At 33.7% G+C, this 68,467-nt stretch overlaps 4 protein-coding genes and 1 non-coding gene across 8 annotated transcripts; 3 read left to right on the forward strand and 2 right to left on the reverse strand.

The window, feature by feature from the left end:
• Positions 1-34,063: 34,063 nt before the first annotated feature.
• Positions 34,064-34,171, reverse strand: LOC148763694 (U6 spliceosomal RNA). Its single transcript, XR_016025660.1, has one exon. It is a non-coding gene; the product is annotated as a U6 spliceosomal RNA (small nuclear RNA).
• A 565-nt stretch (positions 34,172-34,736) lies between these two features.
• Positions 34,737-40,254, forward strand: LOC18604589 (Leucine-rich repeat protein kinase family protein). 2 transcript variants are annotated; one of them, XM_018118313.2, is made up of 13 exons: positions 34,737-35,154; positions 35,468-35,603; positions 35,723-35,794; positions 35,902-35,973; positions 36,122-36,193; positions 36,358-36,429; positions 36,549-36,620; positions 37,232-37,338; positions 37,433-37,606; positions 37,728-38,060; positions 38,554-38,808; positions 39,520-39,653; positions 39,799-40,254. In XM_018118313.2, exons 1-13 carry the CDS (start codon positions 35,073-35,075, stop codon positions 40,021-40,023), a joined length of 1,806 nt encoding a protein of 601 aa, XP_017973802.2. In that variant the 5' UTR covers positions 34,737-35,072; the 3' UTR covers positions 40,024-40,254. The 2 variants fall into 2 exon arrangements, with proteins under 2 accessions (XP_017973802.2, XP_017973803.2); XM_018118314.2 differs by lacking the exon at positions 35,902-35,973.
• A 431-nt stretch (positions 40,255-40,685) lies between these two features.
• LOC18604590 ((+)-cis,trans-nepetalactol synthase NEPS1-like) lies at positions 40,686-41,849 on the forward strand. Its single transcript, XM_018118315.2, has one exon. The coding sequence runs from the start codon at positions 40,974-40,976 to the stop codon at positions 41,769-41,771; it is 798 nt and encodes a 265-aa protein (XP_017973804.2). The 5' UTR covers positions 40,686-40,973; the 3' UTR covers positions 41,772-41,849.
• A 13,233-nt stretch (positions 41,850-55,082) lies between these two features.
• LOC18604591 (Integral membrane HPP family protein) lies at positions 55,083-58,903 on the forward strand. 3 transcript variants are annotated; one of them, XR_016025507.1, is made up of 6 exons: positions 55,083-55,639; positions 55,860-55,993; positions 57,290-57,437; positions 57,546-57,652; positions 58,079-58,202; positions 58,757-58,903. XR_016025507.1 is itself a non-coding variant. In XM_018116711.2 (5 exons), the coding sequence occupies exons 1-5, from the start codon at positions 55,324-55,326 to the stop codon at positions 58,118-58,120; spliced, it is 747 nt and encodes a 248-aa protein (XP_017972200.1). In that variant the 5' UTR covers positions 55,084-55,323; the 3' UTR covers positions 58,121-58,618. The 3 variants fall into 3 exon arrangements, 1 of the variants encoding a protein (XP_017972200.1); XR_001926875.2 differs by lacking the exon at positions 58,757-58,903 and adding an exon at positions 58,341-58,618; XM_018116711.2 differs by lacking the exon at positions 58,757-58,903 and having other exon boundaries at positions 55,084-55,639; positions 58,079-58,618.
• Positions 58,904-64,226: 5,323 nt separating this feature from the next.
• On the reverse strand, positions 64,227-66,275 carry LOC18604593 (homeobox-leucine zipper protein HAT5-like). Its single transcript, XM_007037150.3, has 3 exons — positions 65,780-66,275; positions 65,199-65,599; positions 64,227-64,947 (listed from the first exon to the last, which is right to left on the reverse strand). The coding sequence occupies exons 1-3, from the start codon at positions 65,928-65,930 to the stop codon at positions 64,495-64,497; spliced, it is 1,005 nt and encodes a 334-aa protein (XP_007037212.1). The 5' UTR covers positions 65,931-66,275; the 3' UTR covers positions 64,227-64,494.
• Between the last annotated feature and the right edge of the window lie 2,192 nt (positions 66,276-68,467).

The following is a 68,467-nucleotide window of genomic DNA, read 5'->3' on the forward strand; positions in this document are numbered from 1 at the left end:
AGGTTATGGAAGAACATGAATTTTCCTTGCTTGATTTTCATGCTACACATCACCAATCAACTAAAAACACTAGAATATCTTAAAATCTAACCAAAACAACCATCAAAATCTCTCTCTAAGTGTTCGGCCAGCAAGAGACCCATCATGAAATCTTGTGATTCAACCATGAAAAATGCAAAAGAATGTATGGGAAAGGTAGATCACAAGTCAAAATCAAGAAATTTTACCTTTGATTGCTTGATTACTTAAAATCCACCAATTTTCTCTTGAAATTTCACTCTAGGGTTTTTGTTCTTTCTTTTCTTCCTTTGTTCTTGCTTTGGCCGACCATAATGAAGAGAAATGGGCTAGTTTTGTGATAATTTATAAGGAAAATAATAAAGAAATAAAAGCTTGACACTTATCACCTTATCATTGGTCTATTTTTAAATTCTTAACTATTAAGCTTTCTTTCTCCACCACATAAAATCCTTCAATTATCCATTATAATAATGGGTGAAATTCATGTGCTGGACAAGTGTTGGGTGGTGTAAAATTACAATTTTGTCCCTATAGTGGCAAAATGACTATTTTACCCCTATGCTCAAAAAAATGTAGAAATTAAAATTCTTCACTTCTCAAACTCAAATTATACTCCAAATTATCAATCTTAGTCAAAAATTTCATTCAACACTCACATCTTAACCTCGGGTGGCAAAATGACCATTTTGCCCCTAGGTCATGAAAATTTCAATTTGACTCCAAATCGGTCCTCGAACTCTGAATCACCATTTTAAGTCATTTTGGGATTTTAAAATTCTCAATTTCATCTTAAAATCTCTATTTGGACCAGTTCGAGGCTTAATTCAACTTAATTGTACCATTTGGTACAATACCATCCTTTAACGATTTTCGAGGTACCCAAGTAAGCAAACATGTATTCTTATGTAGGAATGGCATAATAAACATATTGTAGAGCTGGGCTTGACATAAGGAGATGATGGTTGAAAGGAATTATGGATCAAAAGCATGCAAGCAGGTCTTGTGTTTAGACACAAGCAAGTTTTTAATAGCTTATGTCTTGAGCTCATACATGGAGTAATGGAGCAAAATGTGATGTCTGAATTGTTAATTTGGACTACACGTTGCAGCATGTAATTGTGACATGGAGACACATTTGTTGAAGATTGGACATGTCTAAAGTTGTCAACGAGTAGGGTACTCGCCAATTTTAAAATACCTAAACTTGAACTTTATCTGAATACTACAACTACTCGAATGTTTTTAAAAATCACTACTCTAATCCGAACCTTAATACATACCCATTTCTTGATAATTACCCTAACCCATTTAAAAACTTGATTATATAACAAAATTATTAAAATCATCAGTTTTCTTCCTTCCTTTCTTCTACTGCTAGTTAATGTTCCTCATTATAGCCATTGCTTGATCTGTTGCAACTCTTGATTTCTTTGGAGAAATATGATGCACATTGTCAATTAAAGTATCCAATTTCGTTCCATCCTTTACTGCTTTTGAATTGGTAAGGACAAAGCCCTTTGAGGTAAAGTGACAAGATGAAACTTTTGAACACTTTTGTCAAGTCCAAGGAAATTTGCCAACAATTTGAGCACTCATGACCAAAAGAAAGAGTTGCTAAGGAGCAAGTTAAGCATTGACCAAAACTAAGAACAACTAAGAAAAGAAAGACAAGAAGAAGAAGAAGCTATGGGAAGAAAAGAAAAAAAGAAGAAGGACTAAAAGAGTGGTTGTGACTAGGGGAAGGGGAAGAAGAGAAAAAAAAAAAGGAAGAGGGGTTAGGGTAATAGGTACTCAAGGGGTGGTATCCAAACCTGATAAGGTACTAAAATCATCACCCATACTTGTCCCAAACCCGATTATAAGATACTTTAACCTTATATAATCGAGTTAAGTATATGTTAATACCTTGTAATAAGGTACCCATTGCCATCTCTAGACATAGCAAATATTTTAACCGCTCACCTATTTAATTATTGGCTTAGCACACTAGCTATTTAAGTCTAATATTGTAGCTTATTATAGTTTAGTGTGTCTAAGGATTAGAGTGCTTAGTTGGTATTTAATCTTTTATGGACCCAAACATCCCCACATCCAATTTTTCTTTGTACTTAGGGGTTATTTTTTGCTTTTTAACTTCTTTTATTTTCTGTAATAATTAAGTCCAAAGTTTTATCTTTGGCTCAATGCAATAAAATTGCATAATTTAAAAAAAATAATATTACAACCTTAATTAATTGCTTAATTACTTGTAACACATTACATTACTTAATTAACTATATTATTTAATTAACTCCTAGTACCTTCATTAATTAAAATATTTATTAAATTAAACAATACTACTAATTTAATTAATTGCTTGATTATTAAAAATAATAATTAATTTAAATAACTATAAATTTTACTAAATTTACTAATCTAATTAATTACTTAATTACTTATTAATACATGATTCTTTTTAATTACTTAAATTATGTAATTAATTTAATAAAACCTTAATTAATTTAAATAAATATAATATTATATAATATTACTTATCTAATTAATTACTTAATTACTTACAACACATTACATTACTTAATTAACTAAATTATTTAATTAACTTCCATAACTAAATTATTTAGTTAACTCTCTATGCCTTCATTAATTGAAATATTTATTAAATTAAACAATATTACTAATTTAGTCAATTGCATAATGTGAAACTCCACTCTTAGATCTAATGTTAGAATTGTAACCTTACCAGGTGAGCTATTAATTTAAAGTCTTTAAACATGATTATGGAACCATTTTGACTTATAAAATTCATGTTCTAATAACCAAACATGTTTATATGAGAGTTGGTACCTTTGGAAGGTCAAATGAGATGATTTTGGACTTTAAAATAACATTCTGGACTAAATCTATCTACACATGTTCATCATCGATAGATAAAAACCTAGAAAAGGTTTGAAGAACATTTATCAATAGTTGAGCCAATCTATCGATAAACGGCCAAATCTATCAATAGATAGGCTCGATGTATCAATAGATTGAGCCCAAACTAGAAAAAAAAATAAGATATTTTGATATTTTCTCATTCATTTCAAAACCCTAAAAACCTCAAACTTTTCCCTACTTGGTAAAAACGTGGTTTTTCGTTGAAAACCCAACCACCTTCTTCCTTTTTCTCTCAACTCTCATCTTCAACAAATCGATGGATTTCAAGCATTAAAAGTCATCTTCAAGCTTAGATTTTCATTCTAAGAATTTTGGAAGGTAAAGTTCTTTGTTTTAAACCTTTTAAACTAAAGTTTTGATTTTCCAAAAATTTATGGATTCTCATAAATTGTTTTGTTCATGGAAAACTTAGGTTTTTAATTGATCTTGGAACTCTCAAGCACACTAAGGTAAAGTTGCTTAAACTCTAGCTAAAAGTAGACTTAATCCTTTAGTTAGAGGTAGATTAGCTACTGATTTGTTGAGTATGAGTTGCTGAAAAATATTTATGAAAGAATTGGAAGGTTATTAGTCTAAGATTATGTTATAGAACTAAGTACTAATGATGAAAAACTTCATGATAAGTGTTGTGGAGAAAGTTTGAACCTTTGGAAGACCAAGTGTTTGATGAAATTTACTAGATAGCAAGGCATGCTTCTTTGAGGCTAATAGATATGATGTTTTAATTATTTTGATATAATTAAGCATGCTTATTCTACAACTTTGCACAAAAATGAATTTCAATGAGTTTGTGATGTGAACAAATGTTTACAAGTATGTTTTGATGAAAACTATAAACTAGGTATATATAGTCTACAATGTATTAATTTTGAGCATGGGGAACAAGCCTTTCAAAGTTTTTTCACCTTAGCATTTCATTTGTATATGATTGATGGTTTTGAATGTTGATGTGAGAAATGATTTCTCCTTGACGAGGCAGTAATTATGGTCATTTATTTTGAGATTATTGATATGGTTGATTAACTCCAATTTTGGTTATGTCTTAACCTCTATGATATGTTGGTGATAGGTTTCACCTTTTGATTGTATGTATATTTTGAACATTGGATTATCGTAATATGGTTATTGGAGCCTATTGGGATAAAAACCTGTAACTAGTGGCAGTAGGCTCTAGCCATTGTGCACAATGAGTTACAGCTTGAGCAAATGAAGGTAATTGTAAAACCCGACCCTATAAACACATGTCATGACATACATGCACTGAGTAGCATGTTATTACGCTAGGAAAGCACTTCAGAATAGACGAAACCCAGTATTGTACCTAACGGTACACTTAAGTTGATTTAACCTCGAACTAATTCAAATAGGAATTGTAGGATGAAATTTAATATTATGCAGTCCAGGAATGACTAAAAATGATTGTTCGGAGTTCGAGGGTGCATTTGGGGTAAAATGGAAAATTTCGATGTTTAGGGGCAAAATCGTCATTTTGCCACCTAAGATAATAATTTGATCATGGAGTGAAATTTTTGACCAAGATTAACTATTTGGAGTATAATTTAATGATAGGAAGTGAAAATTTTCAATTCCGGTAATTTTCGAAACATAGGGGCAAAACGATAATTTTGTCGTCCCGGGGTCAAAACCGTAATTTTCACCACCCAAAACTTATTAAAATCATAGGATTTATTTATTTATTGTATGAATAACTATGGTATGTTAAGTGGTGAAAAATTGAAGTTTAAAGGATGAAATTTTAAAAACGGACCAATGGGAAAGTGACACATGGCATTTTTTAATGATTTAATATTATTTTAATGAAAAGTCAGCCCATTTAAACCCCATATTAAGTGATGGCCGGCCATAAGGAGAGAACAAGAGAGAAAATAGAGAGGAAAGGAAGAAAAGAGAAAAACCAAAGGAAAACTAGAAAATTCAAAGGGGAAATCACGTTTTTCGACCGTTTACGCGTCTAACGGTAAGATTTTTCGACTTTAGCTTGATTTCTACCTTTCTTATGCCTTTGTTTCCATTTAGCATGCTTGAGGAGAGAGATCAAAAAGTGATATCAAGAGCTGGACGAAATTCAAGGGGGAGGAATTTGAATTTTTTAGGTTTTGATTTTTAGTTAAATTGATAGTTTTAGTTAGTTAAATGTGTATAGAAATCAAATTGGACAAGAAAGCATGAAATTTTCACAATACCCACCCTTGGCTGAATCTTCAAAGATGTACAATGATGATGAATTGATTTTTATTCTAAGAGAAATGAAGAGAAAATGATGAAAAATGGTTAAATGTGATAGAAAAACAAAGTGAAAAATTTACCTAGTTAATGTCCCATTTTTGGCCAAATTTTCCAAGCAGGAAAGTGAGCTGATTTTGGTGATTTTAGAGGGTTATTGGCTGATATTTAATGGTTAGAAATGTTGGAGAGAAAATGGGACAATTTAGAGCTAAAATGGAGCGCGTTAGCAATTTAACGGGTAAAATGCCAAAAATAGGTTAATACTGCGTTTAAGCCGTTTTAGGCTATTGCATTTCATACCATGCATTAGTATAGGATTTAAGTCAATTATATAGTGATTTAGCATCAATGTGGTGAATTGGGTAAATTTTGCAATGTGTTTAGGAGGAGAGCCTTTCGGTAAAGACAAGGAAGTCGTACCCGACGAACAGTGATCTGGGCACCTAAAAAGCATTTAGTTTGTACAAATGGTGAGTAAACCTATTTTTATTGTAAATTATCTAAAGTTTATTTTTAAATACTCTTTATGTATTTTATGAAATGAAAATGAGATTCAAACGGGATTTTTGATGTTTTAGAAATAAATGTGACAAATAAAAATATATTATGTTGATTATGAAATTGAATAATTGGAGGCTGTCAATTATTTTGAAATATATATTTTACTATGAATGGCTTACGATATATGAGTATATGTGGTTATATTTTATAATTGCATTGGGAATAAATGTAAGCTGTTTTTACTATGCAGGCTAGGTAAATAAATAAAAGTCACATTATACTGTCGAAATTTTATTAAAATTGGTGGGTTTAGTCACTGCAATGACTGGTTTTCGTGGACTGCCTATTAGAAGGGCACGGTAAACCCGGTTATATAATTACTCCGGTTGTAGAGGCGAGGAGGGTAACTCCCGAAGTAGTATTAGAGCTCACTTCACGTCGAACCCCCACGTGAAAGTGTAACTCGACCAACGCCAAGGAATGGCTTGTTTTAAAAATAAAAATGTGTTTCACATGTAAATATCTTAACAACCTTGGCGGACTCGGTTAGATGCCTCGGCCAAGGTATCCCCGAGGATTAGTTTTGGCTTGAGCCCTGTTTTTAATAAAAGTCAGAAGCCCTAACAACTGTTTTGGTAAATTACAAATATTTTATGGTTTAAGAAATAAATTGAAAACCTTATGAAATGGTTTGTGATATGTTGTTTAAACTTGCCTCCATTTTACTCGCCTTTATATATTTATGATAATGTCTATTTACTCATTGGGATTGCAAAATCTCACCCACCTCCTTTCCAAACATTTCAAGTCTGTGGTAGCTTGTAGATACCCTATTTTGTTGAGGATTCCAGTTGACATCTCTATCTCACAGACAGTAGGTTACTATCACCAACACTTGGTGTATTTACGGGCCACTTGTCATTGTAATTATTATTGTACATTATAACTTTGTAAATTATTGTATGTATGAATTTAGTTTACTTCCACATTACAAAAGATTATTTACACGTGTTTCTATAAATATTGTTTTATATAAAAAATGCTATATTTTAATCAATATTTTGAATAGTAAAATTTGTCTATAAATTTTTTTGAAACGACTGAAAATTGTTTAAAACTTATATGTAAGCCTTGCGGGGTTTCGATTAGTATTCTAGGTAATGAGTATCAATCGGGACGTCGCGGCGATTGTCATGGGCCTGAGAGAGGTTTCGGGTCGTGACAGTAACTTCCCAAGACTCACTGGGTATATATTGGTAGTTAATGGAGTTCTACCATTTCTTTTGTGGTCAATAACTATTTGAACCAGACCGTTTTAATGTGAGAACACTAGGTGATTTTATTGTCCGCAGCTAATGCTCCACGATTTGTTGAATTAATGATTGAATTGTTGAATTTGTATCATGAATATTGTGTATATGATGTTTAAATGTTGCTTATTTAACTATGGATGAATAATAGTCTTAGTTGAGGTCCTAATGGTGAGTTCTAAGCCAAAAAGTTAGATTCTATAGTAAATCTATCGATACATTGCACCAATGTATCAATAGATACAACACAAAATCGCTAAAAATGCAATCTGCTTCATATCTATCAATAGATCAAGATGATCTATCAATAGATGGGACAATCTATCGATACATGGATCCAATGTATCGATACATCAAGCTTATTTTGAAATCCAAATGTTTGCAAAAGGTTTTCTAAAATCAAAATGAGTTTGTTCTAAAACGGAATCCTTGAAAACCTCAATTTATGTTTCAAACACTCTTAAACTGATTGTTCAACTCGATTTTGACCAAACCTCTTGAATTGGTTTCCAACTTATAAATATTCTTTAAAAGTTTATGAACCATTTTACAAACTACATTTTCTAAAACATTTTCTATCCTTCTACTATTTGAAAGATATCGGTCTTGGAGTTATTATAAACATATGTTTCTCGAGTCATTTGAAAGAAAACAAACTTAGGAACAATGAAATTATTTGGTCCATGATTCGTTTGAAAGATAACGGCTTGGAGACCACATGGATAATTGATTCACTTGATAAAGTGGGATTGTTATATGATGACGCTTGGAAAAGTGGGACTCGATTTATGGTTACTCTTAGAAAGAAGGGTTTTGTGAAACATTTGTTAATATTTAATTGCATATTTCTAAAAGTGTAGTTTGTTAAATATTTTTCCCCATTAGCTTGTTACCCTTCCTTGTATTTGCTCACGAAGTTATTTATAACCTACACATGTAAGATGCACTTGTTATTTTAGATCAAAAGATTGCTTGGCTCACTGTCCCTTGGCATGAGCTATCTCTACAGTCAGTTTTGGTAGGTGATCATCATGGCATCCAATAGGCGTCAACACTTTTACTTGTGTCATATTCTATTGGGTTTGGTCTAGTCCAGTCTTTTACATTTGACTGTTATGGTTTATGAATTGTTTATGTAATGTAATAATTGAGATTATGGATGATTGCTAAAAGATGACTTATACTTTGGATTATGTTTATATTGCTTCTGCATTATGAGCATGTGAACGTGCATACAGATTTATATATTTTCTATTATACATAATATAATCATGTTTATGCTTATTTCATATGATTCTATGGTGATGAGTCCCATAAGACATCTACAAGAATGTGGTTCACTTATTATCTTAAGCTTGCATGGGTTAAGACGGTAACTCCCATCAATACTTTTATGTCGGTCATGGTCCCAAATTGGGTCGTGATACTTAATTAGTAAAACATTTTGTTAGTTGATTAGTTTAATTATTTAATTAATTTAATAAAACCTTAATTAATATATCTAAACCTTTATTTTTACTAAATTAACTAATTTAATTAATTAATTAATAACAAATACATGATTCTTCTTACTAAATCCTAAATTATGTAATTAATTCCATAAACCCTAATCCAAAATTTAAATAAATATAATATTATATAATATTATTAAACCTTAATTTTCATCTGACTAACCTGTTGCTAACAGCTAAATAACCCAACAAAATTTTTGAATCAACAACAATCTTCATATTAACTCACAATTTTCAAAAGTTTCACCAACTAAAAGCAAATAACTCACAATCAAATAACCAACAAACTGTTCACTAAACCCTAAACAAATCAAATCAAAATAGCAAAACCCTAAACAATAACAACAATAACAAATCCTCAAATATTCAAATCAAACATATAGAAATAGGTATGGAAGGAAGCTTACCCTCTAGGCTTCCACACTACCACCGATCAAAGCAAAATGGATAGCTAAGTCGATCAAATAGAACAGCTAAAGGGTAATGCGACGGGGCGGCAAGTGTAAAACCACAAGCAAAAGCTCTGGTGAAGTTGCGAGTAGAAAAGTGAAAGGGTTGAGTTTGATGGGAGGATAGCCGAAGGGGTTAGGTCAGATAGGTGGTGCGGCAAGGCGACAGGCACGAGGGAAGGACAAAAAGTTGAATGAGAGGAAAAAAGAGTTGGGAGAAAATGGAAGAAAAGAAAGGCGTTTGACTTTTTAATTGAACTTACCGACGAAAATTTCCATCAATAAACTCAATAAGTATTAATTGAGATTGCCGACTGAATTTTCGTCGATAATTTGATCGACAATCTTACCCCATTACTTACTAGGCCATCCATCAGCACGTTGGTCGGTAAATTTCGTCAACGAAGCCATTACTGATGAAATAATTTCGTTGGTAAACTTCGCATCGTCTGCTAGTCTTTTGCGCCACTATTTTACTGACGGAAGGTATTCCGTCGATACTTATTGTAACCTTAATAATCCATCAGTAATTATTGACGAAATTTACCTTTTTTTGTAATGTGGTGTAGATGCAATAATGTTCACATATTAATCAGTGAAAATAAATATCGAAGATGATTGAAGTTAATTTACCTAACTTTTAGACAAAGAATTTTCTAATGCGACTGAAGAATCTATTATCTAATTTTTGAAAGGAAGTAGTAAAACATGGAGATAGCTCTTTGTCTTCTCTTAATGGACTAAGAAAGTAGCAGTAGCCTTGGTCTTAATTGGTTAGTCGCATCTAGGGAAAAGTCTTGTGCAAAAAATGTGTAAAGAATATAAACTTAATATGATTTACCAAACTTAATTTGCACATCCAATGTAAAACCCGACCCTATAAACATATGTCATGACATACATGCACTGAGTAGCATGTCATTACGCTAGGAAAGCCCCTAAAAATAAACGAAACCTGGTATTATACCTAACGGTACACTTGAGTTGATTTAACCTCAAACTAATTCAAATAGGAATCGTAGGATGAAATTTAATATTTTACAGTCCAGGAATGACTAAAAATGATTGTTCAGAGTTCGAGGGTTCATTTGGGGAAAAATTTAAAATTTTGATGTTTATGGGCAAAATCGTCATTTTGCCACCTAAGATAAAAATTTGATCATATAGTGAAATTTTTGACCAAGATTAACTATTTGGAGTATAATTTAATGATAGGAAGTAAAAAATTTCAATTTCGGTAATTTTTGAAACATAGAGGCAAAACGATAATTTTGTAGTCCCGGGGTAAAATCGTAATTTTCACCACCCAAAACTTGTCAAAATCATAGGATTTATTTATTTTTGGTATGAATAACTATGGTATTTTAAGTGCTGAAAAAATTGAAGTTTAAAGGATGAAATTTTAAAAACGGGACAATGGAAAAGTGATACATGGCACTTTTTAATGATTTAATATTATTTTAAAGGAAAATCAGCCCATTTAAACCCCACATCAGGTGATGGTCAGCCATAAGGAGAAAATAAGAGAGAAAATAGAGAGGAAAGGAAGAAAAGAGAAAAACCAAAGGAAAACTAGAAAATTCAAAGGGGAATTCGCGTTTTTCATCCGTTTACGCGTCTAACGGTAAGATTTTTTTACTTTAGCTTGATTTCTACCTTTCCTATGCCTTTGTTTCCATTTAGCATGCTTGAGGAGAGAGATCAAAAAGTGATACCAAGGGCTGGCTGAATTTCAAGGGGAAGGATTTTGAAATTTTTATATTTTGATTCTTAGTTAAATTGGTAGTTTTAGTTAGTTAAATGTGTATAGAAATCAAATAGGGCAAGAAAGCATGAAATTCTCACAATACCCACCCTTGGCCGAATATTCAGTGATGTACAATGATAATGAACTGATTCTTATTCTAAGAGAAATGAAGAGAAAATGATGAAAAATGGTTAAATGTGATAGAAAAACAAAGTGAAAAATTAACCGAGTTAATGTCCCATTTTTGATCAAATTTTCCAAGGAGGAAAGTGAGCTGATTTTGGTGATTTTAGAGGGTTATTGGCTGATATTTAATGGTTAGAAATGTTGGAGAGAAAATGGGACAATTTAGAGCTAAAATGGAGCGCGTTAGCAATTTATCGAGTAAAGTGCCAAAAATAGGTTAATACCGCGTTTAAGCCGTTTTAGGCTATTGCATTTCATACCATGTATTAGTATAGGATTTAAGTCAATTATATAGTGATTTAGCATCAATGTGGTGAATTGTATAATTTTTGCAATGTGTCTAGGAGGAGAGCCTTCCTGTAAAGGCAAGGAAGTCGTACCCGACGAACAGTGATCGAGGCCCCTAGAAAGCATTTAATTTGTACAAACTATGAGTAAACCTATTATTATTGTAAATTATCTAGAGTTTATTTTTATATACTCTTTATGTATTTTATGAAACGAAAATGAGATTAAAATGAGACTTTTGATGTTTTAGAAATAAATGTGATAAATAAATATATTGTGTTGATTATCTGAAATAAGAAACTTTTGATCATGAAATTGAGTAATTGGAGGCTGCCAATTGTCTTGAAAAATATATTTTCCTATGAATGGCTTATGATATATGAGTACATGTGGCTATATTTTATAATTGCATTGGGAAATTATGTAAATTGTCTTTTACTATGCAGGCTGGATAAATAAATAAAAGCCACGTTATACTATCGAAATTTTATTAAAATTGGTGGGTTTAGTCACTGCAGTGACAGGTTTTCGTGGACTGTCTATTAGAAGGGTACGGTAAACCCGGTTGCATAGTTACTCCGGTTGTAGAGGCGAGGAGGGTGACTCTCGGGGTAGTATTAGAGCTCACTTCACGTCGAACCCCCACGTGAATGTGTAACTCGGCCAACGCCAAGGAACGGCTTGTTTTCAAAACTAACATGTGTTTAACATGTAAATATCTTAACAATCTTGGTGGACTCAATTAAATGCCTCGGCCAAGGTATCCTCGAGGACTAGTTTTTGGTTTGAGCCCTGTTTCTAATAAAAGTCATAAGCCTTAACAACTGTTTTGATAAATTACAAATATCTTATGGTTTAAGAAATAAATTGAAAACCTTATGAAATGGTTTGTGATTTGTTGTTTAAACTTACCTCTATTTTACTCGCCTTTAGATATTTATAATAATGTCTGTTTACTCATTGGGATTGCAAAATCTCACCCACCTTCTTTCCAAATATTTCAGGCCTGTGGTAGCTTGTAGATACCAGATTTTGTCGAGGATTCCAGTTGACCTCTCTATCTCACAGACAGTAGATTACTATCACCAACACTTTGTGTATTTATGGGCCACTTATCATTGTAATTATTATTATATATTATAACTTTGTAAATTATTGTATGTATGAATTTATTTTACTTCCACGTTACAAAAGATTACTTACACGTGTTTTTATAAATATTGTTTTATATAAAAATGCTATATTTTAATCAATATTTTAAATAGTAAAACTTATCTATAAATCCTTTCTAAAAAATAAATAAAATAATTTTTGTCTTTTGATTTACTTGAGCCGGAAACGACTGGTAATTATTTAAAACGGAATGTTTAACAACAATTGCTCACAACAAAGGTAAGAAACTGATACGTAAGCCTTGCAGGGTTTCGATTGGCATTCCGGGTAATGAGTGTCAATCGGGACATCGCGACGGTTGTCATGGGCCCGAGGGAGGTTGCAGGTCGTGACAATTCGATTGGTATCAGAGCTTTCGGTTTAAAAGCTTATGGTTTTGAAAGAAGTTTTTGATTTTTAAAGTTCTTGGATTTAAAGTTATTTTAAAATAATTTACAATGTCACTGTGGCCCAGTTAAGATTAGTTAGTTACATGTAGTTGCATATAGAGTCTTAAGTCGTCTAAACCAATTTCGTTCTTTTTGTAGATCATTATGCCTCCTCGACGTGAGCTACCACCTATCACTAGATCTACCGATAAGGGAAGAGGTCACCCCAGACAAAGTCGACCGAATTCCATAGAAGAGGAGTCGGTTGGTCTTCTTTTAGAGCAGCTCCTATAGTTAAGTCTATTGACATTCCTGTACCTCTTCAACCACCTGTTGCTGCTCCTGGCGTACCTGCCATGTCACCCGAGGTAGCTCAGGCATTAGCGGCTTTTCTCGCTGCTCTTACGGGCCAGGCTCAGGCTGGTCCAATTCCACCCGCTGTTTCCCCTGTAACAGCCCCAATACCACCACCTCCTATTCCACCCCAGACACTGGACGTCTCCATTTCTAAGAAATTGAAGGAAGCTAGACAGTTAGGTTGCATCTCGTTTACTGGTGAGTTAGATGCGACCGCAGCTAGGGATTGGGTTATTCAGGTATCGGAGACACTAGCAGATATGGGATTAGATGATGAGATGAAATTGAAGGTGGCTACACGGTTATTTGAGATGAGAGCCCATACCTGATGGAGTTCAGTAAAGTCTTGCTTTCTTATACCGCTAACTTGGACGGATTTCCTCCGAGAGTTCGATGGTCAGTACTACACCTATTTCCATCAGAAAGAGAAAAAGAGAGAATTTTTGAGCTTGAAACAAGGGAACATGACTATTGAGGAGTATGAAACTTGTTTTAACAAGCCGATGTCTTATGTACCTGAGTTGGTGAGATTGGAGCAAAACCAGGTAAACTACTTTGAGGAGGGACTTCGTAATGAGATACGGGAACGTATGATAGTGACTGGCAAGGAGTCGTATAAGGAAGTTGTGCAGATGGCCTTACGGGCTGAGAAGCTCGTCACTGAGAATAGACGGATCCGAGTTGAGTTTACAAAGAGAAGGAATCCGCCTACGTTCCTGGGTCAGTCTTCAAAGAGAGGCAGTGATTCGGCATCTATTGTAGGAAGTACTACCTCAGCGTCTCTGGCATCCACTAGACCTCCATCTCAGCAATCACAGTCGAGATCTTCTAGATTTGATCGGCCAGTGATGAGTAGTCAGAGAGGGACTTCAAGAGGATTGGACAGATGCCATATTTACGGAGGATTTCATGTTGGGTCATGTAGAAAGCTTGTAAAGTGTTTTCAATGTGGCCAACAGGGGCATATCAAGAGAGATTGTCCTTAGTTGAGACGGGATACAGTAGCTACTTCTACTCCTCCGACTCATCTTAGTATACCGTAGAGAGACACTTTGGGATCACAGTCCAGACAGGGCTCAGTGATATAGTCAGGCATGGGGAGTAATACCCCGAAGCTATCATCTTCCAAACCGCAGCCCTAGATTTTGACCAGGGTTTTTACAGTGATTGAGGATGAAGCTCGGGCTCGACCTAGCACAGTGACAGGTACTATGATTGTGTTTGATAGAGATGCACATGTTTTGATAGATTCGGGCTCTGACAGATCATACATGAGCATATCATTTGCATCATTCTCAAATAGGAACCTGTCACCATTAAAGGAAGAGATTGTAGTGCATACTCCTCTGAGCGAGCGGTTAGTAAGAAATACATATTATAGAGACTGTGGTATTAAAGTTGGGAAAGAAAAATTTATGGGTGATTTAATCCCTTTGGAGATTCGGGACTTTGATTTGATCTTGGGTATGGATTGGTTGTCCACTCATCGAGCAAAGGTGGATTGTTTTAAGAAAGAAGTGATTCTCTAGAGTTCAAAGGGAGCAGAAATTATATTTACGGGGGAGCGTCGAGTATTACCGTTTTATGTAATCTCGACCCTCAAAGCTTTGAAATTGGTGCGAAAGGGATATCCGACATACTTGGCTCACGTGATTGATATATCGAGGGAGGAACCTAAGTTAAAGAATGTCCCCGTAGTAAGTGAGTTCCCTGATGTATTTCTTGATGAATTACCGGGACTTTCTCTCGATCGTGAGTTCGAATTCACCATTGACTTACTTTCAGGTACTGCCCCTATCTTTTTTCCTCCATATAGAATGGCTCCGGTAGAGTTGAAAGAGTTGAAAGAACAGTTGAAAGAGTTAGTGGACAAGGGTTTTATACGCCCTAGTACATCTCCGTGGGGAGCACCGATTTTATTTGTGAAAAAGAAAGACGGTACATTTCGGTTATGTATAGATTACCGACAGCTTAACAGAATGACCATTAAAAACAAGTATCTATTACCAAGGATTGATGATCTTTTCGATCAATTACAGGGAGCTACAGTGTTTTCTAAGGTTGATCTGAGGTTTGGATATCATCAGTTGAGGATTAAAGAACAGGATGTACCCAAGACAGCGTTCAGGACTCGGTACGATCATTATGAGTTCTTGGTCATGCCTTTCGGGTTAACTAACGCACAGGCAGTTTTTATGGATCTCATGAACAGGGTGTTCCACCCTTACTTGGACAAGTTTGTTATTGTATTCATTGATGACATCCTAGTTTACTCGAGAGATAATGATGAGCACACTACCCATTTGCGTATAGTATTACAGACTTTGCGAGAAAGACAATTGTATGCAAAGTTTTCAAAATGTGAGTTTTGGTTACAAGAAATGGTATTCTTGGGACACGTAGTATCGGGAGTTGGAATATATGTTGATCCCAAGAAGAAAAAGGCAATTTTACAATGGGAACAACCTAAGATAGTGATGGAGATTCGTAGTTTCCTCGGATTAGCCGGTTATTATCGGAGCTTTGTTCAGGGGTTTTCCTTAATAACAGCTCCTTTGACCCGTCTAACTCGTAAGGGAGTTAAGTTTAAGTGGGACGATGTGTGTGAAAGTTGATTTTAGGAGCTGAAGAACCAATTAACATCTACTCCAGTATTGACACTTCCTGTGAGTGGTAAGGGATTTGTAGTATATAGTGATGCCTCAAAGTTTGGGTTAAGGTGCGTACTGATGCAGGATGAAAAAGTTATGGCTTATGCTTCTAGACAGCTAAAGAGGCATAAAGCAAATTACCCTACCCATGATTTAGAGTTAGCAGTACTGGTGTTTGCTTTAAAAATTTGGAGGCATTACTTGTATGGTGAGCATTGTCGAATATTTACGGATCACAAGAGTTTAAAATATTTGCTCACTCAGAAAGAGCTTAATTTGAGGCAAAAGCGATGGTTGTAGTTGATAAAAGATTATGACTTGGTGATAGACTATCATCCGGGAAAGGCGAACATTGTAGCTGATGCCTTAAGTCGTAAGTCTTCATCATCTTTAGCCGTACTTCAGAGTTGTTATTTTTCAGCATTATTAGAGATGAAATCTTTTAGGGTCCAGTTGAGAAATGGTGAGGATGGATCCGTATTGGCAAGCTTCATTGTGCAACCTTCGTTACTTAATCAAATTAAAGACATTCAGAAGTCTGATGATGAGCTAAGAAAAGAAATTCAAAAATTGACCGATGGGGGAGTCAGTGAGTTCAGATTCAGAGAGGATAACGTCTTGATGTTTAGAGATCGAGTTTATGTTCCTGAGGGAAACCAGCTAAGACAGGCAATCATGGAAGAAGCCCATTCATCTGTCTATGCATTACATCCCGGAAGCACCAAGATGTATAAGACTATCAGGGAGAATTATTGATGGCCAGGTATGAAGCGAGACGTAGCAGAATTTGTAGCAAAGTGTCTCGTATGTCAGCAAGTTAAGGCGGAGCATCAGAGGCCAGCAAGTACACTTCAGTCTTTACCTGTTCCCGAGTGGAAATGGGAGCATGTAACTATGGATTTTGTTTTGGGACTGTCGCGAACACAGAGGGGAAAGGATGCGATCTGGGTGATCATAGATCGATTGACTAAGTCCGCTCACTTTTTAGCTATCCATAGTACATACTCTATTGAGAAGCTAGCTCAACTCTATATAGATGAGATTGTGAGGCTACATGGAGTTCCCGTTTCTATAGTGTCAGACTGAGATCCTCGATTCACTTATCGACTCTGACCGAAATTTTAAGAAGCTCTCGAAACCAAATTGAAATTTATCACTTCTTTTCACCCACAGACGGATGGTCAATCAAAGAGGACTATCCAAACTATGGAGGATATGTTGAGGGCTTGTGTCATGGATTTTCTTGGGAGTTAGGATAGACACTTGCCGTTAGTGGAATTTGCTTACAACAACAGCTTCCAGTCTAGCATTGGTATGGCACCGTACGAAGCTTTATATGGAAGGAAATGTCGTACTCCACTTTGTTGGGATGAAGTGGGTGAAAGAAAGTTAGTTAGTGTGGAATTGATCGATCTAACTAATGACAAGATCAAGGTTATACAAGAGAGGCTAAAAGTAGCCCAGGATAGGCAGAAGAGCTATGCAGATAAACGGAGAAAATACTTAGAGTTTGAGATCGATGATAGAGTTTTTCTTAAGGTTTCTCCGTGGAAAGGTGTGATTCGATTTGCGAATCGAGGAAAGCTTAACCCGAGGTATATTGCACCATTCCGAATCATTGAGAGAATTGGACCAGTGGCTTATCGGTTAGAACTACCTCCGGAGTTAGATCGGATCCACAACGTTTTCCATGTCTCCATGCTTAAGAAATATGTACCAGATCCCTCTCACATCCTCGAAGCACCTCCGATCGAGTTGCATGATGATTTGAAATTCGAGGTGCAACTTGTGAGTATCTTGGATCGAAAAGATCAAGTATTGAGGAACAAGAGTATTTCAATGGTCAAAGTGTTGTGAAAAACTGCTCGAATGGAGGAAATGACATGGGAAGTAAAGCATCAGATGAGGAACCAATACCCGCATCTATTTGTCTAATCTGGTAAGTGATATTTTGAGGTCAAAATTTTATTTTAAGGGGGGTAGAATTGTAAAACCCGACCCTATAAACAGATGTCATGACATACATGCACTGAGTAGCGTGTTATTACGCTAGGAAAGCCCTTAAGAATAGATAAAACCCGATATTGTACCTAACGGTACACTTGAGTTGATTTAACCTCGAACTAGTTCAAATAGGAATCGTAGGATGAAATTTAATATTTTATAGTCCAGGAATGACTAAAAATGATTGTTCGGAGTTTGAGGGTTCATTTGGGGAAAAATTGAAAATTTTGATGTTTATGGGCAAAATCGTCATTTTGCCACCTAAGATAATAATTTGATCATGGAGTGAAATTTTTGACCAAGATTAACTATTTGGAGTATAATTTAATGATATGAAGTGAAAAATTTCAATTTCGGTAATTTTTGAAACATAGGGGAAAAATGATAATTTTGTCACCTCGGGGTAAAACCGTAATTTTCACCACCCAAAACTTTTCAAAATCATAGGATTTATTTATTTTTGGTATGAATAACTATGGTATTTTAAGTGGTGAAAAAATTGAAGTTTAAAGGACAATTTTAAAAACAGGCCAATGGAAAAGTGATACATGGCACTTTTTAATGATTTAATATTATTTTAAAGGAAAATCAGCCCATTTAAACCCCACATTAGGTGATGGTCGGCCATAAGGAGAAAATAAGAGAGAAAATAGAGAGGAAAGGAAGAAAAGAGAAAAACCAAAGGAAAACTAGAAAATTCAAAGGAGAATTCGCGTTTTTCGTCCGTTTACGCATCTAACGGTAAGATTTTTTGACTTTAGCTTGATTTCTACCTTTCCTATGCTTTTGTTTCCATTTAGCATGCTTGAGGAGAGAGATCAAAAAGTGATACCAAGGGCTGGCCGAATTTCAAGGGGAAGGATTTTGTAATTTTTATGTTTTGATTCTTAGTTAAATTGGTAGTTTTAGTTAATTAAATGTGTATAGAAATCAAATAGGCAAGAAAGCATGAAATTCTCACAATACCCACCCTTGGCCGAATATTCAGTGATGTACAATAATGATGAACTGATTTTTATTCTAAGAGAAATGAAGAGAAAATGATGAAAAATGGTTAAATGTGATAGAAAAACAAAGTGGAAAATTAACCAAGTTAATGTCCCATTTTTGACCGAATTTTCCAAGGAGGAAAGTGAGCTGATTTTGGTGATTTTAGAGGGTTATTGGCTGATATTTAATGGTTAGAAATGTTGGAGAGAAAATGGGACAATTTAGAGCTAAAATGGAGCGCGTTAGCAATTTATCGGGTAAAGTGCCAAAAATAGGTTAATATCGCGTTTAAGCCGTTTTAGGTTATTGCATTTCATATCATGCATTAGTATAGGATTTAAGTCAATTATATAGTGATTTAGCATCAATGTGGTGAATTGTGTAATTTTTGCAATGTGTCTTGGAGGAGAGCCTTCCGGTAAAGGCAAGAAAGTCGTACCCGACGAACAGTGATCGGGGCACTTATAAAGCATTTAATTTGTACAAACCGTGAGTAAACCTATTATTATTGTAAATTATCTAGAGTTTATTTTTAAATGCTCTTTATGCATTTTATGAAACGAAAATGAGATTAAAATGAAACTTTTGATGTTTTAGAAATAAATGTGACAAATAAATATATTGTGTTGATTATCTGAAATAAGAAACTTTTGATCATGAAATTGAGTAATTGGAGGCTGCCAATTGTCTTGAAAAATATATTTTCCTATGAATGGCTTATGATATATAAGTATATGTGGCTATATTTTATAATTGCATTGGGAAATTATGTAAGCTGTCTTTTACTATGCAAGTTGGATAAATAAATAAAAACCACGTTATGCTGTCGAAATTTTATTAAAATTGGTGGGTTTAGTCACTGCAGTGATGGGTTTCCGTGGACTGCCTATTAGAGGGATACGATAAACCCGGTTACATAGTTACTTCGATTGTAGAGGCGATGAGGGTAACTCCCGGGGTAGTGTTAGAGCTCACTTCACGTCGAACCCCCACGTGAATGTGTAACTCGGCCAACGCCAAGGAACGGCTTGTTTTCAAAACTAACATGTGTTTAACATGTAAATATCTTAACAACCTTGACGGACTCAGTTAGATGCCTCGGCCAAGGTATCCCCGAGGACTAGTTTTTGGCTTGAGCCCTGTTTCTAATAAAAGTCATAAGCCTTAACAACTATTTTGGTAAATTACAAATATTTTATGGTTTAAGAAATAAATTGAAAACCTTATGAAATGGTTTGTGATTTGTTATTTAAACTTGCCTCTATTTTACTCGCCTTTAGATATTTATAATAATGTCTGTTTACTCACTGAGATTGCAAAATCTCACCCACCTCTTTTCCAAATATTTCAGGCCTGTGGTAGCTTGTAGATACCCGATTTTGTCGAGGATTCCAGTTGACCCCTCTATCTCACAGACAGTAGATTACTAGCACCAACACTTGGTGTATTTATGGGCCACTTGTCATTGTAATTATTATTGTACATTATAACTTTGTAAATTATTGTATGTATGAATTTATTTTACTTCCAAGTTACAAAAGATTACTTACACGTGTTTCTATAAATATTGTTTTATATAAAAATACTATATTTTAATCAATATTTTGAATAGTAATATTTGTCTATAAATCTTTTTAAAAAAAAATAAAATAATTTTTGTCTTTTGATTTAGTTGAGCCGAAAACGACTGGTAATTGTTTAAAACGGAATGTTTAACAACAATTGCTCACAGGAAAGGCAAAAAACTAATACGTAAGCCTTGCAGGGTTTCGATTGGCATTCTGGGGTAATGAGTGTCAATCGGGACGTCGCGACAATTGTCATGGGCCCGAGGGAGGTTCTGGGTCGTGACATCCAACCCTAAATAATTAAACTAATCAAGCTAACTAGCTAACCATGTGTCACGGGGTCTCTTTTCAAAAAACAAACCTGATAAGATGCACAGCATCACGTACTTCCCCCACCCGTCGTCGACCACCTTGTCTGCCTCTCTTAAGAGATTCTTGGCGTAGATCAAGTCAAGATCATACCTACTCTGATACTACTTGTCATGGAATCATTACCCTTTCACCAAAAAATTAACCTGATGGGGTGTACCACCACTTATAAACTACCCATAAACTTCCTTTCCTACCTAGTATAGAATTGAAATACCATACTTATTTTTTTTGAAGCGTTTAATGTGACACTTTACTTGTATTCTCTTCTTATTACCCAATTTGGTTACACTATGATCAGCTTTGGCTGCCCTGTGGGCTCTAAGGTTGTGTTGCTTGTCTAATTCTTACGGGAATCAACCTTGCGTATGATACTATCTTAATTAATTATGGCTAGCTAGAACTAGTTTTTATCAAATGAAAGGTTAAAGCAGCAGAAACTAGGAGGCTCGCAAAGATGGGAGTTGGGTTTGGGTTTAGGAGGTTTGGCACTATATGGTGCAGCTCCTCTCGAGCTTTGGTGCTAGGGCTCCGCCACCAAGCTGCCACCTGCTCACATGGACTCTCCGTTCTTGGGAGAAATGCTTACCTACCTTTGCCACTTGGAGATCCTCATCCACCCTAAGTTTGAGGATTTTATATCCTTTCTGTCTTTTGTATAGTGTTTAATTTTCATTAACTCTTCATAAACTTAAGTTAATTGATTGAATTACATGGATTTTTCTACCTTTTATTTTTTTAATTTTTCACTAGCATTATGCCCACGCAATGCTAGGTGGGCAAATATTTAATTTAAATGTTTTTTAATTTTTGAAGATATATAGTTATAATTTTTTTCATAGCTTAATACATATCACTATATACTAAATAATCACATTTTATATGTCAAACCCTGTCCTATAAAATAATTACGACGTCATTTACATACTCAATAGAATGTTTGCATATTTAGGAAGTTCAAGGAATCGTTAAAAGACGATATTGCCTCTAATGGTACCATTAAGTCGATTAAGCTTCGAACTAGTTCCAATAGGAATTTTAAGGTGAAATTAAGAGTTTCACATTTCAGGGATGATTCAAAATGGTAATTCGGAGTTCGAGGATCAATTTGAAGTCAAACCGAAATTTTCACTATCTAGGGATAAAATGGTCATTTGCCACCTGGGGATAAAATGAAAATTTTAGAAAAGATTTTTTTGGCTCCATTTGACTTATTGGAGTATGATTTGAGTATTGATGTATGATTTGAGGTTTAGAAGTGAAAAATTTTAATTTCGGTATAATTTAGAGTATAGGGGTAAAATGGTAACTTTGTCACCTTAGGGGCAAAATTGTAATTTTCCACCACTAGGACATTTGTCCAGCACATGGTCTTCCCTTATCCTCATTTTGACCTTTGACTAACCATGTGGTGGAGATAAAAGGTTTAAAATTTTTAAAGTTTTAAAAATAGACCAATGGAAACATGCCATGTGTCAAGCTTAGGATATTTTATTATTTAACTTAAAAATCAGCATAAATCAGCCCATTCTTCTTCTCCATATTCGGCCAAGACAAAGGAAAGAAAGGAAAAATAAGAACAAAACCTAGGTGGAGGATTTCAAGAGAAAAAGTGTGGAAAATCAAGGAAAACAAGTGAAAAAGGTAGGATTTTTCAATTTAAACTTGAAATCTATTTTCCTTAAGTATTTCTCCTTATTTTCCATGGTTAAATTACATATTTTCATGGTGAATTCATGGCTGGTCAAAATGGGTATGGAGAGAGAATGAAGTTGGAATTGTTTGATTTTAAGTTATGTTAGTGATTAAGGTTAGTTTAGCATATTTAGAAGCAAAACAACAAGAAAGGAATCCATTTTCTCCATGAATCTTCATGGTCGAATCTTCCTTGATGTGTGTGGGTAATGAATTGTTATTATTTCAAAAGAAATGGCTTAGAAAATGATGAATAATGGTGAGAAAAATTAAGTAGGAAAAATCATGGTGTTAGTACACCACAATGGCCGAATTTTTCAATAAGAATTGTGAGGCTTGTTAGGTTGAATTTTATATTACTGGAATTGTATTTAGTGAATTGAAATATTAGAAATGAAATGGAGCAATTTGGAGCCAAATCGGACATAATTGTCATTTAATTGGGTAATAGGCCGAATTAGGTCAGCACCGCATTTAAATGGTCGTCGGATAAGTTGCATATCATATCATGCATATACACCGAGTCTGAATTGATTTTATAATGGTCAAGCATTAATATGGTGAATTATGTATTGTACATTGTGGATAGGTAGTGAGCAAATTTGTAAAGCCCGACCTTATAAAATACTATTCATGACATACATGTGATGATAGCATGATTGCATGCTAAGAGAGTCCCGAAAATTTTATAAAAGTCGGTGTTGTACCTAGAGGTACAACAAAGTTGATTTAATCCTCGAACTAGATCAAATAGGAATTTTAAGGTGAGATTAAGAGCGTCACAGTCCAAGGATGACTCAAAATGGTAATTCGAAGTTTGAGGATCAATTTGGAGTCAAATCGAAATTTTCACTATCCAGGGGTAAAATGGTCATTTGCCACCTAGGGACAAAATGAAAATTTTAAAAAAGATTTATTTGGCCCCATTTGACTTATTGGAGTATAATTTGACTTATTGGAGTATGATTTGAGGTTTAGAAGTGAAAATTTTTAATTTCGGTATAATTTGGAGTATAGGGGTAAAATGGTAATTTTATCACCTCAGGGGTAAAATTGTAATTTTCCACCACCAGGATATTTTTCCAGCACATGGTCTTCCTTTATCCTCATTTTTGACCTTTGACTAATCATGTGGTGGAGATAAAATGTTTAAATTTTTAAAATTTTAAAAATGGACTAATAAGAAAATGCCATGTGTCAAGCTTAGGATAATTTAATATTTAACTTAAAAATCAGCATAAATCAGCTCATTATTCTCCAAATATTCGGCCAAGCAAGGAAGAGAGGGAAAGAAAGGAAGAACAAACCCTAGGTGAGGAATTTTAAGAGAAAAAGTGTGGAAAATCAAGGAAAACAAGTGAAGGTAGGATTTTTCAACTTAAGCTTGAAATCTATTTTCCTTAAGCATTTCTCCTTATTTTTCATGCTTAAATTACATGTTTTTATGATGAATTGTTGGCTGATCAAAATGGGTTAGGAGAGAGAAAGTTGTTAGATTAATTTGATTTTAAGTTATGTTAGTCTTTTTTGTTAGTTTAGCATATTTAGAAACAAAACAATAAGAAAAGAATTTATTTTCTCCCACAACCATTAATGGCCGAATTTACCATGTATGAGTGAGGATGAGTTTGATTTTTATTCTAGGAGAATTGGTTAAGAAATGATGAATTATGAGCTTAGAAAAATAATGGGAATTTTCGGAGCAAAAATACGAATTTTTACCCACTATGGGTATTTTCGTAATTTGCTATCGAGACTGATAATTTGCACCACACTGAGGGACATTAAGTCAATTTGGGTGCAATTGAGGTATAGAAACTGAAAAAAAATTAATTTGGGATTAAATTGGACGCGTTAGTAATTTAATCGGGTGATAAGACGAATTAGGCCAATACTAAGTTTTGATAGTTACCAGTGCATTTTTGCATTCTATATTATGCATTAATAGTCTAAATTAGTTTAATTTCAATTTAGTACCAATGTAGTGAATTTCTCGATTTTGTACTGTGTCAAGGTGGTGAGTCTTCCGATAAATGTAAAGAAATTGCATCCGAGGACCAGTAGACAGAGTGTGTCGAAAGTCTGCATTCTAGACATTGTGAGTAAACTTACTGTCATTTTAATTATCTAGGATAGTTTTTAGGAGATTTCATGAATTCTATGGAAAAATGAATTTAAAAAGGTAAATTTTCATGTTTTATGAATAAATGTGTTTCAATGAAATTAAATTATAAATTGTTTTGAAATTAATAATGATTTTGAAAAATAGAGTACACGGAGACTGTTAATTGTGGCAATTTGATTGTTTAAATTGATTAGCTTATGATAAATCTGGCATGATTGGCTAGTTGGCAATTGTATTGAAATACGAATTGTTTGGTTGCCTTGAAAGACTGCGAATTACAAAATTACCATATCATGTTATTGAGTTTTATTGTATGGTGGATTATATATTAATTAATCACTACAGTAGGGGGTTTCTATGGACCAGCCTTTTAGAGGGGCACAGTAAACCCCATTATATTCTTACCTCGAACGGAGAGGCGCGTAGGGTATCTCCTAGGGTAAAGTTTAGAGTTCACTTCACGCTAAACCACCATGTGAGGGGAAACTCAGCCAACGCCAAGGAACAGCTATGTTTTCAAAACAAAAACATGATTTATGTGAAATGTGAATTTTAATAGTCTTGGCGGTCTCGGTAGGATGCCTAGGCCAAGGTGTCCCTGAGAATGGATTTATGGCACAAGTCTAGTTTTTATGAAATTCATAAGCCTCTTTACATATTTTAAATGAAATGTATTATAATGCTGTGACCCAGTTTACGATGATTTATTTTATTGTCTCCATGTACTCAACTCTAGATATTTATGATGATGTCTGTTTACTCATTGGGATTTTATAATCTCACCACCTTCTTTTCCACCCATTTCAGGTTCAGTATAGGCTGTAGATAGCTGATCTCATCGAGGACTACCGTTGGATCTGCATTTTTCAAACCGTAGGTTCACAGTCCTCTTTACTTTTGTTTATTCAGGGGCCCTCTTGTTATTGAAAATTAAATTAAATATTTTGGCTTACTGTATTTTAGTATGTATAAATTTATTTAGCTTTTACGCTATAAAAATTATTCACGTATAACTCTATAAATATTATTTTATAAGAAAATAGAATATTTTACTTAATATTTCTTTTATTTTCTTATTATATTCAAATAACCGTAATTTCGTTTTAAATGAAGATTTTAAACTTTTAAACTCATTTTGAATATGAATTATGTGTTTTGTACTTGTATATTACGTTTTAGCCAGTTTCAAAATTTTTGAGAAAACAAATGACCAAAAAACCCCTGTGAGACGAAAATTAATATTTTATTTGTTTTTAGTTGGAAACAATTTAAAATCTTTTAGAACATGATATTTGACAATGGTTGCTCACAAGGGAAATGAGAAACTGATAGTAAAGCCTTGTGGGATTTCGGGTTGACATTTCGGGCAATGAGTGTCTATCGAGACACCGCGGCGGTTGTCACGGGCTCGAGGGAAGTACCAGGTCGTGACAAAATTACACTGGTAAAAGTACAGAGATTGTGCTTGAAGACTGAGATTAGGAGTACATCTCCTAGAACTGTGAGTGAACTTATTATCGTCTTAATTAGCTAGAGTAGTTTTATACAATTGTGTGATTTTATAGAAAATGGGTTTAAATGGTAAATTGCTATGTTTTAGGAGAAATTGTGATTTTATAAAATATTTTATAAAGTTTTTGAAAAATTGAATACTGGTTTTGAAAATAGAGTAATTGGAGACTGCATGCTTGTGTTTTAAATTATATGGCTTATAGCAATATGTGAGCATGAATGGCAAAGTCGGTGTTTGTATCAAAATTATATTTGTACTGTGTATTCAGCCTTGAGAGGCTAGGTTGAGATAAATTGTCATGTCATGCAGAAAAAGATTTTATAAATCAAGTGGTAGATAAAATAATCCATAATCCCTGCAGTGGAGGTTCTGTGGACCAACCTAAGAGAGGGGGCACAGAATCAGATATTTTTATTATATTCTTACCTCGAACAGAGAGTCGTGTGAAGGGTATCTCTAGAGGTAAAGATTTGAGTGCACTTCACGTGGACCACCGCGTGAGAGTGAGACTTAGCCAACGCCAAGGTATGGCTAGAATTTCGGATGTAAAGACATTTAACCGCCTTGGTGGTCTCGGTCATATGCCTAGGCCAAGGCATCCCCAGGAATGATTTTGGCAGGAGCCAAGTTTTGTGAGATATATAAGCCATGTTGATTAATTGAGTAAACTGAATATTCATGTTATGAAACATATATTGGAAAAGAATATTTTAATTCATCTCCATTTACTCGCATTTAGATAGTTTAGATGGTGTCTGTTTACTCATTAGGATTTTATAATCTCACCACCCTCAATTCCCTACATTTCAAGCTCGAGATAGCCGGTAGATAGTCGATTGCATCAAGGACTTCAATTAGCCTTGCATCGACAAAATTGTAAGTTCAAAGACTTACACCTTATTGGTTAGTTGGGGGCCCACGTGTCACTGTAAAAGAAATTTTATACTTCAGTTATCTGTTTTAAAGTACGTATGAATATATTTAGCTTTTACACTACATAAATTATTTACGAATTTTTCTATAAATATTGTTTTTTTTAAATAGAATATTTTATTGAATATTATTATTTTATTCAAACTATTATAATTTCGTTTCAAATAATTATTTTAAACATTTAAATTTACTTTAATTATGAAACATGTGTTTTTCGCCCACACGTCATGTTTTTGGCGAGTTTCGGTATTTTTGAAAAAAAATAACGAAAATGCCCCTGTGAGCTAAAAAATAATATTATATTATTTTGATTTGGAAACGACTTATGATTTCTTGAAATATGAGATTTAATAACTATTGCTCATCGGGGAGATGCGGAAGCTGATGTTAAGCCTTGCGGGGTTCCGATCGGTATTCCGGGTAATAAGTGTCTATCGGGACATCGCGGTGGTTGTCATGGGCCCGATAGAAGTTTCGGGTCGTGACATTATATATAATGATAATTTTAATAATGAAATGAGTCAAGATTAAAAAATAAATATATTGAAAGTAATCATCCATTTATAAACTAACATAAATGAAAAAAGAAAGAAAAAAGTAGAAAAATAAAACAAATTAAATAATAAAATATAATCAAAACCTTTTGTTACCAAACAATATTTTGTTATGTTTCTCTTTCAATTTTTTTATCTTAATATTTTGATGTTTGAAATTTTATTATCTAGTTTATGTGAAAACTTTTTTTTTAATTAACCTTAACTATATTATACTATAATATAATAAAATCAATAAAAGTTGTTGAAAGGAAAAATCTAGAATAAAAGTGAAAATAAAGAGAAAACAATTGATGCGCCGAGGATTAAAACATTTTTCCTCTTGTTTAACTCTTTTATTCATTTTTAAAATTATTTTCTTCAAAAAAATGTTATTTCCAATAACTGAAAAAATAAAAATATAGATATTTTATGGATCAATTACTGCTTTTATAATTAAAAATTATAAAAGATTTATCAAACTTATTTCTAAAAATAAAAACAATAAACTTCACTGACATTCCTTATCATTTTAACTTTTTTATTGGCATCTTATGATTTCTTTTGTTTTTTTCAATTGGCAACTTGGGATATTATTTTTCCAACTTAATACTCTACAGATAACTTCTGTTTCAACAAGGTCAAGGGATTAAGTTTTTAATTTTATCCAAGAAAATTAAAAATATATTTTTAAATGCTAACAAATAAATTAATTTTAAATTGATGGTATTTTGATAATTTTATTAGACAAAATTAATAACTGTAACTCTAATGAGAAAATAAATTATTTCGAAGGTGTTATTTGAAAAGAATATTTATATGGTATGAATTGAGGGAAAAAAAATCACATAGTATAACAATCTTGGGTTTATTACTAGAGGATTGTACTGTTTTACTGGAAGGGATGGAGACTGTGAAGCATGTGCATAGGAAAAGCAACATGGTGGCTCATATGGTAGTAAAGTTTGTTAAAGATATGCCAACAGATCAATTTATAGGGAGAAATGCTTCTCTCATATCAAACTTGATTAGAGATTGTGTGATTAAAGAAATCTTGTTGATCAATTAATTAATGGGTGTGTGGGTTTAGATTTGGTTATTTGTAATGCATAATTAGCATGGTTACTTTTTTCTTATCATCATTTTTATCCTACAAAATTTTTCATAATAAGATTTTCAACAAGACTCATCTTTCTTGCTTTAAACAATATTACCGGTGGTAATAATAATGTGTCATGTAATGTTGACCAAGTTACGAAATATTCATTTTTTTTTAACAAAACAAAACCTTCTCGGACTTTAAATTAATGATGATTAGACCTTTCAAAAAAAAGAAACTATGATTAGGTCTGGCGATGGGCAGGAGTGTACAGAGCCCATCTCTTCCGATCACCGTCTATCACCAGTCAACAAATTTGTAGTCGAATCCAAAGACAGCTTTCATCCTAGAGTGGCCCAAACTTGTAGTGGGGGGCTACCAGTCCCCAATGATGGGCGCATTTGTTGAACAAAAAATGGCTCAATGATTGTCCGTATGAAGTAGAATTTTGTTCTTTTGTAAGCACATCTTAATTTTAATTAATGTAATCAACTTTTGTTACTAATAATAGTTTTGACTGAGGAAATAAAATTTCGAAAAAAGATATGATAGTATTGAAACTCATTATTTATAAATTGTATAATTGAAATATTTCACTTTATGATAGATGTATTGAAATTAATTGATCATATTTATATTTATTTTTTTAGAATATTCATATTTTTATGAATTTAATATATATTACTATTCACGTTCTGGCAGAATGTATTAAAGTTCAAATTAGTAAATTCTTTTATTGTTGACGGAGTAATTAAAAATGATAATTAATTGCATAAAATAATTTTTATATATATAAATGAACATGAATTATATTTTTTATGACTTTATAAACAAAAAAAAAAGAACCTTTGATTCTTACTCTATCATTTAAACTATATTTTATTAAACGTTGGAAATCATTAAAAGGAAAAAAAACAAAAAAAATAATTTTAATTTAAATAATATACATAAATAGTCCTAAACAAAAGAAAATGTTAAAAGAACGATCAGACGTCCAATAAAGGACCTGCCAAACGTCATTCAAAGATCCCACTTGGAGAGATTGGGAATTATTTGTTAGCATTGAACCAGGCCCTCTTCTAGGTACCATTGATAAATTGCTTGATGGGTTGGTTAAGAAATTAGAGCTCAGCCATTAAACCTTCCTGGAACTGCATCTTACCATGCCACTCGGGTTAGTTCACAATGCCAATTCTACAAGTCCCATTAAATCCATGCAATTGATTCCGATTTTAGTTTAATTTTCAAATTAAAAGAGTACAACAGTAGTAAATAAATCATTATATGTTTCAAATAAGCAAATGCTATTGTGTTGGTTTTATTGGTGATACTCAGCAAACAAAATTTACTTGATTATAACAAGTTGCAATTTGTATAACAACCTAGCTTTTGAGCAGTGTAGGAAGAAACTTGAGGCAATATTCTGGGTTGAGCTAGAGAAGAAGAAGAAGAATGGGTTAAACATAACCAATGTTCTAATGGATGGCTTGATTGAAATTAAAGATGATGAAGGTAATAAATTAAGTGACCCAAGAGCTGCTAGATAACATTGTCAGCCTTGTTTTTGCTGTATATGAATCTACTTTACTTGCTTCAGTGTGGGCTATAACCTTGCCAAGTTCCCAAAAGTACTCCAAAGCTCTAGATACGACCGCCAACCATCGTGCACTGGAATTTCCTGAAGAAATTAAAATAATGCAAGGAAAATCAATTCCTTTCTGACTCAACTTTGTAGCTTCTCCTATTTAACTGTGGGAGGAGAATATGGCTATAAGGAAGGAAAAGCAAGGTGATTTCACAAGTGAAGATATTCTAACAAGGTCTGCCTGCTTTCAGTTGGACACATTTCATTGTAATTCTTCTATAAGGAGGCCTGGCCAATGTTCATATTGCAATTTAGCTAGGAACCTGAAGATAAACTTTTTGGACTGTACAGGTTATGGAAGAAAATGGTCAATATTTCAGCAGTTATTTTCGGTTTATTTACTTAAGAAGTAGAGCATAATGGTATGAGACCTAGTTAGGATGCAATTAGCAAGGTTCATTATTTAATACAACTTCCCCATTCACATTTTTTAAGTTAAGAAGTTACTGTCGTGTTCTTCTACAAAAATGCAGGTTAGAAAATACCAAAGATTTTGGAAAGTAATTCGGTGGCTTCGATGGAGAACTTTGAGAACCCATGTGCTTCAATCCTGATATATGGAATGTAGGAGCACATTGATAACATGGCTGAAGCTGAACAAAGATAAATGTTTAGCTATTAGTGACCCTGATTTTGCTTTCTTAACTAGGAACCTGCAAGGCCTGGTAAATATCAGGTTTTTAGGGTGGATCCAGAATCTTTCCTGGAAACATGCTTGCTCGAACACGACTTGCATCACTTCTTCACCATATATTTGTTAGATACAGGTAATTAAGTTAATAGTAAATGTTATCTCGATGCCTTTTATGCTTGTAAGTTATGATAAATACGTATGATTTAGTGCCGGTTATATGGTAATTTCAGGTGGGAACTGCTCATTCAAGACGCAGAGATGAGTTGTCTCCCACATCCAAAGCCAGTTGATGGGGTTGAGGTTACAATTCAGTACCATCTAGGAACTTCATTCCCTTCATCTCGTCATCATCAAGTGATTTAATATGCATCATCATTACTGTACTTTCTTTATTTCTATTTCCATTTAAATTTAAGTTACTGCTATCATTTTTTTTTTTATTTTTTATTCTTAAAAAGAACTTTCATCAAGTTTCAAATTCAAATACTTTCTTTCTTTTTTTTTTTCTTTTTCGTTGAATTCAAATTTGAATGTTTAATTATTGTTAATTGATTCTTTCTTTTGGTTGAACTAATCCATTTCTTTTTATTTCTTCCATTGTTATTGTCATGATGGACAATTCACCCTTCACCTTTCTTAATTTTATGCTTAATTACTGTTCATTTTAGATGCAAACATAAAAAATACTCAAAATCATTGGATTAAGGATTTTTTTTATGACAATCAGGAAATCCAAACCTTGTATTTTGAGTAGAAATTTCATGCACTCTCAATGTGTCAATACAATTAAATTGATGAATCTTGACTCTTGCAATTTCCCAACACCACACAAATAATAAATTTATGTTAATTGTATTTGAAGAGGGGTTTTATGATGAGAAGAGATGAAGTGCTGTAAATAAGTAAGAAGATGTACTGAAGTTGACAAACTAAAAGATTAGAGCAGTTCCTGAAATATTGATCGTGCTATGATAAATAGAAGTGTAAAAGAATAAGTAAGCAATAGAGTAAAATTGAGATTAAGTAGAGAATAGGTGAGCGGTAGAATCAAGTTGAGAATAAGCGGAAAATGATTAAGTAAAAGAGAATTTGAGTGATAGCTAAATGTGTAACATTAGTTTTAGAAATCTTGTTCTCCAAAATAAATTGTCAAAGCTCTATGTATAGAGCCAAAAGAAACAGATACTCAATAACAAAATTTAATACTCATGATGAATAACATTATCAAGAAGAGCTTTAATATACATAATAGGTAATAATTACTTAAACCCATTATGTGGACATTGAACTAGGGGCTCTATTGCATATAAAACACTATAGTACAAAGACTTGTTGAATACTTCGACAAAAAACAAAATACATGATTAGGTAATTTTATCTCCACTTAATCTTAACTCAAGCGGTAAATGACGGAATAAGATTGGAATAGAGTTATTTAATAAAAAAAAAAAAGAAAATTAGAATAGAGATCTTTGGTTCATATAATAATGCTGTGATTGTAAAAGAAAATAAAAATGTGATACTTCATCATCGATGAGAAATGAGAATGTTAAAAGGCTAAGGTAGGGGACAACCTTTTGCTTGAATTACAAACTTCCAAGTGCATAAAGCTTGCCATGATTTCTGAGTTGGCATTGGTGTCGTTAGGTATACGTTGTGAAGCTTGTCAAAATATTAGTTATGCCTTTTTTCTTTTGCTTGGTCTAAATTCAAATCATTTTCATCACACTTTTAGTTACAAATGTTTAGTAAACCAAATTTCAGAATTTGGGGCCACATAGGATGGGATAGGGTAACTTTTGCTAAAATGAACAAGTAGCATAAATGAACCAACTCGACGTTCTGTACTAGACTTGACTCATTGGTCTAAATCCAATGCCTGTGATTGATATGTCACCTAATTTGAAGCTGAATGACTTCCTCTGATGCCCCATCTGTATACCAAAACCATAAATATTTTACAAATGCCTTGACCCACCACACCATCAAAATAATTGCCACACACACGTACTATTTTTTTTTTTTTTGTTGAACCTAACAAGGTATTAGTAATTGTTTCACTTTTCTATTTATTACTTTCCTCTTTTACAGTAATAGGTATTTACAGATATTTGTCAAAAATATGTATTTTTTTAAATAATTAATTAACTAATCTTTTTTCCCTTCTGACTCAACCCTTAACTCAAGTATAGACATAATATTAATATTGAGGAAATATGTCAAAGTTAAGTTCATTTGGAGCATATCAAAAGATTTATATATACACGTCGAATACTTCTTAAACCTAAAATTCTTAATTAATGAGTTCTTGAATAATATATATATATATATATATTATTTTTACATCTCCTCTTTCAATGTTGTGAAATACTATGATAATGAAGCTTTTAATCTATGACAAATTATAAAAAACAATTTGTCTTTTTAATTTTTTTTGGGAAGAAAAGTCAACCATCGATGGTATTGATTTAGAACCTAAAAGTGAGAAAAGAAAGGAGTGACAGATGAAAAGAGCATTGTCCTTAACAAATATCATTGAAAGTAAGTATAATACTTCAAAAAGTTTTTGAATTATTTAAAAAATTTTAAATAAATTTTTATTATTTTATTATATTTAATTAATTTTTTATTTCAAATTAAATAAGTTTTTTAATTAACATTTGATTAATTATTGTTATTTAAATAATATTTCTCATGTCACATAAAGTTGATATGGCATATTGACATATTAGTATAAAAGATAATTTTGCATATTAATGTCTTATAATAACATGGTCAATAGTATTTTTAATCTTTTACGTCAACGTCATGTGAATATAAAATGACAAATAATATTTTAATTGAGAATAATTAATCAATTGTTAATCATAAGAACCTATTTGATTCAAAATAAAAATATAAAAAATTGATTGAATATAATAAAAGAATTATAATTTAATTGAATTTTCTTACATTATTGAAGAGTTTTTTTTTCAAATATTATACTTTAAAATAATATCGGATGATCTTACAAGTACAAATTTAACCTTCTTTCTCTATCTAACCAAACTAATCTCTTAATTTTTTTTGTTTGTTAGCAAAAAATTAGGGGTAAATAAATTGTTTAATGTGGTTAGCTTATGATGGTCATGTATTTGAAATTGTACTATAGTGTCAACAAGGAGTATGGATATGATTCCACCCATTATCATTTTTTTTTGGAAAGTTAATAAAATTTAAATCATTTTTTGATTTGTGCGTGTCATCTTTTAAGTAGGGATCACATGAATCTTCTATGTATAATTTTAATTTTATAGGATGCTCTCTAAGACATAAACTTAATATCATTTAAGTAGAGACAAATGAACATACCAATTAAATTAACTCATTGTTGATTATTTTTTACTTATCTTACTTTTTTTTTATAATTAAAAAAAAAGATATTCATACTCTATTTTTTAAAAAAAAAATTATGTACTAATTAATAAACTAAATATTCGGATACTCGTTTGTTTTATTTGCTAAAATAGTACTTATAATTTTTACCAGTATTTTGCCAACAGATGTTTCCATAATTCTCACATCGGATCCTATAAAATCAACAAGATTTAATTGTACTGCAAGGTGGGTTTGCTACAAAGGTACGAAATAATAATAGTGTAACACAGCTCCGTGCATTCTTGGAACTCTGTCAGCGAGTCCGACAGGTTCAAATGCAGTCTCAGGCTTTTTTCAAGCCAAAGTTACCTTCGAAAGCGCCACTTTATACGTCAACAACTTTACTCTCCACCCAACCTTTGACACAAGCACAAGTTTCAGCCTTTTTGCCGCTAAAAACAAGTAAAAACCCCTCCGCAACTGGCCACTTGCTTTACTCTGTAGCGAGTCTCAACCATCCCCAGTACTCGTGAGATTTGTTGTTTATATGAACCTGTTTGAAATTTTATTGGGACAACGGCTACTTCTGCCTGCACAACTTTCCATGAAATTTTCAAAAAGGCTTGTCTTTAATTTGTATTCATATAAAATATTGGAGGAAACACATCTCTCTCTTCCTCTTTATCTCTCTCTCGTGCTTCAAATTATTATTAGTTTAATCATAGTAGTTCTTGACTATCTTCACCACTCACTTCCCACACTCACCTCTACCCTCTTTTATTGGCAAAATTTCATAGCTTCTTCTCTTTTTCCTCTATTGTAACACTTCCCAGAAGCTTGAGCTAGAAGGAGAGTAGGAAAATGAGGGCGATGCTTTGGCTATTCTCTGCGATTTTTGCAGCTACCCTTTTGAGCTCCGGCTCTTTTGCTCTCACTCAAGATGGTAATAACTAAAAAACCCATCACTGTTTTGATTTTTTTTATTGAAGTTTTTTTTTCGCTTTCTGCTGGCTGCTGGTGATGGGAAAGTGCTACATTTTAAGCTTGATGTTTTTTTTTTTAAAATTTCTTTTAATATAAACTGAATTAACTTAGCTCAACTGAATTAACTTAGCTCAGCTGAATCAAGCTTGAGTTTTGGAAAGTTATTCTTTTGTTTTCTAATTTTTATTTTTATTTTTAATTTCAATCGCTTAAAAATGGAGTGGAGTTGAACTTTTAGTCTATTTGACCTGATTTGGTTTTGATGTTTCAAGGTCTAACATTGTTAGAGATCAAAAGCACATTGAATGACAGTAAAAACTTCCTTGGAAACTGGCTAGCTAGTGATGAGTCACCCTGCAGTTGGACTGGCATTTCTTGTTATCCTAATGATCAAAGAGTCCGTTCAATGTAAGCCACATCCTTTTTTTTTTTTTTTGCTTTAGTCTTTTACTTGCTGTACTTTGTCTATTTTCTCTTAGCTCTTTTCAGTTTTATACTGATATTTTTGCTATGGGTTGGTTCCACAGAAACCTACCATACATGCAATTAGGAGGAACAATATCTCCCAGCATTGGCAAGCTAGACGGATTGCAAAGACTGTGAGTTTTCAATTTCTACACAGACAAGAATAATGTTAGAAATAGTGGGCTGATTCTGATTCTATATCTTCTTCTTTTCTTTTCCTTATTTTTTGGGGGTAATACAGGGCATTACATCAGAACAGTTTACATGGACTAATTCCTAACGAAATTACCAATTGTACTGAGTTGAGAGCCCTGTAAGCAAAAACAAGTTTACTTTGTGTGTGGCTATTTCCTGCTTTGGAAGTTGTCTTATTTCTTCTCTCATTTTCACATTGTTCCCTCTATCTGAGGCATTAAATTAGATGCAATTAAATTACATCTTGCAATTGATTGTTTGCGCAGTTACTTGAGAGCTAATTATCTACAAGGAGGCATACCATCAAATATTGGAAACCTTTCCTTTCTCACTATTCTGTAAGATCCCTCAATATGCTACTGCTTCTTTAGTCAGAAGGCATAGATGTGAACTCTTTAGCAATTTATTTATTTATTTTTTCGGATAAGTAAATTTGTTTAGCAATTAGTTTGATTTTTATGTGCTAATCCTTGTGATTGCCTGCTGGAAATTCATATTTTAGGGATTTATCAAGCAATTCGCTAAAGGGTGCTATACCTTCATCTATAGGCCGTCTTACAAGATTGCACTACCTGTAAGTTCAAGAAGAATTGTTGTTTGCAAATATTAATTTGAGTTGTTTTAGTTAATAATGCAATTAAAAACAAAGAAAATGAAGTTTCTTAACTGCCTGATGGTTGCTATTTGTGGCAGCAATTTGTCAACCAACTTTTTCTCTGGTGAAATCCCAGATATTGGAGTCCTGAGCACTTTTGGGAACAAGTCGTGAGTACTCTTCTCTTCAACATGACCAGCTTTTATGTCTATGCTTGCTATAATATGTGGATCAACATATTAGTGATAAGCTGCAATGCTCAATTTTTATATTTCTGTGAAAATATGTACCAAAAGGGTTTTACCTACTTTCTTCTAACTATAAGGCATCAGATTTGTTCAAAGGATATTGATATATAGTTCATGGCTCAAAATTAATCAGAAAAAATCGTGTTGCATTCCAATTGCAAACGGCATTGACTGTACTTGCATGCATGTTATCTGTTGTGTGCTTATGGCATCTCTTCACAGTTTTACTTCAGCAAAACCTTTAGCCTTTTGCTAAAGTTTTGATACGATGCTAAGAATTTTTGCTCTCTTGCAGCATAAAAGCCATTTGGGCTTCTTTGTATTAGATAAATTTTGAAATGGTCCAATAAGTCAATAGGATGTCTTGAATCTAGGTTCTACCAAACATCTAACCTTGTTGGCTACACAAGGGAGCGAAAAGCTGCTGGAAATCATTTGGATTTCAAAATATTTTCACATTAATGTTAATGTAAGCAGTAACTAATCTGCTAAGTCATCAATACAGCTTGTTGATGCCTCACTTATGTTCTCAGGTTTATTGGCAATTTGGACCTATGTGGCCAACAAGTTCACAAGCCTTGTCGGACGTCACTGGGATTCCCAGCAGTCCTACCGCATGCTGAAAGTGATGAAGTAGCAGGCAAGTTTCGTTATTTTCTGTGGCTTTCATTGTGATATTTCTCAAAAGGTTTATGCATGTAATGATAAGGTGTTATCCCTATTGATTTCTGCAGTCCCAACAAAGCGATCATCTCATTACATAAAAGGAGTGCTAATTGGTGCAATGTCCACAATGGCCCTTGTGCTTGTTATGCTCCTTGCGTTCCTCTGGATATGTCTACTATCAAAGAAGGAAAGGGCTGCTAAGAGATACACAGAAGTTAAAAAGCAAGTGCAGCAAGATATAAGTAAGCTGGTTTATTTATCCAAAGTTGGCAGTTATATAAAATCCTGTTGCCCTGCCCCTACCTGCCCAACCAACCCTTTTCTGTGTCAAATACTTGCTGCTAACTATTTTATTTTTTGCAGGTACAAAACTTATCACTTTTCATGGGGATCTGCCATATCCATCATGCGAGATTATTGAAAAGCTGGAATCCCTTGATGAAGAGGATGTTGTGGGGTCTGGGGGATTTGGAACTGTATACCGAATGGTCATGAATGATTGTGGAACATTTGCTGTTAAAAGAATAGATCGGAGTCGTGAAGGATCTGATCAAGTCTTTGAGAGAGAGCTAGAGATCTTGGGCAGCATCAAACACATTAATTTAGTAAACCTGCGTGGTTACTGCAGGCTTCCAGCATCGAAGCTTCTTATATATGATTATCTTGCTATGGGCAGCTTGGATGACTTTCTGCATGGTATGCTGGTGTTTAATATTTCTATTCTTACTACAAGCTATATCATGGAGAATTACATGGGCATGAAAAATTTGAGGTGGCATTTTCATAGTTTGACATGATTTAATACTAGATGTTTCAATTTTTACCGTAGTAGGAAGCACCATTTTCAACTGTTATTAGACCATTTTGTATTTCTTCTGAATTTGCATTACTTGGGGACTTTTATATAATCTGACCATATTTCCAGTTTATTAATGCAGAATTGTGGCCCACAGAGAAGGAGAGGGGGGGGGGGGGGGGGGGAGTCAGGGTTAACCATTTCTACTTTGTGAATTTGTTTGCATCATATTCTACCTGCCAATCATTCATTCATGACACTCCATCCCATCACATCAAAGTATGGCAAATCAAAACTTCTTGAATGCACCTAGATATGTAATATGCATTCTTTAAATGATACTGAAATGCTTACTGTTAATTGTGTTGTCTTGTATGTTATTTACATTTTCAGAACACAAAGAACAAGACAGGCCATTGAACTGGAGTGCTCGTTTAAAAATAGCCCTTGGTTCTGCTCGAGGATTAGCATACTTGCACCATGATTGTTGTCCAAAGATAGTTCATCGAGACATAAAATCCAGCAATATTCTTCTCGATGAAAACTTGGAGCCCCATGTATCTGACTTTGGTCTTGCCAAACTTTTGGTTGATGAGGATGCCCATGTTACTACTGTTGTTGCTGGCACTTTTGGCTATTTGGCTCCAGGTATATCTTGCTTTATTATGAACTGTCATCTAGAATGTTTCAGTTGCAATTGTTTTTGTTTGTTTCAGACTTCCTTTACATGCTTTCTTGCGGAAAAGTTTCACTACAGGATCTATAACTCTATATTGAGCTCTTATTACACATTTGTTTTGTTAGTTTTAGAGAGTTAGGTAGGGCAGCTACACTAAGGATTGGGAAACATTACTATCATACTTGTTTCAGGTTTCTGCATGATGGCATTATCTGACTCAGAACTCCTTCAATGATTATTTTTGTCCCAGCAACCTGATTCTCTATGAAGTGGAAAAAGAGATTTGGGTGATTAACAGATAAATGCACAATAGCATAGATGATCAGGATATTTTAAGTGTTTCCTTTAATAAAATATTTTAGACATTAGTGTGAGAGTAACTACCTGTCCTGCCAGTTAAACTGCCTGTTGCACATAACTGTTGCCTCTCGACATGAGTAATTTCACAAGACACTCACATGTAATCCTCACAAGTTTCACCAATTTGTGTGTAGGTTAATCCTCCCGACATGGGTAATTGCTGCTTGACATTTGTAACTCCAAACTACATGCCAACATGTATTCTGATAGGATGATAAAGCATTATTACTTCAAACTATTGATCATTATATTATCATCATTGTCATTTCTAGCAAATAGAAATTATTTTTGACTTGTAATTACTTACTACTACGGAGCAGAATATCTACAAAGTGGGAGAGCCACTGAAAAGTCGGATGTCTATAGCTTTGGAGTTCTCTTGCTGGAGCTTGTAACTGGAAAAAGGCCAACTGATCCAACTTTTGTAAAGAGGGGCTTGAATGTTGTTGGCTGGGTAGGCCCCCCGAAGTCTTTTTCTCCTTTTATGACAGTTACTTAAGATAAAGGTCATTGAGTTTTTTGTTTGGTGGAAAACTAATTATTTCCATCTGTTTCAGAATATCTAGATATAATTTTCTGTTTTGCTCAAACATGTACAGATGAACACTCTACTGAGAGAGAATAGATTGGAAGATGTAGTGGATAAAAAATGTACTGATGCTGACATGGAAACTGTAGAAGCAATTCTGGAAATAGCGGCAAAATGTACTGATGCAAATCCAGATGAACGGCCAACAATGAGCCAGGTACTTCAGTTGCTGGAACAAGAGGTCATGTCACCTTGCCCGAGTGATTTCTACGAGTCTCATTCAGATTATTGTTAAATGGACATTAGAAATTGAGTAACTTGGCTATTGCACATAAGATCTGCTGCCTATGCCTTTTTTCTCCAGAGTTTTGTGATTTTCTCCCACTCTGTGGGGCCTGTATATTATTGTCTAGCAATTGATGGATGTGCATGTTGTCTTGCACCCTTTCAACTTGAATGGTTTTGCTGTATTTCTTTTATAGTATAACGTAATTCCACGAGGTTATGAATCCCAGTTTGGTTGAAATCGGAGTTCTGAAAACAATATTGCTCGAGACAAAGGTACAAGTGGAACTTTATGATGAGCTTTAGCTATAGTAGCATATTTGCTTTTCATTTCACTGATAAAAAGAGACGTTATATGATTTCAAGGACAGGATTGATTGCCTAACCATCACTAATAACTCATGCTATAATGCCAGTCACTGTCTTCTTTCTTTCTTGTTATGAAATTGACAATGCATCTTCATGAGCTGCCTGGGCCATGACAACATCGTCTGGGGCTATCTGTAATTGTTGGCTTCTTTCTTGTCTAGGCGAAGACTTGGTTGTCATAGGACCAAGTAAACTTTGTAGCTGGAAAAGATATAGCTATAAACAAAGACGAGTCAAATCGATGAAAATAAAGAAGCACTATTGATACATTCGGCTGATATGTATGTTTAGCTAGTTGCAGAAGAAGACAGAAACTTGAGGCCTAAAGAATTCCCTAATCCCTTACACCATAACTTGTTACAATGAAACTTCCAATTATATACAAGTCAAAAACCGCAGCATGCCCTTTGCTGCTATTGGACAAACTAAAAGAGAAACACGGACACACACACACATTCAGAGAGATTTAAATAAATTTGCCACCTACAGGGCAGCATTGGATACTTTATATGCTGATCGTTCTCATGGTTTATAACATAAACTTATAAGTTGTAATTAAGGCAAATCTGCAGGAAGAATTTGAACCCTAAAATGGCAGACCGCGAACCATGCAACAAGAAGCTCGAAGGCAAGGTAGCCATAATCACTGGTGGTGCAAGCGGTATTGGTGAGGCCACCGCGCACCTCTTTGCTGACCATGGTGCACGTGCCATTGTGATCGCGGACATCCAAGATGAGAAGGGTGAAAAACTTGCTGCATCAATTGGCCAGAATCGTTGCGCCTGTACCTTCGTTCACTGCGATGTAACAAAGGAGCAAGATGTTGAATCCCTCGTCCAATCCACAATCCAACTGTATGGCAGGCTAGACATCATGTTTAGCAATGCAGGCGTTATGAGCAAATCCCAGCAAACAATCCTCGACTTGGACTTGTCATCCCACGAAAAGCTGTTTGCTATCAACGTAGGTGGGGTGGCAGCTAGTATCAAGCATGCAGGGCGGGCCATGGTGGAGGGGAATACAAAAGGAAGCATCATTTGTACAGCAAGTGTTGCTGCTAGAATTGGGAGTGACAGGCATACAGATTATGTTATGTCGAAGAACGCGGTGTTAGCGTTGATGAGGTGCGCCAGTACTCAGTTGGGTGCGCATGGGATACGCGTTAACTGTGTTTCACCAGGTCCTGTGGCAACACCTTTGCTCTGTGAGGCTTTGCGGATGGGGGTGGAGGAGGTAGAAACGAGCTTTGCGAGGTCCTATTGCTTGAAAAATAATGGGGTTTTGAAGGTCAAACATGTGGCTGATGCTGTGCTGTTTCTTGCTTGTGAGGAGTCTCAGTTTATTACCGGCCATAACTTGGCTGTAGATGGTGGGTTTAGACTTTCCTAACTTAATTGTATGGAACAATTTTTCCTTTTTTTTTTTCAGAATAAATAAATAGACTATATTCAATTAGCCTTTCATGTACTTTGAAAAATAAAAATGTAAATATGCTTTACATAAGAACTGTAACTTGTTATAATTATGGAAATCCTCACTGTATCAAATTATCATCCCTAAATAATTCTTAACCGATACTTTATCAAGATAAGACATTGATATAAGCATAGGCACTAGCATATATTATGTTTTTTGTTTGTGAAATAAGCACTCAATTTTATAGATTGAATTATTGAGATTATTGAAACCCACATATGGATGCTTGTTATAAAAACAAGTTTATTGAATATGACCAATCATAAGAATTTTCATTTGGTACATCGTTTAGGTGTTTATAAAATTATTTGTAAATATCAATCATATAAATGATCCTTAAACTTAAGATCCTTAGGTTATTTTATGTGAAAATTTTATACTTTAATATTATCTTAGATAATCTTAGGCAAAGATGTATTGTAGCGTATATGTTAAATATAAAATGAACCACGTGAAAATAAATGAATGTTACATAAAAGAAAATATCGTTTTATGCGCTTCAAGGGTTTAAATGAAGAGGGGTTTTGGGTTTTGGCTTTCAGGTCTGTGGGTTTAAATGATAAATAAATGAAGAGACGAGGGGGTATGAGGGTTTAAATAGGGAGGTTACAACCACATTGTTTTGGCAAACAAGAAGGGTGAAGAATTGAGCCAGAGCAAGCTCAACAAGATCCACTTAAGCCCACTTAAAAGTTTAGCCCAACTTGCGGAGCAGGCTTACGGGGACTCAAACCCATCAATTTAGTTCATTTGAGGTATATTTTTGGGTTAGCCTTGTTTTTATATACACTAGAGTGGTGCACCGCTTTGCGCGGGTATTGAATTTTTTATTAAAAATAATTTAAAATTATATAATATTATAAATAAAAATAATAATAATTAAAGAGAAATAATTTGAAATTTAAAAATACTATAAATAATAGTTGCAATGATAATTTAAAGATAATTATTTTTAAAAAAAATTAAATATTTTCTCTTCTATTATTAAGCAAAATTTTTTATTTAAATAATTTTTTTTGAAAACATCTGATTTTTTAGATCTTAATATATGCTAATGTTGATATAATCATATTTTGGTAATTACATGATTCTAATAGTGAAATCAAATTCATATTGAGAAAATATAATATTTTAAAAGTAATTATTGATAAGCTACATAATTGATACAATAAAATTATTAAAATAAAATGAATATTTTTTGAAAGTCAAAATAAAATGAAAGTTAATTATACTTATTAAATTTTTTTTAGCTTTAATGATAAAATTTTCTAAATGATCTTCGATTTTAATTAAAACTTTTTTATCTTATGCATTTAAAATTATTTAAAATTAATCCACCTTGTGATTCCTATCATGTCTCATTAAAAATTAAAAATTTGTTTCACGTCAAACTTGGATGAAATCTACAAATATCCACACAAAAATTTTACTTTTATATCATATTTTATAAAATATATATATTTTTTAATACATGGAAGCATTGTTAGCTTCAATTTCTTGTGAACCAAAACATCATCACTTAATGTGGGAAAAACCTTTTCTGAAGCTAAAGAGAAAAAATCCTCTGTTGACAATCCTAATGCAACCGACCCTACAAAAATCATCTCAAAATTCTTTTTTAATCAACTATTTTAAATTAACCACATGTCAATAGAAGAAGCCACAAATGTGGCCAAGTGTGGATGCCCCTTTGAGGCTTCCTTTTACTTATGTTATAGATGTGATGGAGCATCCAATAAATTTAAGTATTCTAGAAAGGTATCATCATCTTTTTAGAAGTAGAAACCAAAGATGCCTCAAGTCGATCATTAGGATAGATCTTTATAAATATCTCATCTCATTTGTGATGTGTTAGTGCAATAAGTTCAATGTGAATAATTTTAAAAGGGGGGTGAATTAGAATTTTTTTTTTAAATTTTGAAAATTCCTTTACAAAATAGAGCAAATAAGGTTCTCTTAAGCTAAATTTCCAATTTGAAAATGACCAAGACAATTTAATTCTTGTAAAGTAAGTGAAGTTGGAAATACTAATGAGATTGAAGAAGTAAGGAAGGAAAAAGGATCAACACAACAATTTTTATAGAGCTCAATACAATGCCTTTTGTGGATCAAGCACAACCTTTCAATACAATACCTTTTTATGGTTAAAGCATAACCACTTTTCCTTTTATCTTGGTTAAGGTATAACTACTTAATTTTTACCTTTTCAATTGGCTAAGGTATAATCACTTAAGTGAATACAATAAGAAATAAAAATCCAGTTAGGATGCCTTTTAAAGGCTAAATAGTAAGTTAAGTACAATATTTGGTGAGAAGAAAGATAAGTAATAAAGTCTTTATAAATAGTACAATAGAAGACTTAAACACAAGAAGAGAGGTATAAAGAGTATTGAGATGAATTCTTCTCTTAGAGTTGTGTTTCAAGTCTTCCAACCTTCATAAATGTTATGGGAGCTTGTAATTATAGTTGTTGAAGCTTTAAGGATAGTTAGGAGTGCATTAAATGTGAAAATAATCGTTTTTCTTTTCATTTTAGGTTTCAATGGTCACATTGTATCGATACACGTGTGCATGTATCGATATATTGCCTCTTTTATTTTTTAATTCCCATTATAATGTATCGATACATTCTGGCATGTATCGATAGTTTTGAACTTGGCTGCTAAGGCTTGAACATTTTGTTGGAAATGTATCAGTACATTTGCTAATGTATTGATACTTTTGAGGCAGTAAGTATTCTATTAAAAATGTATCGATATATTTGAGAAATGTATCGATACTTTTGAGACAGTAAGCATTCTGTTGAAAATGTACTGATACATTTGAGAAATGTATCGATACTTTTAAGGCAGTAAGCATTTTATTGCATTTCTATTGATATATTTGAGAATATATCGATACATTGAGTTTAGCTTTGCAAATTCTGACTTTTCTCAAGAACATTTATCGACAGATTTCAATTTCTATCGATACTTGTCCAAATGTATCGATACATGAAGAATATGTATCAATAGATTTGGACTAGAATGCACTTTTCAAAGTCCTTTTTCATTGTTTTTGTTCTCAAATTCATTTAAAAGTGTTAGGGGATGCCTAGATTTGATATTCTAATACTTAAATGAAATTTTGATTATTTTTATTTGTCATTCCAAAACATGGGATCAATTTGAAAGCTATAAAGCTAACAATGTCCTTCTTTATGATATGACAAAACATGAGCAAAATATTATTCAAACTTTTGAAAATAGACTTTTTTGAATTTTAAAGGTTTGAAAGTTGTACGGAATTGTGCATCCTCCCCCTTAATCTATGCTTACCCTCAATTTAAAACCTTTTTAAGAATTCTAATTTTGAAAACGATTTGCCCGTTTTGACAAAAAATGTAATGTAAAATTTGCTCAGTTGGTGATCTTTCAACACTCGGAGCACAATCTAAGATGTTGTTCATGTTCTTCCTTACTCCTTGAGTATTCTAAAATGTCATTAATGAATACCACCACAAAACTGTCCAAATATGGTTTGAACACCCTGATTCATCATGTTTATAAAAGTTGCCAGGGCGTTTGTAAGTCCAAAAGACATAACCAAAAACTCATAATGTCCATACCTAGTACAAAATGCAGTCTTGGCACCTTTTCTTGCCTAATCTTGAGTTAGTGGTAACCAGAACGAAAATAAATCTTGGAGAAACACAGTGCTCCTTACAATTGCTCAAATAAATCATTAATACTAGGAAGTGCATACTTATTCTTTATCGTTACCTTATTGAGTTGTTGGTAATCGATACATAAACTAAGTGATCCATCTTTCTTTCTCACAAACAATACTGGTGCATCACATGATGACACACTAGGGCGTATAAAACCCTTATCCAACAAATCTTCCAATTGATCCTTGAGTTCCTTAAGTTCTACCAGTGCCATCTTATATGGTGGAATGGATAACGGTCAGGTATCCTTCACCAAATCTATACAAACTCAACCTTTCTATTTAGAGGTAAGCTAGGTAGTTCTTTCGAAAACACATCGGCCATGCTTTTGGACTCTACTTGAGTATCTCTAATAACCGTAAAAAATCCTTGGCATCCATGTTGCAACAATTTCCTCGCCGTCATGGCAAAAACCACATTGATTGGAACAATACTGCAATCACCCTGAATGCTAAAAGATGACTTGCTTGGGTAACAAATCTAACTAGCTTGTGATATCAATCCACACTGGCGAAATTTGGCGATAGCCAATCTATACCCAAAATCACATCAAAGTTCAACATATCGAGCAAAATCAAAGTTGCTTGTGTGTCCTTATCCTTTATTTGAACTACACAAGACTTATAGTCAAATTGGGTAACAAATTTATCCTTAAGCAGAGAAGTTACTACAAAACCAAATTCCATCAAAGTACGGTCAACCTCCAATTTATAGCAAAACATGGAGACATAAAGGAATGCGTAGATCCAGGATTAAATAGAATACGTGCTTCATAATCACATATAAGAAGGATACCTGAAACCACTACATTAGACATCTAAGCGTCCTAAGGTGTCAAAGCAAAAACTCTAGCTTGTCCCTTGCCAATTACTCCCTAGTGTACGAACTCATATGCTCTACCTCGAGAAAAGTTGCCAGCACATTTACTTCTAGCTTTGGTGATTGATCAAATAGGTTGAGATGCAATAGGTGGTGACGGTAATGCAGCTTGGGACGTGGGGTGTTAGCCCTCTTGAGACCGTGGTGCCATAGTGCAGTCCTTCTTCATGTGCCCAAGCAGTCCCCATTCATGACAAAGTCTTCTTGCTCGACGACACACCTTCCATTAACTTTTCCACAAATGGGACAAAGTGAAGCTAACTGAGTATTAGACTTTGAGGCCTGCAACCTTGATGCATTACGTGCCCACTTGTCCTGTCAAGACCCTGAAGTGACTATGCTCCTATTGTTGATTTCTCAAACAAGTGTACATATCGTTAACAAGTAATATAATAATAAAGTAGAGTATCGTTCCCACAAAGAATTGTTTAATTCCTACTGTTAACTACTAAAATTATAACACCATAATTTTATCCAAACAATTAAAATAAAAAAGAAAAATTAAAACTAATAAACTGAAACTAAAATTAAATAGTAAATAAAACTCATTTAACTACCAAACCTATGATTATGATGTCTCTCCATACTTTATCTGATTATTGTCTCTTTCTCTTAACTCAATTTAATGGATTAAGTTGCTAAACTAGAGTTATAAATTATTTACAAGTTTCTCATAAAAATGCCTATCCTAATTAATTTACTATATGTCTATAAAATTATATTGAAGAAAGATTCATTAAGTTCGTGCTTTATTTTTCCCTACGTATGGCTTATAGGTGTATGTCTACCCTATAGGCAAATCAAACCACGTAATCAATTAAGTGCATTCAATCATACGTTATTCTATTCAAGGTCTACCTAAATCTTTTTCTTCAAGGTTTAACGTAAGTTTCCAATTCAATCTAACTGGTGATTAGACAACTAGAAGCATTAAGAACATAATAAAATGGACAACTTAAATCCATCAAAGATAAGTAAAAGAGAAGATAAATAAATCAGACTACATATTAAGCTCAATCATAATCTTAGATAAAAAGTTTAGTTCCCCATTAAGTCACACATCATCATTGAATAAAATATAAATATTAAAAACAAAATCAAGAGAATAAGAGAATAAAAAAGATAGAAAAACTCAAGAATTGTATTCTTGATCTCCAAATTTCCTTGAATTCTTCAAATTCTTCTTAGCTTCAATGACTTTGTGGCTTGACTCTCAATTTGGCGTTTCCTCTTTTTTTAAAAAAGTCTTTCAAAATGTTGTTTTTATAGGCTTTAAAGTTAGGCCAAGTTGGGTGAAAAAAGAAGTCAATTCCAATCAGGATTTCCTTATCAGACTATGTAGGTCACAGCTTTGCCCAATTAATTACCAGAAATCGTAATTGCTCTAAGACTGTTGCAATACATTAACTTTGACAAGATTTTTGACCACCTTCCAAGCTGAAATGGGTGAACTTATAAACATGAAAGTTGTAGATTTTTCTCTTATCTTTCCATGGTCTAAGAATCGCTTTATTTGGAGCTCTTTAGAGAGAGTTATGGTCGAACTACCAAAACGTATGCAGTGTAAGTCTACACCTTAAAATTGCTCTCTTTCTTTCGTTAAAATTCTTCTTTCATCAAACACCTACAAAAGCACAAACAAATCAATAACAACCTATATTAACCATATTAACACCAAATTAACTATAAAATTAACTAAGATTAGATTGACTCACCTTATATAACTAATTTAAAATAATTAAATAAACCTACTAATTTCTATGCATTATTACAAGAATTAAGCTAAATTACTATCAAAATTAAGTGCAAATAACTCTATATCATAGAGTTATCACACCCCCAAACTTAATATTTTGCTAGTCCTCGAGTAAAACATAGAAAAGAAACTAACTTACAAAATTCAAATTCAGTTAATGAGAACTAAAATAAATATAGTTACTACTACTACTACTACTATTACTACCACTAGTAGTAGTAGAAATAAAGTGCACCAGCTTAATGATTCCATATAATTTCCTCTAAAGTATGTCTATGAATCATTAACCTAAGGAAAAATATAGGCATCATTTAAATTCATGTATCAATTCTAATGCAAGCACATTTTCAAATGGATTTTCGTGTGTGTGTAAAGTCTTTTATCAAGAATATCATAATATCCGGATGAGTTTATGCCAACACAAACTTCAAATTAGTACTAGAACTCTATATGTTTACTTTTCATTTCTCTCTCCAATAATGTAAACTAATACAAAGCCAGGGATCAATAGGACTTTAGTAAGCTTTTAATGTATGGCTGGGGTTAAGGTAGGATACAAGATAATAATGTGGCTCAAATCACCCTAAGCACATAATTATTCTAAGACTTATCTATAGAGCTCTATTCTTTTTCTCCAAGTACACCTTTTCTTCTAGATTTGAACTTTTTTTTTCATAATTTCACAATTTTACACCCCCAAACTTATTATCTTTGTATTGTAGGTAATTGGGTGACTTTTAATATTTTGAGCCTTTTTTTTTCCATCAACATCACCTTTCCACCTTTTTCAACATTTAACTTAATTTAAATTTCCTAAAACAATATACATGCTTAGGAGTGAGGGTTACAAAATTAAAAAAATTAATTTTAAGGCTAAGCTCAATTATTCTGTAGTTCAACAAAGAAAAGGAAAATTAGGCTCAAAAGAGATATACTAGGGATAAAGATTTAATTAGGTAGGCTTTTAAGGCTCAAACAGTCCAAAGATGGCTTAAATCATGTCCCTAACTAAGTATTGCCTAAGATTTCGCCTGGAAAGAAAATCAAGCAAATTCCAGAATTCATGACATAATCTAAAATTTGTATCAATATAAACCTTCTCTAGATATTCAAAATAATTCAAAGTAAAAGATATAGTGTTCAAAATTGTGGAAATCACATCCTCACAATGATACTTAACAAAAGCATTTAGCATGAATCCAAACAAAAACCTTATTCACCAAAAGCTCAGAATTCAAGACAACTAATTATCATCATTGGATAGAGAAATCATAGAAACAAATTGGCACAACTTTTCTCTAGATTCCTAAAATTTAAACAAAAAATAAATTCATTTACCAACTAATTCTAAATTATTTATAAATTTGGATAAACATACAAATAAAATTAAATCTAAAACTTCCACAGAATATTTATCACCAAAAAAATAAATTTACCTCTTTAAATTTAAACTAAATATTGTCCTCAATGTTCAAAAAAATAAAGGGAAGGTAAAGAATACTCCTCTGAGGATTGGATGAATCCAGTGAAGCTCTAATCTGCCTCCCCATCATCCTCATTGTCACTTGTAAGAAAATTTTTTTTACTGAAAAAAATAAATAGAGATCAATGAAAATAAATAAATAAATAAATAAAAATAACTAAAAAATAAGAGTTTCAAAAGCTTGGGTTGCCTCCCAATAAGCACTTCTTTATAGTCAATAGCTTGACTTTGGTTAAAGTTTGAGTTTGCATGGAAAAAGCTTGAGGTGTGAAAGTAGCCTCCTCTTAAGATGAGGTTATTGTGCCTTTAACTCAAGATTTGATGCTTGCTTAACCCAAGGCGGTGGAATAGGCTAACTTTTATCCAGCTTCTCAAATTAAGTTCTTCTTGACTAATGCGCTTTTGCTATAACCTCCTTAGGTAACTCATCAACTGTATCCAAAAAAGGAATGTGAGGCACATATGGCTTGACTTGTGATGATGTAGATATTTCCTTTTCTTGCTTAATTTCTTCATATTGAACTTGATTACTAGAAGTATGTACTTAATATACTTTATCTCCATGATCTTGAGGTCTATTATTGATGGCACTAGCTAGTTGGCCCACTTGTGTCTCAAGATTTCAGATTGATTCTGCTTGACTTTGAATGATGGCATTAGTCTTTGTCATGAAGGCATCAGTCTTTGTCATGAATTGCATGAACATATCCTCTATTGAAGGCTTTTTCTCTAGCATAAGAGCTCTAACTTATGACTGAAAATCATTATGAAAAATAGATTGTGATGAAAATGTAGGACCATGATCATTACTCCATGAAACATTTTCGTGATTCCATCCTAAGTTGTAATTGTTGGAGTATGACTTATTTTGCTGCCCATCAAAGCTTCCATCAAATTGCATTGATTCATAATAGGCTGGACAACAATCACTTAAATGCCTATCTCCATAAAGCTCACATGTCACAAAGGGACTTTGAAAAGTATTAACACCCCAAGTGTTAATTTTTTGAGACAAAGCATCTACTTTAGTGGCTAAAACACTGATTGCATCCAATGCATAATCACTAGCAACCCTCCTTGATGGGAGCCATGTGATTGAGAAGCTTTGTGTTGGCCCTAATGGCTTGTGGACGTTTCACGTCCAATGCTAACACTTTGTTGGCCCCGATGGCCTTCAGTCTTAGCCTTATTGGCCTTGTCTCGAGTCACCAACTCTCAGTGATCCTTCTCTTTATTCTCTATGCACAATCGACTACGGAGGCATAAGTACGAAATGCCTATGATGCAACAGTCTTAAATAGTGGTTCTGTCAATCCATCCATAAATCGTATACTTCTTATATCTTCAATAGCTATAAAATGTGGTGTATACCAAGATAACTGTGTGAACCGAATGTCATACTCAGAAACTCTCATGCCAAGTGCTTACACCAATGCCTCAAACTCACGTGCCTTGGCGACTCGCACATAATTTAGAAAAAATCGACTTAAAAAGGCCATAATAAATTTCTCCTAAGTTAATGGGTCAGAGCTAGCTAGTCTACCTCTTCATAAGGACTGATTCCACTGATAAGCCACATTCTCAAGCTTAAAACCACTTAACTGTTTTGATCATGCACTAGAACATCCCAAAGCAATGCAAAATTTCTCCATCTCATCCTAGAAAATTTAAGGGTCCTCTGTTGTATAAGAACTAGAAAATAAAGGTGGTTTCATTTTAAAGAAATTTGATGGTGAAACCTCAATAGTCCTTTTAGCAAACTCTGACTGTTGTTGGTCATCTTGACCTTGAGATGTGCATAGCACACACTGGTCGTCATCCCTCAACTCGCCTCTGAAGGTCATCCAAACGAGTAGCCATCATCTCCATGACCCTATTAACTCCTTGCAGATTAACTACCACATTTGCCAAGGTAGCCTCCCCAGCGAGCACTTTATCTCTAACCTCTTGAGATTGAGCATCAACGGGGTTCCTCCACAAGTGCCTCATTACTAGCCGCTACAGGTGGCTCATTACTAACAAATCTAGCAGTTCTAACCTACCTACCACACACCCTAATAATGGAAGTTTATGGTCTTGCAAACACATCAACAAGAGCATCTTGCTTTATCATGCCCCTAGCTGTAACTCGTGCCCAAAGTGGCATCCTGACTTGAACAAGAACAAACACTAAACTCAATATGGTGAATAAAAAGGTAGATTTTAAACAAACAAGAAAATCCATGTAGTCTCCCATTCACAGGTTATGCTACAATTCACAAACCTAAACAAGACACGATGCAAAAACCCAACTCTACTGACTCAAAACAAAATGCCTAAGACTTAGACAAACCTAAAGTTCTTATACTAATTTTGTCACGACCCAAACTAAAGGCCATGACTAGCGCAAAGGTATTGATCGAAGTTACCCTTTCAACGCATGCAAGCCTAAATTAAACAATTCAAATCAAATACTCGAATTTATCTCATGGGACTCATCACCATGGAACTAAACATCAAACGTGCATGAACATATTAAATCACAAAGAGACAGGAGGGAAATGAGAAAATTTTGAGTTTTAGGGCTTTTAAGCCTGTTTAGGCTGATTGGGCAATTTAGGACCAACTATAGAGGGTTTAAGGTCAATCCTGGACTAGAAGGTTTGTATTTCATCCATTTCACCTTCACAAGATCGACTATAAAGGGTTTATAGTAGCCTACTTTTTACTTCACAGAATTGACCCTCTATGCACTAAGGTCCACTTCTTAAGTCCAGATTGACAAAAATTATTCATTTTAAGGGCTAATCCCATTCTAAATCCCTTCCATAACCTCTAAAACTCTTAATTGTGAATTCTCAAAGATGAAATTAAGGTTTTTAAGTCAACAAAATTATTTTCCTAAGCTCACTAAGTTAACTAGCTAATTTATCCATGTCACAGAAACTACGAGTTTCACAAGTCAACAAGTGAAAATTATTTTGAAATCTTCGATTATCTTATTACTTTTTAAGTTGCATAATTTTGTCAAATTTAATCTTAATAAGAAAAAAAAGGAGAAGAAGATAATGGAGTTGGAGAGATGTGAAAAAGGAGGAGGAGAAGAAAAGGATAGTTGAGAAGGAGTTGGAGAGATAAAAATAAAAAAGGTAAAATAGACTGACATCTTAATTTTTTACTATAATTACATGCAGGTCCTTTACTTTTCAAAATGAACACTTGGTCTCAAATTTGTAAACTATATTAATGCCTAAACGTGAAATATCTAAAATGTATTTTTTCTTTTTTCACTTTTCTCAAGCTGGTAGGCGGTGCTCCTTGGAGAGTGTCGATTGACGTCGCACGTAGGGTGGCCTGGCGACAAACGGTAAGAGAGATTTTTTTTTGAAAAAGAGAGGAAAAAATTAAAAATGAAAAATAATAATTTATATAGTTGTAATTTTTAAAACTAATGTAGGGTAAAATTATTTTAAAAATATTGTCACGTCATTAAACTAATGGAAATATTGACGGTTGACTAACGTCGGGATTTATGTGTCCAACGAAAGATATATTTTAGGATGCAGTGTTCATTTTTTTTTTTTAACATGGAAAAAGGAGATTCAAATCCTATTCTTTAAATAGAGAGATCACGTATCAACTAATAAACCAAATACTGGAGGTGTAAATATCAGTGTATTTTATCTAAACAAAAAACTTATATTTATATTTTACATATCTTTTTTAAAAAATTATTAATGTTTAATTTTAAATTTATTTTTTATAATGTAACATCATTTAATAATCTGATAGATTATAAGTGCATCAAATATAAACCATTATTATTATAATAAGAAGCAGAATATTCTAAACATCTTCCACGCAAAAAGATGGCTAGTGGCGTCATGCATCTTTTTTTTTTTTTAATTTTTTTCAGTTTCTTACGGCGTTTGGCAGCACCCAGTTTACCATTAAAGTACGTTGTCAAACTTCAATTTCACAAGTGGGATAATCTTTTAGTTTTTAGTTTTGAACAGGAATCATCACATTTTCTGCATAACAACAATCACCAAGACCAAACTACAGGGTGCTTAGACATTTTGCACTACTTTTTGGGCCTATAGTCAAATTCCTGAATAAGAAGTCCTTTACTGATGTTGATTTTCAAGTTGCTAAATGGACCCCCAGGAGGCCTCAAGGGCTAGTCAACTCAAGGATGCTATTTGTGGCTTTGTGCGTGTATCCATGGAATTTAAAATGGCTTAGACAGCAAGTTGCTTAATATTCCCTTTGAATTATCTCCAGATATCTTCTTGGGTTCTGGAACACTTGAAAGAATTTTGTTCTTGAACGATTTCCCATTTTAATTTCCTTTTCCCTGTCTACTAAATCAATGAACTTGACAATTTTAATCTTATATATCATTGATATGATTGTGATTCACCACCTATCATCTAATGCTCCTTGTCTACCTTAATTCTATATATGAAAAAGCAACCCTCTAGAGCCAACTGTCACAATGATTCATGTCCACATTCTAAATTTGTGCAAGAATTAATATTGAGGAAACAGAGTTGACATATAAATTACTATCAAATCACTTAATTAAGATTCTTTAAACAAAAAGACAAATAATTACAAGGTAGTCTTATTTGTGCTTGATCACCTCTTAGCCATTTAATTAAAAAAGTAAATAAGATTAAAAAATAAATTAGAAAAAGCTGAGGGCTTTTGATATCTTTTGGTTTTTTAAAATTTTTGTTGATAAATTACTTTTTTAATTTTTTAATTTTTAAAAAAGTTTTGTTGTCACTATAATCATTTAATTGACTTTAATAATGTGTCAACTCATTTGTCACGTGGCATTGTTGATATAACAAAACTTTACGATGTGACATTGACTTTGATCATGTCATATAATCACAATAAGCTGATTTAATCAATTCAAATAATTATCAACTTTTAATAGTTGAATGATCAAACATTAATTTTGATAAATATTAATGACCAGAACATGATTTTTCAAAAGCAGATAGAACACAAATATTTTTAAAATTTTAAACAACCAAATAAATAATTTATCTTTTTTTCCAAATCAATAAACTTTTGATGAGTTATAATTACATGTTCGAGTGAAACAATGACTACTAATTTAATTCATAATTTGTAAAATGTAAAATTCACTTCTAAGGAAATAATTCAATAGTTAGACCTTGAAATTTGACCATTTAAAAAAAAAAAGAACTTGAAATTTGATCTTAAAAATTTAAAATTCGAATTTTAAAATGGGTGAGTTGAGAAAGGTTTAGCTCTCGAGCATTGTTGTAGCTGAGAATCTCATTAAGCAAAAGGCACATATATATATATATATATATATATATAAAAGAGTCCAATGAAAAACAAGGGCCAAAAGAAAAAGGCTAGTGAATATGGTGGATACCCTTATCCAATGAATGCCCTTTGGAACCCTCCAAAAGCCCACGTTTCAGCTCCAATTTTCAACTGTCAGCAAGTTGTCTTTCTATCCTACATTATACCGCATCACATATTCAATTGTTTCTTCCATGTTCCTTTTCCAACTGTTTGTAATAAAGCAATCTCATCATAGCCATCAGAATAAAGTGGAGAGTAGGGAAAACGGTGGGTTTGGTGACGGTGGTGGGGTGTAAACTACTAAGAAATGGTTACCCAATTGAGAGCTCATTACTATTACCATCAAAGCAATGCCATGGCAGCAACAAGTTTGACATCATCACCATCAATATCTTTGAATTCCTTTTCTCCATTGTTGTTCAAGGGATGTAGTTTCATTGGAAACAAGAAGATTGCGTCGGAGAGATCTCTTGGTACAACGAGCATAAGAAGAAAGCAAGGAAGAGAATATGGGGTAGTGGTTGCATCAAGCAGCAACGTGGCTGCGCCTCTCTGGGATTCCTGGAAACCTGAGAAGACTTCTTCTGCTGCTTCACTCAGCGACATCCTTTGGCCTTCTGCAGGTTAGTAAACTCAAACTGACTGCAAATGTAAAAGAAAGAAGAGAATTTTCAGTTTAGTGATAAAACGAAGTCAAAACTTTGATAAGAAAAACATTTCTTGTGAAAATCCCACGGCTTGCAGCATCATATTGCCAACAAACTGAGATGTTGATAAAGTTTCCTGCCGATAAAGGGAGTTTAATTCAAAGTGTCGTAATGGTTTGAAATATTTGATCAACAGGGGCGTTTGCGGCAATGGCGATATTGGGAAAAATGGATCAAATTTTAGCACCGAAAGGGATTTCAATGACAATTGCACCTCTAGGGGCTGTGTGTGCCGTCCTGTTTGCCACTCCCTCCTCTCCAGCTGCTCGGGTATTTCATTCATGTTTGTCTTTTGGACTAGTGGTTTAACCTTTTTTTAGCATTGAATTTGGGGCCGTTGCCAGCCTCTTAATAAACACTTGGTACCGGTTCATTGAAACGTGACACTCATGTAATTTAATTCAACATCAATAAATTGGTTTAAGGGTCACATGGTAATACAAGTGGCTCATTGACTATCACTGTTTCTTGGAAGTTAATTGGGGGGGGAGGGGGGGGGGGTGTTTGTATTTTCTAGTGGACTCTTTAAATTTTGTTTTATCATCCTGCTAAATGTGGTCAATGATTATTGGGAGAAAAACGAACTAAATCGTACTTGCAAGACCAAAGTCTTTTCTAGTGGAGAAAATTCGCTTAATGCACTAAATAGTTTAACTAATGTATAACAACTTGATAGTAAATACATAGCATTTGAACCATGTGGCAAGTTGTAGGCTTGTGGCACAGAATGTAAGAACATTTACATCCAAAATTTTCATTTATAACCCTTGTATTAGAATTAGAATATCAGCCCAGGGAAACTAGGCTGGCAATACATGCAGTGGCACCTAAGATAAAGATCCTAAAAGTTGTTACTAATTACTGTACAATTGGGTTCAATTTAGCTGTTTGGCAGAGCCAGGCTTCCGATAGAAATTATTTATTTATGGTTGTCTGTTTCTGTGTTCTAACAACAAACATTTTAGTTTTATCGATAAACAACAATTATTGTTAATTAGTTCATAGTTATAATGCTGCTGATTCCACTGCTGCCACAATGAGTACTTAACCACCCTTACAACTAAGTGATTTTGAATTTCAACTACTGAATCCTTCCATTCTCTGCAGATGAAAAATTTCCCTTTATAAGAAACTATAACTCGATTGATTAAAGGATCATGTTGTTAACATGATTTAGAAAGTTAAGCTAGACTTCTGCATTTGTTGATCACTGGAATTTCATGATGGCTGGTCGGTCTTTGAATTGGGTTCCCTACTTCTGTTGTCCAAAGGATTTAGAAAGTAGAATCGAAAAAGCTAGTAACAAATATCCATCATTTTGGCGACTTCTGGAAGACTAGCTGTTTCACATACCTAGTGAGGTTAGAATCTTTCTTTGTTCAACTTTCACAGACCATACCCTTTTGCTAACAAAACCACAACCTGATCCTCTATTTGGAAATCTCTTTCTTTTTCCCCACCCTTGAGTGCCATTGTCAATATGTGTTGTCCTGCTATTAATGTAATTATGTTTTGTTTAAATTAACAATTTCCCTAAGTCATGGAAAACCTCAATGATACTTGCAGAAGTACAATATGTTCATGGCTCAGATCGGTTGTGCAGCAATCGGTGTTCTGGCATTCTCTATATTTGGGCCTGGCTGGCTTGCTAGAAGTGCTGCCCTTGCTGCGTCCGTAGCTTTTATGATCTATACACGTTCCACTCATGCACCAGGTAGTACTCATTGGTTGCTTTCTTCTCAATCTTTAACTTTAAATTCTATCATGACAATCTATTTGCATAGCTGATTCTGATTCCCAAACTCTATGAGCATTAATGCAGCTGCAAGTTTGCCAATTCTGTTCATTGACGGAGTTAAGTTGCACCACTTGAATTTTTGGTATGCTTTTTTTCCTGGTGCTGCCGGATGTATCATCCTTTCTTTGATCGTAAGTTCCTCTTCTTTTAGAACCCTTGAACTCCATTTGATCATAATACAGACGTTTCTTTTGTTTTCTTTTTTTCTGAAAGGTCCTACTGAATTTAGAATTTTCAAACAATGAACATAACCTGCGTTCAAAATTTCCAGGTTTTCCTATACATCCTATATATCTTGAGCCTTCTTGGTACTTTGGAGTTGAGATACGATCTCATGATACTTGTAAACTACCCATATCCCCTCCCCATCCCTTCAATAAGAGTACTGTTGACTTATGAATTCAATCCCTAAACTTCAAACCACTTAGAAAAATAACCTTCTCGGCGACTTGCCATTGATTACTGAACTTTAAGAAGATTACCATTCTATAGACAATTTTAGCCTTTGTGAAATTCCCTGTAGTGATGTGCTCTGTGTTGTCTGTGACCTGCTGCAGCAAGAAGTGGTTTGTTACTTGAAGGACAATTTCAAATTTTGATCTCTGAAGAACTGCGTCACAAGCAAGCTCACAGAATTGTATGCCCTCAATTCCATACCATTTTCACACTGCATATTGAAAGGTAACCTGGCAGCTTGTCAGCATTGTTTATATGCTTCTTCCAAAAGTTCAAAAAAGAAAAGAAGAAAGGCTTGGCCTGGCACCACATGCAACTTACAATTCTATCTGCTTTTACAATGATTGCAATGTATGTTAGCAGGAAAGCCGAGATTCTGATCATAAGTGTGTTTTCTCCCAGAAAATCACGAAATACAGGAAACCATACCATGAGAAGAATTGTTATTCTTTATGTTCCTCCTTCAAATGTTTACCAGTTTCTCTAAATTTCTAATGACAAATGAGCTACCCTTTCGCAAAACTAGCTGACCATGGATTTGCTTACTGTATCATCTGGTGGGAAATTGTTTGGAATGACTTGGTTGACAACTTGACAGCCACTGGGAAGCAACCGCAATGCATTTCATGATTAATTCTTCACCCTGTTTGTCTTTCAGGAAATGATTTGACCCCCATATGAGAATTTATGTTTTTTTCTTTTTGTGTATATCTATCTATAATGCTTAGTGGAAATTTGTTTAATGGGGGTCTCGAGTAATAAAAACCTGACGTCGACAGGCACACAAGTTCTGAAGAAAAGAAGGGTTCAAGAAGGCAAATGCCAATCAATCATGTATGCTCAAAAAAGTATGAAGCTTTTGAGTTTCATGGCACATTTCATTATCAGACACAAGTATTACAATATCAAGAGACTGATTTCTGAAACTGGTGACTTCCATTAAACAATTGCCTAACCATTTAACACCGAACATGTGAAAACTTTATCAATTATGAGGAGATGGGGGGTCCTATTCTCCATGTGATTGGATAGGAGGTTGCAAACTTTGAAGTTTCAAACGAGTCCACAATTCGCACACTTGGAATCTCAAAATTAATGCGCATATCTTTCACATGGGAGTTAATAGATTACAGCTAGAAGATCAACAGCTGGTTCCTTTTGTTTTTTTTTTTTAATTTGGAGCAATGAGTAATTGCCAAATTAAAAGTCAAGGTTCGATTGCATAAAAGATATAGGGTTAGTGACTAAACATGGATCTTGTGGTAAAAACTTTTTATAATATGATTAGACAACACTAATCCCCCGACCAAACCAAGTAGCAACCCAAGGTAGAGTTAATCATTATGCCAATTCAATCAAATAACAATGGACCCACCAACCAACCCAAAAATAAACAAAAGCACCGATGCCTGGTGCGAAGGATTGCGAATGACTTATCAAAACTTCCTTATCGACCTTGAAGCTGCTTTTGAAAGATAATCATAAACTTAAAAGATCAAATTTGGGCCTTGAATTGTGAGCAGCTCTGATACCAGCATAGAAGTAACTGCGCTGGAAACGCGAGAAACTGTAATCGAGTAATCCGTAGTACTAACCGTAAGTCGAAGTATTTCAATTAATTTCTGACTTTCAAACATATTACTAGTTAAGTAAATAAAAATTTTCATTTATCAAAAGCTCAAAAAAGAAAAGGAGGAAACATTTGTCCATTTGATGATATGAGCAGGAATTGTGGGGTCATGTTGTTGAATTGTAATGTTAGATTTGAAGGAATCCCTCGGAAAAGGTTCAGCCAAAAAGAATAGCAATGGCAAACTCATTAAGATGCTAAATCCAAAAGCCAGTGGTCCATGCAACATTGGCCTCTCCATCTGATTAAGACCAGATATACTTAATTGGAAAGTTGAGCCCTTTTTTGCTCTGCCAAAACATCCAATAGGTAATTAATTATATATATATATTTGATTCGATTTAATTTACTTTCATAAAAGTATATGCTACTGTTACTATAACATTGGTTGTAAGATGAGTTGTTCTCAATAGGCATAAAGGTAGGCAAATGATCTCGGTACCCATGTTATGCTTAGTAATCTGATTTTTCTTTTCTTGAATTAAAAACAAAAAAGGTAAAATGTACAGTTTGCATATAAAACCAAGATATATTTTTATAAAATTATACACAAAATGTGTAATATTTTTTGGATGACAAAAGATATGATTCTATTTGATATAAACTAGTTATGTTATAAGTGATGTTAAATTTTAATTATTTATACATTTCAAATAATTATAATATTTATTTTTTTTACTTGTATTTTATTGTAATTTCTTAAAAACAAAAAACAAGTTAGGAAAGAGCCAATCAAAAGAAACCGTCAATTCAACCATTTTTACTAGTTTCATCTTAAGCTCATTTGACGGTGATTTCATGAAGTCATAACACGAAATAAGATGAACTCAAATTATTGTAGACAAAATCATTAGGCATCATACATCAAACATTTATTGAATCATTTCAAAATTTTTTAATAAATTTTTATTTTCTATCATATATAATTAAATTTTTATATTTTTATTTTAAATCAAACAAACTTTTGTTATTAATAATTAATTAATTATCATTAGTTAAAATAATATTTTCTTAATGTTACAAGATCATGAAATGTTATAGTAAATGTTGATATGATATAATGACGACTATATAACATTGTAATTTTCACGTCAACACCACATTAGTGTCACATGAGCATAAAATAACAATTGTCATTTTGATCAAAAAAAATTAATCTATTGTTAGTCATAAATGCTTATCAAACTCAAAATAAAAATATAAAATTTGATTGAAGGGAATAAAAATAATAATAATCTATTTAAATTTTATTCAATAATTAAAAACTTTTTAAAACATTATACCCTATTATTATTATTATCATCTATGATTACTTTTAATCCTGAAATTAATTTTTAATTCATAAATCCTCTCTACAAAATTATTATCTACCAACCAACCATAGCTTTTAATTCTTGAATAAATAGTACATTGGAGTTTTATAAGTAATTCCAAAAAAAAATCTTCAAGGAAAAGAAGGGAAAATCATTTTCTTAATGAAAAAAAAATTGTAACGTGAAGGAATAGAAAGTCTAGAATAAATACATATAGGCCCAGAATCCAAATCAGGAAAGCTCACGGTCACAGACATCAGCAGCTGATAGGCACGTGCGATGTGGGGCCCATAGATAACTACTGTAACCGTGTGACATCAGCAGGGCAGAAAACATGGAGAGATCTGTGCTGTGTCTCTGTCATGGACGCTTCTCCCCTGGTAGCCTGGGCCCCACTCTCCCGTGCTAATGCTTATCTGTATCTCTCTCTCCCCATTACAAGAGAACAAAAACTTTTTGTTTTTACAAAAAGAAAGAAATGGAAATTAAAAATAAAAAAAACTACACCTTCCTATTTGTTAATATCTGTGGTGGGACCCATTTGTTTTTGACCTGATCATCAGCCAATAAAAATAACAGATCAGGTGCCACGTAGCCGGAAAACGTCCACGTCGGGGTGGGGCCCGGAACAGTGGAGATTCCGTCGAGGGGTTTGTTTGGGTTGGCTTTGGTGGACGCTGTCTTTGGACTTGGACGGCGATGCTTTGCTTGCTGGTTATGTTTTTCGAGGGGTCGGAATGGGAACGTTTCATCAGGACCGTAAACGTGGGTGGCATCGGTTGAAGCCCCACCGATATGGGTTTAGGATGGTCGGCAGGAAATCTTTGGAAAAAGATAAAAAGCCCCTCATGCTTCGAGAAACATGGACACCTGGACTGGAAATCATTGGCTCTCACCGTAATTGCCGTAAAGAGTAAGTCACAAGGAGAGGCAAGAAAATATCAGCTCTACTATAGTCCATAACTTCACCCGTTTATATTAGATTGTTCATTCATTGGCTTTGCATACACCTCACCCCACGCCTACCCTCCCATGACCTTTTGAATTGTTCAGAGCATGAACTTATCACACTGCATTTGATCTCCGATGACGTCTTTACAAGTTTTAAAACTAACAGCAAAGACCATGATAAGCTATAAATAAGTTGCTTCAGTAGCGTTGAAACCCTATTCACCTTGTCATTATCATCAACCACGTCATGCACATGTTTGCCTATACCATGCTTTAAGAGCAAGTCATATTAAATTACTTGTCTATGGGGACTTATTTTCTTCCCACACATCATATAAACGTTGAAAACATATATATTTGAACTTATTTAATTCGTAATTTTGCGGGAAAAAAAAAAAGAAAAAGAAAGTTAAACTGAAATGTCACTTTCGACGGAAGATGAAAGAAAGAAGAAACAAATTTGGCCCTGTGTAGCTCAACTATTGAGTAGAAGAAAAAAAATATATATATATATATAATTGAATAAAACGATTCCGAAGTTAATTTGCTATATAATATATGGTTTCTTGTTGGTGATATATATAGAATGCCAATATGACTTCACCAGACCAATTTGTTGGCATTCTGATCGTGGCTACGTCATTCTTTCATGGACTAAATTTTCCTTGCATCCATGGGAATCCTATATCTTAATCGACTAGGAAAGTATACTGCTTCACTTTTACCATGTAGGGTTGAAAACTAGAGCTCGCCAATTGTGAGCAATATTTTTAGTAAAGGGTTTCAGAAGATGTGTTCAAACACGAAAATTAAAGAGTATAGACCTTCAAGGAAGAAAACACAGCGAATGTAGGTTAAAACCTTTAAAGAAAAGAAAATAAATATAAATAAAATATAACCTTTCTTTGTATACTACAAAATTTTAAATTCGATAAATTTTATACGAAAAGAGTCAAAACATTATTACAAGTTAATTAGTGGGAACCAACTATGCTATTAGCCTGCATTTCTACTTATTGCAATTGCATAATTAACTTATACCATTATTTTAGGTGATGTCGACGATTACCTTGCATTTTTTTTCTTAGGTTTTTGACTATTTTAAACCAACACCAAGGAGCTTTATTAAAGTGGGTGGGTACAATCTCAAATTATTAGTCAATAATAAACAGTGTCATGTATTATACATTGTCTTTTCAGAGCTTGCTTGAACAAATGTAAGCTTGAATGAGTTTGCCTTCATATGGCTAAGATCAAAGTCTCCCAAAGGATAAGTGAAAAAAAATCAGCATCAATATGAACCATCCATTTTGATATGAGGTTACCTTCCAATTTTGATTAATGGGGCCACTAAGAAAATGTTGATTGGGAGATATAATCTTTAATCATTAATTTCATTTTTATAGGCATTTCTCTATGATAATTTCATCACCAAAACTACCCCTTCTATGATTCCTCTTCTTTGAATTTACTTATTTTCTTTAAGAAGTAAGTCTTACTATTTCATACATATGCTTTCTTCGATTGTCCTACCTATCCTACGTTAGCTTGAGGATGCATTTCTTGAAGGAGGAATGTGGCTCTCAGGTAATGTCTAGCGTACATCAGACTGTTGAGAGATTCTGAATTGAGCATGTTTGAATTAGTCTCATTTTGATAATTTCTATTACACTTGAAAAGATAGTTTTGTTAATGTGGTTTCAAGGCAAAAAAACAAGCTACATTTCATTTTTTGCAGATTTATCTGGCAGAAGAACAGTGAATCTAAACATCACAAACCAACAAATTGAATATAAAATGCAAAGCCAATTATGAAATTTTATGTGGTAGTTTTAACCTTTCACATGGAGTGCTTCCTCAATAGTTCATCCAATAATGCAGAATAAATAAAATTCCCAAAACTCCCTTTGCGAAGCCAATCCCAAGGCTAAAATCATTGAAATGTCGACCGCAAGTAAAGCAACAAACTGTTCTGCAACATTAAGGCACCTCATCATGAAAGCAACTCAAACTGTAGAGGAAGAATTGATACAAGAAATATTATGTCATCAAAGCATCTTGTAATGCAGATAATGCATTCATAGGCATTTTAACATACGGAAGACAACTCGTTAAGGTTTCAATAAGATAATGAAAATTCAAAACCAACTGTTCATTTTGATCTTAGCTCTTTGAATTGTGGTTTCCAAATGATCATATGCCACAGCAGAAAAATGACAGAATGGGATGTATTCTTAACAAAGGTTCTGGTGAGAGACTTTACGCCGATAATCCCCACCCAGCATCAGGTCTGCATTCTCTCACAGTTTAAAGCATTAAATGAAATTGCAACCAAAACAATGGATTATGGTAGCATTTCCAACAACCCTTCTCAGACAGATGTTATTTAATTACATTCCGGGTGAAGTAAAGCAAAACCTTTCATTGAACTCTAAGAACCCCATCAAAAACAAGATTACAGAGAGGGGCAGAAAAACACCACCAATTTTTCCAACTACAACCAAAACCCACCGCCAATACACATTTGGATTGGGGTGCCATTGATTGGTTTTTTATTGCTTATTTATAGTTTACTACTACAAGAAAGATCATATATATACCAGAACTGGATTATAGATATAACTCAGTAAGCCCAAGACCAAAAGGCATGATCTTCAACAGGGAATCCAAAATTACACGAACTTGCAGGCGGGTCGGAGTACTCGTCATCTTCAAGTTTTGGGAAGATATATGAAGGGGGATGTAACAGGCCCTTGCTCAAGTTATCTTCCTCGTCTTGTGATAGATCAGACTGGTCTGGCTCGAAAGGATAAGATGAATCAGCAGCCTCCAAGAGTGAAGAATGAACCCCATCAGTGTAATGTGGGCTGTCTGAATCAAATATATCACTTTTGGCGGAACTGATATCTTCCTGTTTACAGGCCACAACTGAAACCTTAGACTCTTCACCCTCGGAAGCCGTTTCAGCAACAACAAGCTTTTGCGGTGGTTCTTGTGACAATTTGTTTACATCAGACAATTCTGAGTTCCCCTTCTCTTTCTCTTTCACAAGCAACTTATCTGTGAGCTGAAGAACCTGGAAACGAAAAACGAAAAATAAACAGAGCAAAATTCATTAGAAAGGAATTTATCAGCTTTGATGAAGAAAACAGAGATTTCGAGACATCGGTTTTATTTTTTATGTGCAAAAATTTCAAGGTAACAACAGCTCGTCCATCAAAGATTAACATCAAGGAGGGCTCAAGATCACTTAAATGTCGAAATTAAACAACCTTAAACATTGAACGTGTAGAATTGTATCGAGGTCAAAGGGACAAAGCTAATTACCTCTTCTTTCAGTTTATCTTTCTCCTTGAGGAGATTATCATAGTCAGCCTTGAGGCTGTTATAGCTGGCTTGCAACGCTTCATAGTCTTTCTCCAGCTGCTTTGTCTTCCACCGAGCCCGGCGGTTTTGGAACCATATCGCAATTTGCCGGGGCTGCAAGCCAAGGTCTTTAGCCAGCTGAACTTTCCTTTCAGGTTCAAGCTTGTTCTCGACCTCGAAACTTTTTTCTAGAAACTGGACTTGGTCAACACTGAGCCGTCTCTTCTTTTCAGGTTGATGAAAATACTCATCTAAATCCTCATCTCCATTCTCTTCTTGATCAAACGTCCTAAAAAATGATCTGTTTGCAATGTTTGCTCGATGAACATCTTCAAAGCTCACCATCGACCTTCTACCTGAAACTGAAGGAAGTCGCATCAAAAGTTAGAAATCCTTCAATGTCTTTTCAGCTACATTGATTAGTCAGTGGCCAATTGACAACTTGCATAATTTTTCTTCTATTATTTTCAATCAAAGTTGCAAAATTTGTCACATAAAATTTTAAAAAGAAACCCAGAGTGATAAAAGGATGGAGAGAATACCAAGAAAAGAAGATGGAGAAGATCCTGGAATGAAAAGGGGATCAAGAGGCTCAGAAGAGGATGGAACCCTTTGACTTTGAAGCAAAACAGAGAGGTTATTAGAACCACCAGCACTACTAGTATTACTAGGATAGACCCTCCCACCCGCCATGAAATTTTCAAGCTAAAGGATCAATCTTGTTTGCTCAAGATATCATCTTCAACATCATCAGACGATTAAAAAAAAAAAAAAGCCACCCAGGTTTTTGGTTTCTTCGTTTTAAAGAATACAAAATTCTTTACTTCTTAAGGCTTGTGGCGAAAGAAGCTGGTGATGATGATCTCTGTGATATGGGATGTGTGGGAACAGCGGCAGCTCACACCCATCACTCAGAAGAAGTAAAAATTTTCTTGAGCTTTGGCAGAGCAAAGTGAAAGGTGGCTGAGGAGCAACGGGAGGAGGAAGAAGCAATGGACAAACAGGCAAAGAGAAAAAAACGGAAAGATTCTTTTTCTTGAGGTGTTGAGCTTGATGGGTTTATATGAAGTCCGGCATATGCGGTTTCTTTGGGTATGGTGTGCTTGGAGTTACTTTGATGCCCTTGCTTTCGCTTTGTTGATAGATTTTTTTTTTTGGGGGGGGGGGGGGTGGGAGTGGTGTGGTTCTTTTTCCTTCTTTTCAGTTTTTTTATTTTTCTTTACCTTTATTGCTTTACTTTGCAAGCACAAAAAAAAAAAAAAAAAACCCCACAATTAACTTGGTCTGAATCAAGTGAGTTGAATGAGAAGTATTCTACTATTCATTCATTTCATTCCAAAGTTACTTGCGAGGGCTTAGGCAGGGGGCACAAAGCCAACTCGAAACTCTGAGTCTTGAAGAGTAACTCAAGTCATACATTTGATGTTAAAATACTAAAATTAATTCCAAACTATGAAATTAATCTTCACACTCAACGAACAAAAAAAGGAGAGAGAGAAAGATGGTTGATAGGATATGTTTATTTGGCGACATTGTATAGGAGATAATTAAGCTACTAATTGCAGTAACTTGAAACTGCATAACAAAGAGCGGTCCATTTTCCATTTTATCGGAACTACATTCAAAAAAGTAGTCTTGCTAATCAAAGATGCCTGTACTGTACAAGGGTATAGTTAAAGCCAGTTGTGGTGCGATGATTTTGGGTTGTGCTCCTTAGGGCCTTTGTTTGATTGTGTAAGGAAGTAGGGTTTGTTGATTTTATGATTATTTGATTAGATACGATCCGACTAGGCAGTTGTTTTTTCTTTCTCATACGCACATAAGAGCAGCAGGAGGTTGCTTTGCCCACCACCGTTTTATAGTAAAGTTTGTCAGTAATCCATGCAACAAAATTATTACTTATGCCTTTAAAAAGCAAAAAAAAGAAAAAAGAAAAAAGAGACAGATGCATGTAACAAATCAATCATCAATTCTCTGCACTGTGTTCATACTCAAGCAGATAAAGAGCACCAATCCATGACTCATGTCACACATTGGAACATTCCTAATCATTATGTATGAAAATATTTTTTTGATACAAAAATGTAGTTACAATAAACAAAAACACAGTTAAAACCTTATATCAAAATGCCAAAAAATTAGTTGCTTTTAATAATTAACAATTTTTTAAGAGGTACATGAAAATGATAAGTTTGTGAGATTTTTCACATGTTTCAAATGAAAGTAAGATGATCAATAAATGCATGGAAAGCTACTAATTATGGCATACACATGCGCGTGCATGTTTTCAAGGAGTATCAAGACAAAGAATAATTAATTCAACAAATCTTTGACAGTTATACCAAGATCATTTTTGACAGTTATGTGAAGATCATTTTTAAGGAGAATAAATTTTGAATTTTTAAACTAAATCGGTCGCATGTCTTGAATCTTGGTTTCAACATAATTTCTTTTTTCAAATTAAATCCTTTTTTTAATAAGTGAGTTGTTTATAATTTAGCACTTGAAATTCATAAGATTTGTCAATATCATGTGTGTATTTGTATAGATGAGAGAGAGAAAGATAAGGATTGCGATGCCACAAGTATAAACCTTCTATAACCCTTATTAATTAGTAAGAGTCATTTGATGCTAGTGTAAAGCCCTTAAAACTAAAACTGCTTTGGTAGTAAAGCAAAATGCTTAGAATGAATAAATTCTTTACACCCAAGGCCATCACTTTTTCTTTGTAAAGTAGTACACATTATTCTTACTTTGCTACAATAGTATCTCCTAGTTTAGAATGCCACCAAAACTTAAGAACAGCAACTTGACATTACTTTTTCTATTTTTCAAGTTTGAAACAACACATGGAATTCATATGTAAATATAGGAAAAGCAATAGGGATTGATTAGAATCTTAGTCTAATTAGTTGCTTACAAAAATATGTCAAAAAAATTTAACAAAGAAATGTAGAAAATGATAAGGAATCTTATAAATTAGGAGTAGTAAAGTTTTCTGGGGGGGTAATCTTGTAAATGGAGGGTATAAAATAGGTTCAAAATGGAAGCGTATATGACAACGAGGCATGCACAGAAAAGAATCGAGTCCAATCAGTCGCTTTCGAACGCGGAGTGGCAGAGCTCGAAATTTAAGAGGCGACTCAGGGTTTGCACGGAGGGCTCACCCAACCCCCCTGGCTCTGGTCCAGGTCAGCCCCACCACCCACGCTGCTCGGTTTCCCACACGT

The sequence above is a fragment of the Theobroma cacao genome, chromosome 3 (genome assembly GCF_053813885.1).
Source record: "Theobroma cacao isolate CCN51 chromosome 3, ASM5381388v1, whole genome shotgun sequence".
Taxonomy (NCBI): Eukaryota; Viridiplantae; Streptophyta; class Magnoliopsida; order Malvales; family Malvaceae; genus Theobroma; species Theobroma cacao.

Bases quoted from the DNA above. Each gene is read 5' to 3' on its own strand.
- LOC18604589 (XM_018118313.2), top strand. From the start codon at position 35,073: ATGAGGGCGATGCTTTGGCTATTCTCTGCGATTTTTGCAGCTACCCTT. The intron at 36,621-37,231 runs GTGAGTACTCTT...TTATGTTCTCAG, and splicing joins AGCACTTTTGGGAACAAGTC to GTTTATTGGCAATTTGGACC. The intron at 38,809-39,519 runs GTATATCTTGCT...ACTACGGAGCAG, and splicing joins TTTTGGCTATTTGGCTCCAG to AATATCTACAAAGTGGGAGA.
- LOC18604590 (XM_018118315.2), top strand. From the start codon at position 40,974: ATGGCAGACCGCGAACCATGCAACAAGAAGCTCGAAGGCAAGGTAGCC.
- LOC18604591 (XM_018116711.2), top strand. From the start codon at position 55,324: ATGGTTACCCAATTGAGAGCTCATTACTATTACCATCAAAGCAATGCC. The intron at 55,994-57,289 runs GTATTTCATTCA...TGATACTTGCAG, and splicing joins CCTCCTCTCCAGCTGCTCGG to AAGTACAATATGTTCATGGC. The intron at 57,438-57,545 runs GTAGTACTCATT...GCATTAATGCAG, and splicing joins ACGTTCCACTCATGCACCAG to CTGCAAGTTTGCCAATTCTG.
- LOC18604593 (XM_007037150.3), bottom strand. From the start codon at position 65,930: ATGGCGGGTGGGAGGGTCTATCCTAGTAATACTAGTAGTGCTGGTGGT. The intron at 65,600-65,779 runs GTATTCTCTCCA...GACTTCCTTCAG, and splicing joins TTCTCCATCTTCTTTTCTTG to TTTCAGGTAGAAGGTCGATG. The intron at 64,948-65,198 runs GTAATTAGCTTT...TTTCGTTTCCAG, and splicing joins AAGATAAACTGAAAGAAGAG to GTTCTTCAGCTCACAGATAA.